Source organism: Suncus etruscus, chromosome 13, assembly GCF_024139225.1.
Source record: "Suncus etruscus isolate mSunEtr1 chromosome 13, mSunEtr1.pri.cur, whole genome shotgun sequence".
In the NCBI taxonomy this organism is placed as follows: Eukaryota; Metazoa; Chordata; class Mammalia; order Eulipotyphla; family Soricidae; genus Suncus; species Suncus etruscus.
Window position 1 is genome coordinate 21,077,033 of NC_064860.1, and position 72,089 is coordinate 21,149,121.

General features: G+C 39.2%; 1 protein-coding gene and 1 non-coding gene across 3 annotated transcripts; one reads left to right on the top strand and one right to left on the bottom strand.

The window, feature by feature from the left end:
- Positions 1-27,369: 27,369 nt before the first annotated feature.
- PLSCR4 (phospholipid scramblase 4) lies at positions 27,370-51,138 on the top strand. Of its 2 annotated transcripts, none has more exons than XM_049785689.1 (7): positions 27,370-27,478; positions 32,970-33,193; positions 38,596-38,638; positions 40,226-40,455; positions 46,484-46,645; positions 48,057-48,212; positions 50,384-51,138. In XM_049785689.1, exons 1-7 carry the CDS (start codon positions 27,406-27,408, stop codon positions 50,453-50,455), a joined length of 960 nt encoding a protein of 319 aa, XP_049641646.1. In that variant the 5' UTR covers positions 27,370-27,405; the 3' UTR covers positions 50,456-51,138. The 2 variants fall into 2 exon arrangements, with proteins under 2 accessions (XP_049641646.1, XP_049641645.1); XM_049785688.1 differs by lacking the exon at positions 40,226-40,455 and adding an exon at positions 43,210-43,439 and having other exon boundaries at positions 27,373-27,478.
- LOC126026947 (small nucleolar RNA SNORA3/SNORA45 family) lies at positions 29,418-29,550 on the bottom strand. The gene has a single exon (XR_007502130.1). It is a non-coding gene; the product is annotated as a small nucleolar RNA SNORA3/SNORA45 family (small nucleolar RNA).
- Positions 51,139-72,089: the final 20,951 nt, after the last annotated feature.

The following is a 72,089-nucleotide window of genomic DNA, read 5'->3' on the forward strand; positions in this document are numbered from 1 at the left end:
ATGAAAAAAGTGGCTGTTATTCTCCCACTTAAGAGGCTGACTAGGAGAAAAACACATTTACACCCAATAACAACTCTACCTAGTGTTAAAGGCAATTAATTAGATTTATACTAAATGTGTTCAGGAAACAATGAGAATATGTTCTTTCTAGGTGGAGACACACACTCGCTGTCTCTTCTTTTCTTCTTTTCCTCCTTATTGTCCAGAAAAATATATTGTGCTTGTTGAGTATATCATATGCTTCAACATGAAGATGGAAAAAATTAAGTTATTTACATCATTTGTTGCACTTCTTGCAACCTAATTTGTAAGACTACTTGATAAAATTCCACTCAAATTTCAAGATGGCAGCAGTAACCCCTTAACCAAGCACAGAACCCTACAGGATGGGCAATTCCCTAGTGCATGAAATCAGTTCTGAATACAAGTCCCTTCTGATTCTGAAATAACTCAAGTAGTTTTTATTTGATCTACAACAGGGATTCCTACTTTTTGAAATGTAGCATATTTGTATCTAAATCTTAGTTCCATAATTATTATAAACTGAATATTTGACAATTTTTAAAAAAAATTTTTCTTACTAGAATGAGAGAGATTTAAATAAAAACTTCCATTTTAAGAGCAACTAGATAGGAGCAATAACAATTGTACAATAGGTAAGATGTTTGCACAGACAACCTGGATTTAGTCTTGGACATCCCATTGGTTGAGAGCCTACAGGAATAACCCCTTTCACGCTGCCAGGTGTAGCCCAAAACCAAATAAAATTTTAGATTAAGATAACTTAATAAGGGGCCAGAGCGGTGGCACAAGTGGTAAGGCAGAATCTACCTTGCCCACGCTAGCCTAGGACGGACTGCCTTCCCATATGGTTCTGCTTGCAGCTCACTTGTGGTGAAAATTCCTGAACCTGTTTCCGCTCTTAACTTGGTGTGGATAATTTCCAGTGTTGGTGTTGCTTCCAGACTCGCAAACTCAATTTTCCTGGGATGGAGGTGTGAAGATTTCCCTATAATTATTCATCTGTGGTTTATTTGTAACCTTTCCAATTGTGTGTCTTCCAGTTTGCACAATGTGTCTTATCTATCCATTCTCAAAGTTCTTTGGAGGTAGGGGTGTTGCGTGTGGATTTTGGTGGATTGAGGGCTATATTTGGCAATGCTCAGGGGCTATTCCAGGCTCTGTGCTTGGGGTCAGTCCCAGCAGTATTTAGGGAACTAAGCTATGTCTAGGTATAGAACTTAGAAATCCTGCATGCAAAGCATGAGCCTAATTCTCTTGACACACATCCCTAAAGATATTACTCTTTTTGAGGGGATGATCCCAAGAGTAGCATGGGGTTCCCAATCTGATAATCAGACAACCAAGCCTTTGGCTCAATGAGAAGACCTGGGGATATGGTATTGTTTATTGCCTACTCTGCCAGGGTTTTCTCAGGCCACCTCAGAGAACCTCTTGAACTTTCATGAAGATTGCAATTTATAGGAAAAGAAAGTGTAAGAAGTTAGTTTCAGAAGATCCTAACTTTTTATCTGAGTGTATAGCTGTATATCCGAGGACATAAATTTTTCATTTGCAAGATAGAAAGTAAAGTCCAATTAGGAAACAAGTTCCTAAGCTAAAAAGAAACTGGTAGAGATTTGGGTTGCAAAGAGACTGGAAATTAAGGAACAAATAAATCCTAGAGAGAAAAATATTATAAATAAAGATATCAAAATCTGAGTACAAATGACCTACTCTACAAGTATGCCTATACAGAGCTATGTTTGTAGAACTACAGGGAATCCTGAAGTTTACAAAGTTGCAGAAAGATTTTAGTAGTCATTTATTATTGAAGAGTCAGAATTGGAATTCAAGTTCTTTCTAAATGTTTGGGACTTGATTTGGAAATGCCAGGTCTATAAGTAAGAACTAAAACCTAAAACCTAGTCAAATTGATCTAGATGAGGCTTAACACAGCATGTAATCAAAACACAAGAATGATCCATTGGCATTCTACTAGACAAATACCACATTTTTGGGAATGAAGACAAATCATACAGGCATTTAAGTTTTGTTCATCCTTTTTTGGGAGTGGTACATTTGGCGGTGCTCATGTTTACTATTGGATCTGTGCTTAGTGATTACTGCAGATAGTGATTGGGGGACCAGATCCCCGGTATGACACATGAAAAGCAAATGCTTAAACTAATGTGGTAATTTTATGACCTCCAGATTTTTAATATTTAATATCCAATACCTAATCAAAAATATGAGGCAACATTTTTAAAAAGGATAAATAAAATGAGAGTGAAAAGAAAAGATTAGAAGCAGAGATTCAGATGATTGAGATGTGTTAATTACCCAACAAGGAATTTAAATAAACTATAAGTAATTTATTCAAAAATAGAAGAAAAGGTAAAAAAAAAGATGTAAAAATGAAGAACTTCCAAGAAATTGAATTATATTTTTAATGTGACTCAGGACATAATATAAGGATTAAGTTACTTGTCTTCCATGCTAACAACCCCATACTGGTCCACAGCACTAATATGTCTAATCTTGGGAACAGCCCTGGAGGTTCTTTGAACAACTTTTTTTTTTTTTTTTTTTTTTGTTGGTTTTTGGGCCACACCCATTTGACGCTCAGGGGTTACTCCTGGCTATGTGCTCAGAAATCGCCCCTGGCTTGGGGGGACCATATGGGACGCCGGGGGATCGAACCGCGGTCCTTCCTTGGCTAGCGCTTCCTTACCTCCAGCGCCACCTACCCGGCCCCTCTGAACAACTTTTTAAAGATGAAAAATGCAGAAATATTGAAAGTGTGTAGGAGGAGAAAAAAATTTAAGAAATGGCAACATATAAATCATCCACTTTTTCTTTATCTGATATGCACAAAAATGAGTAGTTTCATTTACTAACTTGCTTAGTAGAATGACTCACAACTTGTCATGGATTCATAAAAACGCCCTACTTAATGCACTAGGTGCTGTGGAGGAGAGCAGCTTCAAATGCCTGCTATATCACACACATGTGCAACAAGCACATGTGCGAACAAGTGTGCAAACAAGCAGATCTATGATTGTTCCAGTCACAAAGCTGTTTCAGTCAGGTATCTTTTGTAAATGATTTTTTTTGTTTTTGAGTTTTGGGTTTTGGCTCACACCCGGCAATGCTCAGGGGTTACTCCTGGCTCTATGCTCAGAAATCGCTCCTGGCAGGCTCAGGGGACTATATGGGATTCGAACCACCGGCATTCTGCATGCAAGGCAAACACCTTACCTCCATGCTATCTCTCTGGTCCTTTGTAAATTTTTTTTTGTTTATTTCTGGTTTGAGGCCACACCTGGCAGCACTCAGAACTTAATCCTGGTCTGTGATTGGGGATCACTCCTGGTAAGACTGGGAGACCCCAGGGCCGGAGAGATAGCATGGAGGTAGTGCGTTTGACTTGCATGCAGAAGGACAGTGGTTCAAATCTCGGCATCCCATATGGTCTCCCGAGCCTGCAAGGAGCAATTTCTGAGCATAGTGCCAGGAGTAACCCTTGAGTGTTGCCAGGTATGACCCAAAAATCAAAAACCAAAATAAAAATAAAAAAGACTGGGAGACCATATATGATGCTGGAGATAGAACTCATTTCAGCCACTGTGCTATGTCTCTGGCACACTTTATAAACTATTGAGCTTTGCTTGTGTCACTCTGAAGTATACATCCTTGTAAGTCAGACACAGAAAAACAGTAACAGTGCAGCTGAGTGCAGCTAGCATACGCTAATTGGAATATCATGCCCAGACAGTTAAAATTTGTTTGGGATGAAATTGAATGTCCAGAGCTTGGGGCCTCAAACCTCATTTCATATTTTAGCACTCTATTTTGATACCCAAGGCATATCCTATGCAAGTCAGAGTACAAACTACCATGAGTTTTTAAAAAATAATTACTTTATTTAAGCAACATGGTTACAAAATTGATCACAATTGAGTTTTGAGTTTCAGTAATGCAATATACACCACTTCACTAGCGTATGTTTCTCAATTACCCTCTCACCTCCACCCTTTCACCTCCACCCTTCCTGCCTCTGGGCAGACATTTTACTAATGTTTCTCTCTCTCTCTCTCTCTCTCTCTCTCTCTCTCTCTCTCTCTCTCTCTCTCTCTCTCTCCTTCCCTCTCTCTCTCCCTCTCTTTCTCTGTTTCCCTTTCCCCATTTTTGATGCTGTGGTTAAAATTATTGTTAGTTAAAAAGTACCATGAAATCACTTTATCTTCTTTTAGCACCTCATTTTTGTCCATAGTGATCAGTTCCAACTATCATTGTCAGAGTGGGTCCTTCCCCATTCTAACTGCTCTCTGAACTCTTTGTCACAAGATTTCTGCTATGGAAAGCTCCTGTCCTCATCCCTATTGTCTCTGGATATTAGTACCATGCTATCTTTTATTTTTCATAGATACCACAAATGAATGAAACTATTCTATGTCTATCCTTCTCCCTCTGACTCACTTTACTCAGCATAATATTCTTAATATCCATCCATTTATAAACAAATTTCATGACATCATTTTTAAGCTAAGTAGTATTCCACTATGTAGATGTATCACAGTTTATCTGTTCTTAGTCAACTGGGTTATTTTCAGATTTTAGTTATTGTAAATAGTACTGTGATGAGCATAGGAATGCAGAGGGCTTTTTTTTTTTTTTTTTTTTTTTGCAAGGCATTTTTGGGTTCCTAGGTTATATCCCTAAGAGTGGTATTATTGGATCACATGGAAGCTCAATTTCTAGTTGAGTTTTTTTTTAAGGAATAGTCATTATTTTCCATAAAAGGCTGGACCAATCTACATCCCCACCAGCAATGAATGAGATTTCCTGCACTGGCTTTTCTAGTTCTTCGTGGTAGTGTGTGACAGTCTCAGTGGTGTAAGGTAATATCTCATTGTTATTTGAATTTGCATCTTCCTGATGTCTAGTGATATAAAGCATTTTTTCATGTGCCTTTTGGCCATGAGGAGGAGGAAGAGGAGGAAGAAGAGGTAGAGGAAGGCATGTACTGGACCAACAGCATGGGCAGTGAACGAATGGGACCACATGGACTATGGTTGGGAGGAGGAGGAGGAAAAGGAGAAGGAGGACTAGGACTACTACCTAGATGGCATGGAAAGAGCTTCTCCTCACTGCAGTTTATGCCCCAACTTGCAGCTGGTCAACATGCCAGATGCACCCAAGCCCCGAGCAGGGATTCTGTCGCAAGCACCAGGAGACCCTGAAACTCTTTTGCGAGGTGGGTGAGGAGGCCATCTGCATGGTGTGCCTGGAGTCCCGGAGTCATGAGCTGCACAGTGTGGTGCCTCTGGAGGAGGTGTTGGTGCAGGAATACAAGGCCAAGCTGCAGGGGCATGTGGAGCCACCGAGGAAGCACTTGGAGACAGTGCAGAAGCTGAAGGCCAAGGAGGAATGGCAGATGAGACAACTAAAGAGCCAGATGAACATCTAATCCTATCAAAAAATGGGGAGAAGGGCCCAGAGAGATAGCACAGCGGCGTTTGCCTTGCAAGCAGCTGATCCAGGACCAAAGATGGTTGGTTCGAATTCCAGTGTCCCATATGGTCCCTCGTGCCTGCCAGGAGCTATTTCTGAGCAGACAGCCAGGAGTAACCCCTGAGCAATGCCGGGTGAGGCCCAAAAACCAAAAAAAAAAAAAAAAAAAAAAAATGGGGAGAAGAAATGAACAGATACTTTGCCAAAGAGGAAATACAAATGGCCAAAAGGCACATGAAAAAATGCTCCACATCACTAATCATCAGAGAGAGGCAAATCAAAACAACTATGAGATACCATCTCATGCCACAGAGATTGGCACACATCACAAAGAATGAGAATAAGCAGTTCTGGCGGGGATGTGAAAAGAAAGGAACTCTCTTTCACTGCTGATGGGAATGCCGACTACTCCAACCTTTATAGAAATCTTTGGAGATTTCTCCAAAAACTAGAAATTGAGCTCTCATACGATCTAGTTAGACCACTCCTAGGGATATACCCCAGGAACACAAAAATACAACACAAAAATCCCTTCTTCACACCTATATTTATCGCAGCACTATTTACAATAGCCAGACTCTTGAAACAACCAACATGCCCTTCAATAGATGAATGGCTAAAGAAACTGTGGTGCATGTATGTAGAGTAAAATAATTAATGATGGAGCTGGATGGTGATGGGACGAATGGAGGGACCTTTCTCTGCCATCCCAGGCCAAGTGGCTCCACAACCCCCATTCAACTGGCAGATCCCAGGTTTAGGTGAACAGTGGAATAAGACTCATCTAGAGACAGGCATCAGGAAGTATCATTTTATTCATACCCTATCCACCACACATGTGGTCAATCTCAATCATTTATGCATGCTATCCTTAGCTTGCCCAGCGTCTTAACTTGTCCGGCCATGTCTTTTTCCTCATACCTCTTCATGCTGGCAAAAGAGACAAATCCTCTTGGTCAAAGGCCTTATGTAACCTTTTTCCATACCCCTCCCAGGTGGTTACCTGCAAACCCGGGGTGGAGTTACAACTCCCCCTTCTCTGAAATATAGAAGCTTTTGTAATCCTGACCCCACTTTAGCCAAGGTGGATAATATTTCCAAAGCAACAATATAATAAAGTGAAAATTAACATACCAGCCCTTTTCAAAAACATAACATTTCTGCAAAATATACTATGTACCTGTAACTTAAAAATTTTTTAATGCTTTTTTACCAAGCACTATACCGGAACTTTTATGTTTCTATACTTTTAATACTATATAACCTATTTCTTGGGGAACTTTTGTTCCTAATAAACCTTCCATAAACACAAGTACTACAGTGTTGTGTATGTAAATATTTTAGGGGGTTATTATTTTACTGACCCTAACCTGATTGGTGATTGTGTCCTACCCTAGGGTGTGACCTGGCATTCTGCCCCCACCTTAGGGTAGTACCTGATTCTGCTTCCACCATTGGTTGGTATCTGATCCCATCATTGGGTGGTACCTGATTCTGGGGGATAAAAACAAGGGTCTGTGGAAGACAAGGGGGCTTTTTGCCGGAACTGAGGCTGAGTCTTTGGACTTCAGTCTTGTCCACCGAATAAAGCTAATAGTTCCACAAGCCTGACTGTCAGCGAGCTGTTTACCCGCCGTTTTACCCACCGTTTCACCTCAGAACCGTCGGCTAGACATGGTGGCAGATGCATGCTCCGATCTGGAAGAGAAAGGCCTCATCCTCCATCCCTCCATCAGTCAACCTCTTCAGGGGCTGACTTGCAATACTACAGCAAAAAATGCAGAACATACATTTTAAAAACAGGCTTAATACAATTAAAATACACAGTATAACATTATACCATTGGAAATATTAACTATGGAAAACAATAAGGCACCTTTAAATAGGCAAGAACATGGCTAAGATTAAAGTTAGATGCAGGTGGTAATAAATTAGATTGTTCATTTGAGCTTTACTGTTATTTCTCCCGGTTTTTAAAAATTTTTACACTACTACCTAATTTATTCCTATTACCAACACCAATTGTGAAATTCCTTCACCTAAAACCAAATGTCCAGACACTGAAACTGTCCCACGCTGATTTCACCATGTGGCATCACTGCCATAGTCTTAGGCCCTGCATAGTCTTAGGCCCTGCAGACGGTTTGCTCGCACCATTTTTGTTGACCATGTGGTCTCAGGTCTCGCAGCCGGTCCGCTCATGGTGAAATTTGGAGGGCGGAACCAGTGAGAGCCGAGCGCCCACTGCTTTTGGTCTGATTCGGAGCTTTTCGTCGCTTCTTTGCCGCAGGACCGGCACTGTTGGTTGATCACAGCTGCCTTTTCTTCCCCTCCGGGTCGCACTTTGGAAGCAGGTCTCGCTGCCACAGCCGCTGCAGCTTCTCGGCCACAGCTTTTTTTTGTTCAGAGTTCTAAGTGATTCAAACTAAAAGTCCAGTCCAAAATTTTCAAAGTCGAAGTCCAAATTCAAGCTGAAGGTCATTTTAAGGAGTCAGTCCATTTAGGGAAGCTATTTCTTTCTGAACCTTTTCCAATTAAGGCCCTCCATCAGTTTCTGAGGAGGCCTAGGTTTTTGGAAAAAGGATTTTTGGCAACAAAGTTTCAGTCCTGAGTCTCTGATGGGAGTGATAGGAGTTTTCCCCTCCCCTGTTTTTCTGATATTGCCCCCCCCCCCAGAAGGGGCCACGGGCCATCTCTGAACATGGCTTCACGTGGCCCAGTGTTTTGGGATCAATCCATTTGAAAAGAGCCAAAAGTAAACTAAAAAGCAGAAATCGTACCATCATCGCTGTTTTCTTGGGTCCAGGATTCAGATCCACGTTCAGGGCGTCAGTTGTAGAGTTAAATAATTAATGATGGAGGGACCTTTCTCTGGCATGCCAGGCCACGTGGCTCCACAACCCCATTCAGCTGGCGAGTCCCAGGTTTAGGTGAATGGTGGAATCAGACTCATCTAGAGACAGGCATCAGAAAGTATCAGTTTTATTCATACCCTATCCACCACACGTGTGGTCTATCTCAACCATTTATGCATTCTATCCTTAGCTTGCCCTGCATCTTAACTTGTTCGGCCATGTCTTTTTCCTCATACCTCTCCATGCTAGAAAAAGGGCCTAATCCCCTTGGTCAAAAGGCCTTATGTAACCTTTTTTCAGACCCCTCCTAGGAAATAGGAGGGTTCTAGCAGGTGATATCCGCCCATGACGCCTTCCAGAAATGGGCGGGTTTTGCCACGTGGCCTGGCATGGCAGAGAAAGGTCAAGGCTATTTGCAACAAGCCAATAGCAAATATTATACTCAACGGAAAAAGACTAAAGGATTTCCTGTAAGATTGTGCACAAGATACAGTTGCTCTTTCTCACCACTTCTATTCAATATAGTACTGGAATTACTTGCCTTAACAATTAAGCCAAAAAAAAAAAAAAAAAGACATCAGGGGCCAGAGAAATAGCTCAGCTGTAGGGCATTTGCCTTTCAAGCAGCAGACATAGGACCAAGGGTGGATCAAATCCTGGCATCCCATATGGTCCCATGTCTGCCAGGAGTGATTTCTGAGCACAGAGCCAGGAATAACCCCTGAGTGCCACCTGGTATGACCCCCAAAAAACAAACAAAAAATTTAAAAAACAGCGGCAAGGCATTTGCCTTGCCGGAAGAAGGACGGTTGTTTGAATCTGGCATCCCATATGGTCCCCTGAGCCTACTGAGGGCGATTTCTGAGCGTAGAGCCAAGAATAACCCCTAAGCACTGCCCAATTGTTGTGTATGTAAATATTTTAGGGGATTATTATGTTGCTGACCCTACCCTGATTGTGCCCTACCTTAGGGTGTGACCTGGCGTTCTGTCCCCATCCTAGGGTGGTACCTGATTCTGCTTCCACCATTGGGTGGTATCTGATCCCACCATTGGGTGGTACCTGATTCTGGGGGATAAAAACAAGAGTCTGTGGAAGGCGAGGGGCTTTTGGGCTGGAACTTATGCTGAGTCTTTGGACTTCAGTCTTGTCCACCGAATAAAGCTAATATTTCCACAAGCCTGACTGTCTGCGAGCTGTTTACCTGCAGTTTCACCTCAGAACCGTCGGCTGGACAAGGTGGCAGATGCGTGCTCCGAGCTGGAGGGGAAAGACCTCATCCTTCATCCCTCCATCAGTCAACCTCTTCAGGGGCTGACTTGCAACACCAGATGTGACCCAAAAACCAATATATATATATTGGATCCAGTTAGGAAAGGAAGAAGTCAAGCTCTCACTGTTTGCAGATGAGATGGTACTATATTTAGAAAATCCTAAGGAATCTGCCAAAAGGTTTTAGAAACAATAGATTCCAATAGCATAGTGGCAGGCTACAAAATTAACAAACAGAAATCAATGACCTTGTTGTACACAAATAATTATAGAGAAGAAATAGACACTAAAATAAAATACCATTCACAATAGTGCCACAGAAACTCAATTGCCTTGAAATCAACCTAAGAGGTGAAGCCTTATGTAAAGTAAACTACAAAAGACTACTTCAAGAAATAAAATTGGACACATGGAAATGGAAACATATACCCTGTTCATGGATTGGGAAAATTAGCATAATTAAAATGACAATACTCCCCAAAGCTTTGTACAGATTTATTGCAACCCCTCTAAAAATATCCATGACATTCTTCAAAGAAATGGATAGGCCACTTCTGAAATTCATTTGAAACAATAAATGTCCATAAATGGCTAAAGCAATCCTTGGGGAAAAAAAGATGATGGGAGGCATCACTTTACCAGCTACAAGTTGTACTCTAAAGCAGTAGTCATTAAAACATTTAAATAAAGACTATAATGGTATTGAAATAAAAGCTGACCCTTAGATCAATACAATAGACTTGAATATTCTGAGATTGACCCCCAGGTATACAATCAAGTCGTATTTTATGAAGGGCAAGAAATACATAGTGGAGCAAGGAAAGCCTCTTCAACAAGTGGTACTGGGAAAACTGGTCAACTAAATTTAAAAAAAAAAAACAACAAAGTGAACTCAGACCTTGCTATAATACCATGCACAACAATTAAATCAAAATGGATTACATACTTTCATATCAGAATTGACACTATAAGTACATAGAGAAAATGTAGTAAGAACACTCTATGACATCAAAGTTTAAAGAATGAAAATACCACTGGCAATGCAAGTGTAAGCAAAGATAAACAAGATACAAGATAGGATACAAGACTACCTACAGAATGGGAGAAACTATTCACCCAATACTGATCAAAAAAGGGGTTCATATATAAGATATACAAGACTTTGATAAAACTTAGCAAGAAGAAAACCCATCTAAACCCATTCAAAAAAATGGGAGAAAGAAATGATCAAACAATTCCTCAAAGAAGATATAGTCTATGATTTCTTTTTAATATCTTGTGATACACATTCTGGGATCAAGTATGCAGAGTGAAATGGAAAATTTCATAAACTCATTGGCACTCCCTCAACCAAACTTCCTTCAGATAAAAAAAAGGAGCCCTGCCAACTATAGAGAGAACTTAATGCTTCTCCATCCTGTACGGATTCCTAGTATGATGGAGAAACTTACAGCTCTGGGTACTTCTCTCCTGGAACAGCACACACCAGAACTCCTTTAAGTATGAGAAATATTGGAGGAGCCAATCCAAGGAATTGGACGCCCCCAGTTAGAAAATAAAGCACCCCAGTCCCTCCCTCATTCCCCAACTCCCACATCAACTGGCCTCCCATCTAGGGGAAATGAAAGTTAGATAAAGGCCTGGGCCCTGAGCCAGCTCCTTCTGCCAAGGCCAAAGGCCAAACAAAAATGGGGAGGAAGTAAACTCAACAGTCCTATTAGGGAGGGCTGTGCAGGGTAAATAAGAATCTTCCTTAGAAGCATCTTGCACCAGCCCAACCTTAGCCTTCACCTCCCTCCAGGGCTCAGAGTTCAACTTCCAGCCCTTTAAGATTTGAAAGTTGGATCCAGTTTCCTTGGAATCTGACAGCTCGGGGCGTGGCTGCAGGACTTGGGCACTTAGCGGTCTAGGCGAGGAATAGCTTGGGAAGTGTTTTGGCTTCATCCTCTGGGGGCGGAGCTACCAGTAGGGGGCGGGCTCGGGATGGGACTAGTCTGGTCTTAGATCACCGCGGGCTTCTTCCGGGGTCTGCTCCAGGGAGCGTGGCTCCGGGTTTAGGGGCGTGGCATCCTATAGGGGCGGGGCGTTAGGTCTTGGGGGCGTGGTCTGCAGGCGTCTCTGCAAGTTTGGAGAATGGGGCTCGCTGGAGCAGCGCCCAGATCCCGCCTGCCTCCGCGCCACGCCCTGAGCCCAGGGCGCTCCCCGGGCCACCCCGCGTTTTGTTTACACTTAAGGATCCTCCATTTACTTGGCTGTGCCCAGTGAGTCTCCCACCCTGGCTGGGCCTTGCACGGAGCCGGCTGCTGTGAGTGGGGACTTGGGGGTGCAGACCAGGGTTTTTTGGGGGGGTCCGGAGCCATCTGAGCAGTGGCTGAGTTGGAGTCAGATTCTAGAGTGGGGCTCGGGGATCCCCTGCCCCACCGATGGCGTCCTTCTAGGGTGGTGGCCCATGTTTGAGGGGTGCACAAGGCGCGCCTTCAAACTGTGCATGGGAAACCAAGCGGAGATCTGTGCAAGCGGTTTACTGTCCTGAGCTTGCCAGGGGCCACGCTTGCATTTAAACCCTGGCGGGAGTGGTGTCCGACTTAATTTTGGGGGGAATTCCATTCTGTGCACTGGAAACCCGGTTGCAAAAACCTGGCACCCCTGCACCTTGCATGCAGCCTGCCCGCCCTACCCAGGGACTGACTCTGACTTTTTTTGTTGGCGGGACAGCCTGGCACGTCTTGCAAGTGTTACCTCCAGGTGCAAGTGGCATCCTGCACACAGTTTTTCTGGCTTTTAGGCCGGACTGACTGAACTGCAGGGAAAACTGTTTACCGTCTTATACGAGAAACAAACCACACCTTCTAGAAATCAGGACATTTTTCCATTTAGTAGAGTCCAAGCTCAGAACTGCAACTTGAGGAGCTGAGGTTGGCAGGTTGTTAAAACACATGATCCAGGCAAAACCAGATGTTTGTCAGTTTGACGGTTTCCGTTTTGGCCACTTTTAGAATAATAAGGGCTTTTTCAGCTTGATAAGCATTTATTGTAAACTGCCTGTCAGTCTTGGGCTTAGCACCCCCCCACACACATACACAATTTCACAGGTACTGGTTATATTTAGGAACTTTAGTGTCATTTTCTCTATGGAATGGACACCTGTGGAATAAAAACTCCATTCCGCATTTTCGGATATTTGGATTTGCTTTATTTTGTTTGGGGGCCACACCCTGCTGTGCTGGGACTTACTCCAGGCTATGCACTCTGAAATCCTTCCCATGATCAGTGTGTGTATGTGTGGGAGGGTTGGGGGGGTCAAGGATCAAACCAGTGTAGACCCCTTACTAGGCAAGCTTCCTACTCACTGTTCTCTAGCTCTTACCCTCCATCACCTTGCACTTTGGCAAACAGTAACTGCAGGTAAGGAGGATATTCTTTTCGTTACAGTATTTCATAACTAGCTGGTGCATGGTTTCCCCATGTTTCAGGGCAAATAGGGCATTTCCTTCCCCTAGAGAATTTTGCCATTGGAATGTATGGGGGCAGGTGGATTTATTAAATTCTCATCTTAAAGGTCATGGCATCCTGACCAATCCTTATTGTTTGGTCGGGGTTTTGTTTTTAAATAAAATATAGAGATTTTGCTAACAACAGTAGAATTTACCTTTAAGAAAGGTGGTATCTGATTCAATAGAGACAAGTGATTGGTGTCTCTAAGATCACTTCAACAGATGGCAAATATTATTCAACAGATGGCAAATAAAAATACTGAAGGTTCATTTAATTCACTGGACTGAACTTGTTAATTGTAAAAGCAACTTCTAGAGTTATTCCTCTCCTTTTGGGGAGAGGTAAGAAATTCTAATATGATATTTTCCTCAGAAATATTAACCAAATAAATACTAAGGAGCAGAGGAGCTAAGGAGAAAAGAATGGATATCTCTCAAAAGGAATAAACAAAAGGCAATGGATTCAGAGATCCTTGGAGGTATATTGGAAATTCCTACTCTTTGGACTCTAATACTTTGGACTCTAATACTTCAAGGTACTTAAGAAAGTACAGGGATAGGCTGTGGTCACCAAGAAATAGGTCTCAAGATTCATCCCCACTCTGGAGAATTGTTTCTCTTAATTGATTTAAAGGGAACTCTAAAAATGTCCCCAGGAGTCTTGGAACTCTGTCACCAGAATGAGGTAGACATTGGAATGGTTAGTTGAAGGACTACTTTTTTCTTTTTTTAATTTTCATGAAACTCTTCCAACTTCTAGGTTCTTTACAATGAGAACAATTATTTTAATTCAATATAAGGATCTTTATTTGATAAGATATAATATTTTTCAATCTTTCCTTGAGGGGTCATCTACGATAATATTTCTTAATATGGGTATTACCAGTAAGGTAGGAACAGGATGCTTGAATATTTTAGGTGAGAGGTAATAGATTCAGTTGAAGTTGCTTTATTTATTTCTGGCATATTGAGTAATTGTCTTATTGCAAAGTTGGGCCATAACTTACTTTAACATAAGGTCTGAGTAAGCTGACTTGCCAAATTTGCTAAATCTGTAGTTTTCACAGTTACTATCCCACTGAGGTTCATTTGACTAAAAGAAATGCAGGGTAAGCTGTTAACAAACATGGAAATGAAAGCTACCTGATAGATTAGGCAGAAGATCTGATTTTTCTTTGAGAACAGTTTAAAACCCATTATAATCATCATGATTGGATTTTTTTTTCAATTAGGTGTCTGTGTACACATCTATGTTTTGTCCCCATAGAATAAGTTTGGGAAAGCTGATGGAATCATTTGATAGTCTATCATGAGTTTCCTAACTTGTTGCAAAAAATTCGGGTTTAAACATAAAGTTTCCAGAAAGGAATATGCATATAACTAAACCTTGAATTTGAAAACTGCTCAAGTGGTGGGAGTTAGAGTACAGCATTTAGGACATTTGCCTTTCATGCAACTGACCAGTATTCAATCCCCAGCAGCCCACATGGTTCCTAAGTACTGTCAGGAGTGATCACCGAGTACAGAACCAGGAGTAAACTTCGAGCAAAGCCCCCAGTGACCTAAAAACCAATCAAACAAACTGAATCCTATTCAGAATTTTTATTTGATGATTCTTTAAAGTTGAGGTTGACAATATGTCAATAGAAATGCACAAATCTTAGATCCAGCAATTCTGTCTAGGAATTTAACACATTGTTCAGTACCAAAAGAAGTAGGGAGAAGTTTCTTTCAACACTGGCTATTTACCTGGGAACCATAAATTTGTACCATTAAATACTAAGTCCAAGACATTGTGATACAGTGATAAAATTTTATGTTTATGAGTGAAATATAATTGAATATCAAGGAGTTTTAAGACATGAAAAATACAGGAATAGACAGAAAACTGCCATTTCGTTTGTATATACTTAGAAAAATATTTAGAAGATAGACACAGACCCTGAGAGATAGAAAAGGGTTAAGAGACCATGGAGGCCTCCAGCCTTGCTGGGTGATCTGAATAACCTCACTGCAGAACTGAGCAGCACATTGTTCCTAGAGCCTCCTATGGAATCAGCTCCAGAACTTCCTGAGCACCACTTGGGAGACACTCCCTTCCAAATAAAAGAATACCAATAAAATAGTGAAATGGAAAAATTGGAGGTAAAAAATTTCCATCTTTTGAGATGGAAAATTGGAGTACAAGTAAAAGGTATTATGGGGGCTGGACATTAAATCCAGGGATCTGACACTTGTGAGAGTATGCTCTCTGCCAAAGATTATATATTTATTTGGGATAAATTATGCAGTAGAAATGTCATTAATATATACATATTATATATTATATATAATATTTATATATTATATATTGTATATATTATATAATATATTTATGACATTGTATATAATATATACAATATATAATATGTATATATTAATGACATTTCTACTGCATAATTTATCCCAAATAAATTGACCTAGGTTTTGATTTTGTTGTTGCTATTGTTATTGTTATTACTAAAAACACCTATAGTTTTTGAGTAGGTGACTTTATTCACTCTAGTTCATGTAATTGCAGACTATTGAGTTGTTTAAATGTGGAATGGAGGGGCCGGAGAGCTAGCATGGAGGTAAGGCATTTTGCCTTCTATGCAGAAGGACGGTGGTTCGAATCCCGGCATCCCATATGGCCCCCTGTGCCTGCCAGGGGTGATTTCTGAGCCAGGAGTAACCCCTGAGCACTGCCTGGTGTGACCTGAAGAAAAAAAAAAAACAAAATAAAACAAAAAATGTGGAATGGAATGCTGAAACCTTCACAATATTGGGACTATTCATACTGAATTCACCCCTCTCTCCACTGGCAACCCATACAGCAAACCCATACAGCACTCTATATTACAGGAGCCTTGCATTTGCCTTAAAATATAAATACTGAATTCTAGAAAGTACTAGGAAATCTAACTACTAGTCATGTAAAAGCTTCAGTTTTTAATGAAGTCCCAAAGTCTTTAGTTACAGATTTACTTCTCTCTTCTTTTTTTATAACAATCCTTTGATTTATTTTATATAATTTATATTTTTAATAATCCTAACAAAAGTTTGAAAGGAACATATTATTTTCATTTTAGCATATTGTCTCCAGGCTTTTCACACTTTTTGAAAAGCAAAGCTATCTACATAATAATTATCTTGATTGTGATGAGCTTCTTAATGATTTTTACAAAACTAATTGTGATTAGTTTTTAAATGAATGTAATTTTATAATGCTGTACTAGCATGTGTTTTCTGAATACTAGTACTGGATATTTATGTAATTTATATTTAGTGTTTGTCTATATTCCTTTCAGGAGACTGAAAGTATTTAGAGGATGATAACTTGGATTTTTAGATAAATTTAGAGGAAAATTGGAATAGTATTATTTGAGATATTTATTTTATTAAGATATGATTCTTTCAGTAAACAGATTTTTTTGAGTGGGATTAGATATCATCTATAATGGGTGTGTTGTGTGGGTTGTGAGATATATTAAAGTAACTTGAAAAAATGATTTTTTTATATATTTATAAAAATAAGTTTCCTGGACTCCTTGTAAGCTGATGTTCAGAAAATCCTAGTAGAAAGATTTTTAGTACTTTAGAAAAAATTCTAATGTAACAAGTATCCTCAAATAGAATTTTCTTTCTACTATAGAAAAATTTGGTGACAGTAGGAATATTTATGCTTTTGAGGTATAAGTATTACTACACATTTATTATTAGCAAAATGCAAGACTCACCCCCATTGTGCTTCTATAACTTCTAGTTTGACTCTTCCTTATCCAGAGAACCTTTCTTCCCACTGCCCAGTTATATAAATTCTTTAATCAGTGTCTAATCAGTGGTCCTCAAACTATGGCCTGCGTGCCACATATTGTATTTGTATCTGTTTTGTTTCTTCATCGCAAAATAAGATATATACAGTGTGCATAAGAATTCGTTCATACGTTTTGTTTTTACTATAGTCAGACCCTCCAATGGTCTAAGGGACAGTGAACTGGCCCCCTGTTTAAAAAGTTTGAGGACCCCTGGAAGTGTTGTTTATTCTATAAATGTTTCCTTCTTTTGTTTCTTTGTATAGCATATATGCATGGGCCTCAGTATTTATGCTCCCTCTAACTTATTCACTTGAAAAACATTTTCTTCTAACTCCATCCCACATGGTAGTAAAAGGCAGTATTTAATATTTTTCTTATAGTTGCGTAGTATTCCATTATGTATACAGACAATAATCTCCTTATCCTTCATTTGTTTTTGGACACGTGGATGGGAGATTCAATAGCCTTGTGACTGGAGTTTTAATATCCTTGTGATTGTACTTAGAACTGCAAAGGAAAATAAGTGTGCACATATATTATTAAGTATATATGCTTTTGTGTTCCTGGGGTAGATGCCAAAAATGAAATCTCTAGGTTGTGCAGTAGTTCTTGTGTGTGTGTGTGTGTGTGTGTGTGTGTGTGTGTGTGTGTGTGTGTGTCCATATTGTTTTCCATAGAGTATAGCATTCTCAGTTGAACAATAAGTAAAGGTTCTTTTCTTGCCAAATCCCCTGAATACAGATTGTTTCCAGGTTTTTTGATATAGGTCAGTCCTACGAGTTTAAAATAATTTTTCATTATCATTTTGATTTGCATAACCCTGATAATAAGCATTGTGAACTTTGTTTTTTCAAATAACTACTGACTACCCATAAATCTTTTCTGGGGATATGGATTATTCTATCCTCATGATTTGTTGGAATTATTTTTTGTTATTGTTATCTCTGTGAGTTCTTTATCTTTGTTATTAGCCCTGTAACTGATATATGGTGTACATGTATTTTTGTCCATTAGGAGTGTATTTTATGGCTGGAGCTATATCACAGCGGTAAGGCATTTACCTTGCATGCGGCCATCACTGAATGGACCCTGGTTGGAATCCCGGTATCCCATATGGTCACTGAGCTATTTCTGAGTGCAAAGCCAGGAGTAATTTCTGAGCTCTGCCGGGTGTGACCCAAAACAAACAAAAAACCAAAAAGAGTGAATTTTTAAATTACCAAAAATATATTTTTGTAACCAAATAATATTTTATGTGCATTTTCAAATTGGATTAAGTTACCCAAAACATTTTACTTCATTAGTACTTGATTGTAGGAGGTATTGATTTTTATTTCAATTGATTTTGTTTTTATGTTGAAGGTTTATATACTTAGATTTTTTTAAGTTTAATTATACAAACTATCAATAGTGAATATTAGTCTTTTACAAACTCTTGTAACAAATCAGTATTGGAACAATATTACAGTGAGCCAGGGTGCTTGCCTTACATATGGCTAATCTGAGCTTAATCCCAGGCACAACATATGATTCCCTCAGCTTCTCCAGGAATAATGATGACACCTGAGCTAGGAATAAGTCCTGAGCACAGCCAGGTGTGGCTCAAAAACAAAACAAAATAATGTAAGTCAGAGTACATTTATCACAACTCATTTTATAAAATAGTGATCGAAATCAGCCAAATTTACACTAAGACCTAACATTTATGACTATAACAGAATTTGTCAAGAGGCTGAATTCAACAATAAATAATAAGTGTTCTTCATGATTAAATAGGATTAAGCCATGATAAAAATTGGCTTAATTTATACAAACGAATTGATAATGTATACAAGCAATAAAAAAATTTTAAAACATGAGCCCCTTAATACAGAAAATAATACTAGACAGAACTAAATGGCCTTTTTCATTAAAAAGGACGTTAAAAAGGCTTTTTTCTCCTTTTGAGAAGCCTGAGTTCTCTCTTGTGTGTGTATGTCTTTTTCTCTCCCTTAACATGTCTCTAAGTAAATTTCTTTTAATAAAGCTATTTTGCTTTCCTAAAATAAAGTCAACTTGAAATAGAATAAAACATCCTTAACCTGATTAAAAAAAAAAACAACAATACTATAAAGCCCCCCCTCCAGTTGATATTGTATTCACCAAGAAAGACTATTCCTGCCTAGAACTTAACACTAGTCCACATTCACTCGGATCTCCCCTGGAAGAAACTGCTTTCTTTCCAGCTGGCACTGGGGGTATATTCACAGTACACTCCTGAAAGCCAGTGGTGATCCTGGCGTATGAGCCCCTTGTGGGATGCTTGGGATGCATCAGCACATGCCATGCCAGCCCAAATACCTTGGGTTGTCATGTAGGGGCTTTTCCAGATCCTTCAGAGGATCCCTCCACTACCTCAGGTTTGTTGCCCTAAAAGCAGCAGCTAACTATTCTCTGGGACTTAACAAGGGGTTCCGAGAAGCCAGGGTGAGTGTTCAAAGAGGCTTCCACTTGCAGCCAGCATCTAGGGGGTGGATGAAGGGGTTGGGTGGCTCAGTTTCTCTTTGTTTTTAACCTCCGGCCTCCCCCAGATTTCTATGCAGATCCTTTCCCTAACGGGGCTTCATGTCTCACCAAGTGCCACCCTGCCAGGCCCAGTGGCTACATGCTTCTTCTGTCCTTGCTTCCCTGCCCAACCCTGCACACATGTTTAACTCTGATGTTGAGACCTTTCTTTGTAGTATAATACACTGCATCTGTTTGCAATTTTTTCAAATGAATATTTCAGTCTGGCAAAAAAAAAAAATCTACACTCAACACTTTATTCTACTATAATGGAACTGTAGACTAGAAAATAAAAGGCAGAAAAGCTATTCATCGGCTAGAAATGAATAAATGTACTTTTTGGGGGGGGTTGGAACACACCCAGTGACACTCAGAAATCACTCCTGGCTCAGGGGACCATTTGGGATGCCAGGGAATCGAACTGCGGTCTGTACTACGTGCAAGGCAAAGACCCTATTGTTGCACCATTCCCCTAGCCCCTCCATACATTTTCTTTTTATTAAGCTGGATAATTTCTGTGTTCCTCTTTTTTCTTTGGACTCTTCATTTCTCTATTAACCTGTCTAGATAACTTTTTTAAAATTTGGTTATTTTATCTTTAAATTTCTGAATTCTAGAAACATGCCAAAACAACAGAGATATTAGAGTTATCTAAAAAAAAATAACAGTATTGAAAATATAGTCTAGTGGGGGAGGAAAAGGATAGGTCAAGGCTCAAAAAATAGTAAAGTGTTGAGACATTTGCCATGTGTGCAGCCAATCTTGATTAGATCCCTGATGCCACGTGTAGGTTATGGAGAACTGCCAAGATCTCTGAGTACAGGGCCAGGATTAAGCCCTGAGCATCTCTGGTGTGGCCCCCCCCAAAAAAACAAACATTAGAGCAGCAACTAGGAGATATTCATGTCATCATGGAATGCTGATAAAGTTTAGTTCTCTGTTTTAATAATATACATTACCTGAATAACAAGTAGCTTAAAAATAGTTTAAAAAAACCCACTATATTTGAATAATGTTTTTTATTCTTTTTTTTTTTTTTAGCTTTTGGGTCACACCCAGCGGTGCTCAGGGGTTACTCCTGGCTGTCTTCTCAGAAATAGCTCCTGGCAGGCATGGGGGACCATATAGGACACCGGAATTCAACCAACCACCTTTGGTCCTGGATTGGCTGCTAGCAAGGCAAACGCCGCTGTGCCATCTCTCCGGGCCCTGTTTTTTATTCTTGATCTCATTACTAGTTAGTATATTTTATCTTATGAAAATGATAATGATTATTGCATGTCTGTTGAGGACTGTACACTCTTTTAAGTGCTATCTGTTTTTTCTTAACTGAATCACTGAGATAAGATGTTATAAAGTCGTTGATGTTTGAGTTTCAGTCATAAGACAATAATCAGTGGAAATATCACTCTGGACAAGAACTGAATAAGTGGCTATATGATATCCTTTCAGTAACCATATTGCAAATCACAGTGCCTACAAGTATGAATTTTCAATCTGCAGTTTTAATTGCAGTTGTGAATAACAGTTCCATAGAATTGATCCATAGAGTTAATTGCTATGCTAATTAATGTTATAATTAAAAACTTGATGAAAGAATGGATGGATAGATAATTTTGCTTCTTTTCCATTAAGGCTTCATAGTTAGTTCAGATTAGTTCCTTCACAGTTCCTTGATAGTTTGTAGTTCTAGACTTAATGTAGAAATGAACAACAAATTTTTAGTAGAAATCTATAACACTCAGTCTGTAACTGTTAAATGGTTTTTTTGTATGTGTGTTAAACACTGTCATACTGGTATATATACACATGCTTGTATATGCATGTATAGCATAGATGGATATATGTGTTATGTGTATATGTGCTTTAGAAACTAATAACTAACATCACCCATTGAGTTACTATAAATAATCACTTTTTTACATGTTACAATTTATATTTTCCTGAGTTTTGTTTATTACTTCCCATTTTCCCCCCCCAAAGACCTCTGAACCCAATTACCTATCTAAAGAGAAATGTTTTGTTTCATTTGCTTTCTTTGGGCCATTTGAATTGCACTCATATGTTCTTTTGCTTGTTGTTCTTCAGGGTTATAATTTGGATACTAATAAAGTAGATGTGCATGGTTATAATTTGCTTTTATGACAGTGAAATACACTGTATTCCGTGTGTTTGCAATATTGCAATTTGCCAGAATGGATGATTGATGGACATTAAGAATGCTTTAGGAAGCCAGGAAGATAGCTCATCAGACTGAGTTTATACTTTGCCTACTGGAGAACTGAGTACCATCTCCAAACACAGGGCAAGCCCCCAAGCACTGCAGAGTGTGGCTTAAACAATAACAAAAGAAGTCATTGGTTTCTTCTCACATGAATCATTGGTAGCCCAAACAGTCATGCATATTTCCTTCTTTTACATGCATAAGAAATTCTTAGGGTAATTTCTAGGCAAGTCCAGAATGTAGGTGTCATAGAAAACCTATCTTTACCTAAATACTAGAGATGGTTCTCTCTGGAGGATTGGTAGCAAGTACTAGAACTTTCTGGGCTGGCTTTCCAATGGATCTGGCTTTGTGGTGTGCTCCAGAAAACTTTCCATACTTTTAAGATATCTTGGACACTGTGTATCTAATCCAAACTCTAAGGTGAGTAGACCTGAGTCTAGACTGATGTAAACTCTGGCCCATGTTTGGCAGGAAAGTTATTTAAGCTGGAATTGATTGCTGGTTTATATTCTGTTTGCATTTAAGAGTTAGTTTAGGGGCCAGGCGGTGGCGCTCGAGGTAAGGTGCCTGCCTTACCTGCGCTAGCCTAGGAGACGGACCGCGGTTCTATCCCCCGGCGTCCCATATGGTCCCCCAAGCCAGGAGCGACTTCTGAGCGCATAGCCAGGAGTAACCCCTGAGCATCACCGGGTGTGGCCCAAAAACCAAAAAAAAAAAAAAAAAGAGTTAGTTTAGTATTCTTAGTGATTACTCACTTAGTGATGTCTAATAATGACTGTTTGAGATGTCATCCTTTGTCAGTGACTATATTCAAATCAACTCCGTTACCTTATACTGTACTATAATAAATGTTGCCTTTGGATATAAGCATTATTTAATTTACTAGTGTTGGGGTTGAGAGCAATTATAATTGGAAATAATATATAAAACAGGCTCTGCCCTTTGCTTGTATTTGATAGCAGTCAGTTAATTCATGATATCATTGCTGAGGATATTTTTTAAAAAAATAATGGTGCTCAGGGGTTACTCAAGGCTCTGCACTCAGAAATTGTCCCTGGCAGGCTGGGGACCAAATGGGATGCAAGGAATTGAACTGGATTTCTTCCAGGTCCATCTCATGCAAGACTAATAATACCTTATTGCTGAGCTATCTCTCCAGTCCCTGAGATTCTTATTCTTTGCTATCACCTGGATCTCAAAAATCTGAAATACTGGAACCATTTACTGTTGATATGTTTTCATTATTGGGTTGTTTGTGGATACTCCCACCCCATATTTTTATTGTGATTTCTCCAGCAGTTCCTCAAGTTCTTAGAACTCTCAGTGATCTTTGGCCCAGGCTGACTGTTCATTCAGTGTTCAGGAGAAGGTTGGGCCAAAGGTTCTGGGAGCCACCAAGGCTACACCTTGCAGTACTCTGGGGGACCATGATCTGCTGGGACCTATAGCTTGCACACATACAATATATTACATTTGATTTGTCTTAGAAGCCTCTGATGTATAGTTTTTGTGCAAATGTTAGTTGTTGTTGTTGTTGTTTTTTCTTTAGGTCAAAGCTTAAGCAGAACAAACATAGTTTGGAATTTAGATTCCTGACTTTTCCAAGTTCCTACCATCTTCCCCACTCACTTCCTTGCTTCTTGTTAATGGCATCACCATCTTCAACTCTCTGTATTGGGATCCAGCCACAGTCCCAGATCTACTTGAATATTCCCAACTTTATTGCTACCTCAGGGACATTGCACTTCTCTGTTATTCTGACTTCTCCATTGCATTTGATTGACAGGACTACTTTTCTAGGGACACCTCCTCAGAGAGATTTTGCTGGGTTTCTTGTCATGGCAAGTCCCCAGCCATGCTTATTTTCTTAAAGCCTTTCACTCTTTAAAAAATAAACTTTGATCTCATTTATTTGTTGGTATGCCTTTTAATCTTCAACCACTAGAATAAGATAACTACCTTATCTTTCTGATGGACTATAGTATTTTGAATATCAATCCTAGTGCATGGTAAATTCAGTAAATATTTACTAGATTAATGAATAATAAGGGAGCCAAAGGTAACTGGGAGTAAAAAAAAAATCATAGACTTAGTTTGTTAAGATGTCACTAAATAATAGTCAAAATATATTTATATTCAAATATCTTTCTGATGGACTATAGTATTTTGAATATCAATCCTAGTGCATGGTAAATCCAGTAAATATTTACTAGATTAATGAACAATAAAGGAGCCAAAGTTAACTGGGAGTAAAAAAAAAATCATAGACTTAGTTTGTTAAGATGTCACTAAATAACAGTCAAAATATATTTATATTCAAATATTTACATATATGTATGGACATTTTAAAGTGTTAAAATGTTTTATTTTTCAGGAGTAATTAGAATTCCTCAAAATGTCAGGTAAGCTCATGAATATATAGTAATATACTTTCTTTTCAAATGTGAATCATGTGATTGTTTTTCTTTAAAAATTGTATGGGGTCTGGAGGTATGGCTCTATTGTTAAGCACCTGACTTAGATGGTGAAGTCCTCAGTGGTACCCCCATATCTTTAGGTGTCAGCCCGGAACCATAATAATAGTCCTGGAAATCCAGGGCCAGCTGATATCCCATAGCCAGGTATGTGCAATCCCAGATTCACAGCAACTGGAAGTGTAAGTCCCCCGTTCTGTAACCATACAACAGCAACTGTAGCAAAGGACAGAAAGAGGAAAAGGAGGTTAATTTACTTGAAGCAATATATACAGTTTTGCATGATTTGCAATACTGTTAAGAATAGGGTTTATACATACAGTGTTCCACCCCCATACCCTTCACCAGAGTCCCAACCCCTTACTTAACCTCGCATGGCAAGCTCGGTTCCATAGACCAGTTCTCAGGCACTTTTGCCTTTGAAATTTGTTATTCCCTTATGATTTTTATATCTCACATATGAGAAAGCTCATTATGTCTCTGACACTGTCCTCTGTCCTTATTTGTTCAGCATGACACTTCTCAGGTCCATCCACATAGCAGCAAATTGCATGATTACATCTTTTCTTATAGCCAAGTAGTACGCCACTTTGTATTATACAGTATAGCTTTTCTGGTACTGTAGTATTATCAAGTGTGGTACTGTAATAAAGACAGTTCTTAGACCAGTACAATAGAAATGAGAGCCCACAGAAATATATGCAGTACATGGATGGCTAATCAGCAACAAAGAAGTGGAGTAGCATGTGAAGCAAGGAATGGCTTGAGAAAATCCTCCTGGAAATATTGACCAATCATGTTAAAAAATAAATAAAAAAACCTCAGGGGTTGGAGTGATGGCGCAGCTGTAGGGCACTTGCCGTGTAAGTGGCTGACCCAGGACAGACCACGGTTCTGTCCTCTGGCATCCCATATGGTCTCCCAAGCCAGGAGTGATTTCTGAGTGCACAGCCAAGAGTAACCCCTGAGCATCACTGGGTGTGGCCCAAAATAAAAAATAAATAAATAATTAACTCATACTCCTATCATACTATGCACAAAAGTCAATTCAAAAAAAGACCATACTATCAGAACTGAATACAAAAATCACATTGAGGTCAACATAGGCAGAACCCTTCATGATATTGTGTCTAGAGGCATCTTCAATGTCTCTGTGTTATTGTTCAGGCAAATAGAACCAAATATATACAAATGGGACTACATCAAATTAAGAAACTCTTGTGTGGCCGGAGCCATAGCACAGCAGTCATGTTTGCCTTGCACGCAGCCAATCAGGACAGAGGATGGTTCAAATCCTGGCATTTCATATGGTTCCTCATTCTTGCCAGGAGCAACTTCTGAGCACAGAGCCAGGAATAACCCGAGCACTGTTGGATGTGACCCAAACACACACACACACACACACACAAACACACACACACAAACTCTTGAACCACACACAAACACACACTATTATGACTGGGGACGGAGTGATAGTATAGTAAGGAGGGTGCTTACCTTATGCATAGGTGACCCAGTTTCAATCCACTAACACCCCCAGATGGTACTCCATGCCCACCAGGAGTGATCTCTGGAATAAACCCTGAGCACTCTCAGGTATGTCCCCCCAAAAAAACCAAATAAACAAAAAATATAACTATTTAAATACAAAGGCACCCCACAGACTGGGAGAAAATATTTACCCAACACTCACCTGATAAAGAACTAATATTCAAGATATATTAAAGCACTAGTAAAACCTAACAAGACAAAATTAATCAGCCCCATCATATATTGGGGAGATGAGATTACAGAAACTTCCTTTTAAATGTAATCTATCTATCTATCTATCTATCTATATCTATCTATATATATATATAAATATGCTCAGCATCACTGTTCATAAAGGAAATGCAAATCAAAGCAACAACGAGATATATGACTTGACACCACCAACACAGATGCACTTTGAAAAGAACAAAACAACCAGTTATGGTAGAAACATGGAGTAAAAAGGAGCCTTCATCACTGCTGGTGGAAATGCCAACTAGTTTTACCTTCTTAGAAAGCATATGGATACTTATTAAAAAACTAAGAATTGAGTTTTCTCACGATCCAGCAATTTTACTTCTTAGCTCAGAAAAGGACCAATAAGACTATTCAGAAAAAAAGGCATTGTACTCCTATGTTCATTGCAGCATTATTCAAAATACCCCCAATCAGTGAAAAAACAAACAACAAATGTCTCAGAATAGATGATGAATAAAGAAGCTGATGTATATATACATATATGTATATATGTATGCATGTATATATACATGTATATATTATATGTATATATTGTTTATATGTATATGTATATATATGTTGTTTGGCATTTAGAGCCTAAGGAAACCCTTGATCCACAAGGTCTGCAAAAGATGAAGGGTGAGGGTTAAAAAGCAATTCTTTCATGGGGTATTATCTTTAATGAGATTGAAAACCAAAGAGATTCTGAACTTGCCCTTTCTGTGAGCCCAGAGAGAAATTTCTCTAATCTGAGTAAGAGGAGAAGTCTAACATCAGGAAGAGAGAATTAATGCTTTACTTGTAGCAATAACAGTGATCTAATGGCTTTTAGGAGGAACATAATCAAATTGAGATGATGGAAACAGACTATTCCACCACTGATTCAGTTGTGTGGAACATCACTGATTTTTAAATCATGACGTATCTATTATGTTATCCCTTGTTCAAAAATAGCCTTTTTCCCAAAAGGAACACAGGGAAAATGTTTCTCATTCTACATCTTTTTTCCCCCATTTTATATAATAGAAAATTATTTCCAATGTAATGAATTTATAATTATAAGAAGCGGAAGAGAAATACATTTTTCTCTGTAGATAACTTTTCTCATATTTTATAGTGGTAAAATATTTTCCTTGTAAATATTTTGCATAGTCAAGAATCCCTCAGCTGAATCAGTAATTTGTTAATCATCACTTCAGTCATAGCCAAAAATAATTGTTTTACTTTCTTTTTGCTTTTCTTATCTATAGTCAACCTGAAAATACATCAAATATATTAATAAGTTGGTGTCTAATACACATAAGTGCATTGAGGAAGTGAAAATATCTTTTTATCAAATCACTTTCATTGTAAATCAGGCTTTCTTTCTCTCTCCCAAACGGTGCAGTTCCCACAGCCCCTACAGTGCCAGCAGATCAAATGGAAAGCCAACTTCCGATTCTTGATTCAAAGCCTGATGCTCCTCCTGCCTACAGCCCCCATTTTGTGCCAGGTAAGTTAAATACTCAGAGAAGATATTTCAGGAGGCCAGAGCAATAGTACAGTAGGGAAGGCTTGCATACGGCTGATCTGGATTTGACTCCCAGGACCTTAGATGATACGTTGAGTTCAGTAGGAATGACCTCTGAACACACTGGGTGTGGTCCCAATCATAATAAAGGATCTTGGGCCAGGAGAGATAGCACAGCGGTGTTTGCCTTGCAAGCAGCCGATCCAGGACCAAAGGTGGTTGGTTCGAATCCCGGTGTCCCATATGGTCCCCCGTGCCTGCCAGGAGCTATTTCTGAGCAGACAGCCAGGAGTAACCCCTGAGCACTGTCGGGTGGGACCCAAAAACCAAAAAACAAAACAAAACAAAAACAAAAAAACAAAAAAAAAACAAACAAACAAAAAAAGGATCTTTTCTAGTTTCAGAAAATCCTATTAATATTTAAGTTTGCTTTTAAAACAGTGTGAGCTAATCAGTAAAGCTTGAATGTTCACAAGTAGGATTAGAACAGGAATTAATAGGCTACTCAGGCTTGAAGTCTTACAAATGTCCATGGACTTTCTATATTATGGACTGGTTGAGCAGCTTGGCATCTAGATGATAAGAGAAGTCAGGTCTGGGTGAGGTGCTGGTTCCTTCAGCAGTGCAGGATCCAGAGATCCAAGAAGGATCCAGAGATCTCAGCCCTGAACCTGACTACCTAGAATAACTCAGCAGCATTCTCAGAAATACTAAATCCTCCAAGATTTGTTGTGGAGACTATCAAGTATTTGAAGGACACCCTCCCTGAGGAAGTTAAATTTCCCATCATGATAAAAAAGTTTCTTTTTCTTATTTGTTTGTTTGTTTTTGGGTCACACCCAGTGATGCTCAGCAGTTACTCCTGGCTATGCATTCAGAAATCAGCCCTGGTTTGGGGGACCATATGAGATGCCAGGGATCAAACCTCATTTGTCCTAGGTTAGCCACGTGCAAGGCAAATGCCTTACCACTTGTGCCACTCTCCAGCCCCAATAAAGGAATTGGGTGGAAAGATGTTTGTCTTGCATACACCTGATGTAGGTTTGATCCTAAGCATACCATCTCGTTCCCTGAGTCTGCAAGGAGTGTTTCCTGAACACAGAGCCAGGAATAACTCCTCAGCCCCGCTGGGAGTGGCCCTCCAAACAAAATAGAACATGGAAAAGAACACATAGAAAGGACAAGAAGCCTCAAAGCAGGGGTTGTGTAGGTTGGGTGTAAGACTTGTATGGATCAAATGTCAAGAGGAATGCAGAGCCAGGGAGCTTAGCTTGGTTATCTTAAGCATTGATTAAGAAGCTTGTGTGTCTGGGGCTGGAGAGATAGCATGAACGGACGTAAGGCGTTTGCCTTTCATGCAGAAGGTCAGTGGTTCGAAACCTGGCATCCCATATGGTCCCATGAGCCTGCCAGGAGCGATTTCTGAGCTAGAGCCAGGAGTAACCCCTGAGCGCTACTGGGTGTGACTCCCCCACCTAAAAAAAGAAGCTGGTGTGTCTGAATACCCTCAGGAAAGTACCCTCAGGAAAATACCTTCACATTGTTTCATAAAAATTCAACTCACAAGCTTATCAAAATGTGGAGTATACAGTGTTTTTTTGTTTGTTTGTTGCGTGTTTTTTTGGGGGGGCCACACCCAGTGCTACGCAGGGGTTACTCCTGGCTATGCACTTAGAAATCACTCCTAGCTTGGGGAACCATATGGGACGCCAGGGGATCGAACTGCCGTCCGTCCTAGGCTAGCGCTGGCAAGGCATATGCCTTATTGCTTGCACCACCGCTTTGGCCCCATGTGTACAGTGTTTTTGTTTTTGTTGTTGTTGTTGTTTTTCTAGAAAAGAGAAAACAGTTTTATAATACACCACTGTAGGCAGCAATCTCCTGATGCTAAACAACTTACTCCATGTATGAGGCAGGAAGGACATGTTTCTGACCTAGGCACTAATAGGGGCATGGATTACCCCTGCCAGTAAATCAAGATCAGCACATTCTCTCCGAGGACTCTAGCACACCAGGGGACAAGCAGTGTGTCAGGATATGACTCTAGTCTCGGTGTGTACAGTGTTTTTTAAAAAGTAAAAATATACTTAATTTTAACTAAGGAAATTGTTTTCTAAAAGGATTGTAGCCGAATGCATAGATGAGGTGCGGCAAAATTTCTTTAAGAAACTGGTGAAAAACCATCGATTTTCAGCTGTAAAAGTGCGAAGTAATCCCAGTAGTTATAAAATGAAGACAGTGCTATTAGTTAAAGGCTAAGTCGAAGTATGACTCCATAGTGATACTGCCAGTTTTCTTCAGACAGTTCTGTCAGATTGGCTGGACGAATTATAAATCAGAATGTTACCAGCATCTGGTCGGCCATTCAGTGTTTCTTGTTTATGAGTCTAGGGTTTAAATGATGGTGTATTTGAGGAACATAGTTGAACTCTAGTTGGAACATTGGATTGGGGGTTGGCAGCATTGGATTGAACTTCCAGTTCCCCATTGTTCATTTTCTGAACCATCTCTCTCCCCACACCCCATGAAAAATGCTTGTTTGTGTGTGTATGTGATCCTCTGTCCCCAAATGGACCTATTTTTTTCATGGTTAACATTGTACTAGTATCACATCAGAAGTACTGAATAAACACCATTATAACTGGCCTTGTATCTTTTAAAAAATAAATTATTAAAATGAAGACAAAGGTAATTGGGCTCTGGAATGTGACCCTGGGGCTCAGATTAGTTTCTCCCTGCAGTGTTTTCTGAATTCCTTTGGCTTCCTGCCCCTCTCTGACTGTGTAGGCATATTCAATGGATCTGAGTCATACACTTCCTATTTAGGCAACACTGGCCCAATCCCTCCCATTGACATCTTAAAATTCTACATTATTATCAGGCTGCATTTGGTCATTTCTCTATCTTTTACTTCTCTTCTAGTAAACATGATTTTCACTACACAACTATATATATTAGAACTAGATTTCAACTAGACCAGATACATTAATTTAAGGTGAAAACACTGTTTTTAAATCATGTTCTGCTTTTCTGGGAGAATGTCTTCTCAAAAAACCTGACAATAGACAATGGTGGGATCAGGTGGAAAATAGTGTGCTGAGCATAGAACTCTTAAATTATCCGTTAAGACTTAAGTATCAAAATTTTGTAGGGGTTGCCACCTAGTGGCTAAACAATATGCTTCTTGATGATGACTGTTGGGTATTAAATTGTCATTCACCTTTAAGAATTAGACTGAAGTTGAAATATTTGTCACTAAAGAATTTTTAATTTAGTTATATCAATTACATTTAATATATAATAGGATTATCATCTCATAGAACTTTCAGGATTTGGGACTCTCTGGTAATGTCTGACTTTCTGAGGTTTATCTGACTTGGAAATTTTATTCAAATTCACAAGTGTTCTACTGCAATAGAAGACATAATAGCAGTTTTAGTGAGAATGTGGTAAAATTAGAAATCTCTTTTATTTGGGAAACAATTGGAAAATTCATCAAAAAATTAAACATGGGTTAAAAACATGTTCACACCCAAGTTTATCTGCCACTCTTCACAGCACTGTTATTTATAATAGAAAGTAGAAATACCTGAAGCTGGAGTGATAGCACAGTGGTAGGGCATTTGCCTTGCAATTGGCCTTCCCAGAATAAACCCACGTTTGATTCCCAGCATCCCACATGGTCTCCTGAGCCTTTCAGGAGAGATTTTTGAGGACGGAGCCAGGAGTAACCCCTGTGGCCCCAAACCCTAAATAAATGTTTTAAAAATTAAAAAAAGAAAGTAGAAATACCTCATATGTGAATATATTAATTAAAGGAAGTAAAAGATGTGATCTGCCTATGCAACTGAAATATTGCTTGGCCACAAACATGATATAGGCTCTGACACACAATCTATAGGTGAACCTTGAAAGCAGTATGCTAAGTGAAACACAAGACAAAAAATTATATGCTTTAATTTCTATGAAAATTAAATCTTTAATTCAGCCAAATCTTTAAAGAAAGTTGATTATTAATTTTTTCTTTTTTCTTTTTTAATTTTTTGGGAGGACCACACCCAACAATGCTCAAGGATTACTCCTTGCTCTGCTCTCAGAAATTGCTCCTGGCAGGTTTTGAAAAACATATGGGATGCCGAGGATCAAATCCAGGTCGATCCATATCAGCCTCATTCAAGGCAAATGCCCTACCCATTGGACTGTTACTCCAGATCTGAGAAAATTGATTCTAAAACTAAGATATATGTGTATATGTTTGAGGGGAGAAGCAGTGTAAGAAGGATGGGAATAATTTGTTAATGGTATGGGAGTAACCACATATATCTGAAATTAAGAGCCATTAAAATCATTGCTTTTACATGCTGGTGAGTTAGGCCAGTGAGAAAGGGACACTGATCTTGCATGCAACTGATCTGGGTTTGATTCCCAGCATCCCATATGATTATCTAGTAACTGCCAGAAGTAATTCTTAATTGCAGCGCCAAAACCCTTGAGCATCACCAGGTGTATCCCAGAACCAAAACCCTTCTTTTTTTTGGGGGGGGGGTGGGTCACACCGGCAGTGCTCAGGGGTTACTCCTGGCTCTACACTGCTCATGGCAGGCTCGGGGGACCATGTGGGATGCCGGGATTCGAACCACTGTCCTTCTGCATGCAAGGCAAACTCCATACCTCCATGCTATCTCACCAGCCCCCCCCCAAAAAAAAAACACCTCTTTTGAAGTGGCTTGTAGTAATAAAATTTTGCAGTGTGAGTTGAGGTACAATTGATGTTTATTCTACTACAACCTAATAAATTAGAAATATTATTTCCAAAGGACAAACCTAATGTTGTGGGAATGAAAAAGTTTGTGTTGTGTCAAGCCCTATATTTATGTTTCCAAATTTGAATTTTTTTTTACTGAAGTTTAGGTAGCATGGTTACAATAGTAATAGCTTTAGCTTTTAGGGTTTTGATGTGCATAATTAAGACACTTTCACCAAAACAAAGCTTCTGGCGTCCTCTATCCTAAGCCCACTGTAGTCTGCCTCTTTCATCTCCCTCAGCATTTTTTTTGGGGGGGAGAGTTGTTACACACCTGGTGATGCTCAGGGGTTACTCCTGACTCTGCATCCAGGAATCAATCCTGGTGGGCTCGGGGGACCAGATGGGATGTTGGGGGATTGAACCTGGGCTGACAAAGCTGTACTTTGGCTCCTGACTCAAAAAACCTCATTTTTATACCTCTGTCATGGCAATGATTATCTTGTAAAGTACAAAAGGATTAGATGAATTAATGTTAGTTCCCTGAGTGAGTTGGCCTATGACATCCACCCAACATATGAAACATCTTGTTATTTTTAAGTAAATGTATGTGATCCCCATCATCTTTGCATATAAAGCCATGCTAAGCTACCAATACAGTAAATGTGACTAATGTTTTAATGTTTTTTTTTGTTTTGCTTTAATGTTTTTATTTGTCTTTCAACACAGGGCCCCCAGGATCAGCTGTGCCCCAACCTGGAACAGGGTTGCCTATGGTATACTATAATGCTCAGCAGCCCACTACCTACCCTTTGCACCAGCCAGGTGGTACCTCTCCTATACAGTACCAACCTGGCAGATATCCGGCACCAAGACAAACTGCTCCAATCACATGGATGACTGGGCCAACTCCTATGCCAAACTGCCCTCCTGGTCTGGAATTCTTAACCCAGGTACTTCACCCCCACCTGTATTTTTTTTCTTAGGAAGACTGCGTGTATGGGAATCTGACTTGAAGAGATAAAAACTTGTGTAGATGAATAGGAGATGGGTGATAAGAGTCTAGTTGACAAGCCAGTCATTTTGCTTCATTTGTTTTGAAAACACGGAAGAGAGTTGTGCCCTCTGGTGAGAAAAAAATGATTTTTGTGAAGTTGTGCTTTTGGTGGAAAAAAACATGATTTTAGTGAAGGCTGTATTTTGAGTTAAGATAGTCAAGATGTCTTCAACAGGGATTGAGAGGAGTTTTTAAAATAATGGCAGGAATAGAGATAAAATTATTACCTTATTGCTAACTTCTTCAGCTGCTCCTACCACCTCCCAAACTTACAAAGCGGTTAAAAACCAGGTGCCTACCAAAAATGGCTGGAAGCTCAGTTTCAGAGATTCTTTGCCCACAGTGTAATTATTGGAGCTCCCTAATTTCCATCTAGTCAGATTGTTTTGGAGTTTCCCTGCAGCAATATATCAGGTGGTGGACAAAATAGTATTGTTCCAGAACTGATATCAGAATGATTGTTTGATTGCTGACAGGAGATAAGGTAGATCTAGTTTTCAGCTAGTTCTTTAAAACCACTGAATCATGTTTTAGTTTTAGGGAAAAGAATAACAAATGTATTGTAAGCAAGAAACTTGCCAATTCTGAAGCCAATTCTGAACTTGATGTCTCCTCTACGTATCCAGTTACTTCATGGAGTTGATGTGTTTCCCTTTCAGTTTTCTTTCTCAGTAGAGAACCTGATAAGCATGTCCATACCGGCTCCATTTGTAATTCAAGTGCCAACCTGATTGGCTGAGTACTTCCAGGACAGGCTTCCCAGACCGACTACACACTCACCCCAAAATACTCCATCCATAAAATATTATGCTTTTTTATAGGTACTTGACAATATAATTGGATTAGGAAAATTTAGCTATATATGAATCAAACATTGTTTATTTTTGGACAAAATATTGATATACTATAAAACCAGTCATTCAAGTAATGTGCTTTAGTAAACTCCTATGTCACTTCAGCAGTCCATTAGGTATAGGAAATCCCCATTTTAAACTTGAATATAAGTACAAAAATTTCCCTTGGAAACTCAAAATCTATAGTTCTCTTTGAACACGCCTTTTTAGGGTCAGAGGGAAATAGTACAGTGGGTAAGGCACACAAGCAGCTGAGCTGGGTTCAATCCCAACACTTTACAATTTCCTGAACCCCATCAAGAATTCCCCTAATTCAAAATAGTAATAAAAAAGGAAAATCGTACGACTTTTGCAATGTTCATTCAGTTCTGTGTATGCGTTTGTTGTTTGTTTGAGGACAACACTCTGCATGGCTGAAAGCTTACATGTAGCTCTATTCAGAGGACACTTCTGTTGAGATCAAATGCAGTTATGAGGATTAAACTGTTGTATGAAAGATGAATGCCTAAACCCTTGTGCTCCTTATAATGTATTGATTATTCTAACAGAGGCTAAATAAACATTGTGTACTCTTTGTCTTTTATGTTTTCTATTTTAAAAATGTGTTGAGGTTTTGGGTTCTTTTTATTTTTGTTTTTTCTTAATAGGGAAAAAGGAAGCTACTGGTTTGGAACTAGAAACACTTGGTTTTCTTTTCTTTTCTTTTCTTTCTTTTTTTTTTTTTTTTTTTTTTGGGTAGCACCCAGCAGCGCTCAGGGGTTACTCCTGGCTCCACGCTCAGAAATTGCTCCTGGCAGGCTCAGGGGACCATATGGGATGCCGGGATTCAAACCACCTTTCTTCTGCATACAAGGCAAAAACCCTACCTCCATGCTATCTCTCCAGCCCCAACACTTGGTTTTGTATTTTTTTTTTTCTTTTCAACATTTTATGGGTGTTTTCTTTGACAGCTATAACTTTTGCTGAATATTTTCTTATACAGTGACGATCCCCAACCCCTTTTTTATCTTCTCTTTGTGAACTGCTCAATATGGAAATTGGTGTGAAAGAATCCCTCAGTTTAATGCTTATGTTTGAACCCAGTCATGCGTATTGTTAGACGTTTTCTTACGCCTCCATATACTCAGATAACATCACATGGCTTTATTTCTTGTTTGATTAGGCACACTAAAACGGGAAAATACTATACATACCAATAAGTTCTTATCTAATAGAGATGGGAACACACAAATGTTGTAGTGCAATGGGACCTTACACATATAGACATAAAGACCTGGCACAGGCCTCAGAAGAATAGGCATTCTCCATTCACCCCTGATCTAGAGAAGATATCTACAAAACATCCAAAGTTGTCTACAACACTTGGTTTTTAATAGCGCTTCTTCTCCCTTCCCCCTGTACAACCCTGAACAACTTTTATTAGTGCCTCCTGCTGGTAGTAAAAGCACATCATCTGTTAAATGGTTCTAGCTGTACTGACCTCATTGAGTCACTATCTCCTTTAATGACATATAGTATGTGATATTTTTGGTTCCCTGTGCCACCTCATTGGATAGAAGCTATGAAGTTTTATATTTTTAATTGAAATCCCTCATTTTATTGAGCCTAATTTTTTTTTGCTACCCCATGTACTTATGTCATGAATTATATCATGACTATGGGGCATGTAGTCAAACACACTGCAAACTATTTACATTTAGTTACTTAAAATTTATATATGATCACATTCTTGTTTTTAATGCCTTATTTATTAATATCTTTTTTTATTTTATAATAGCTTATTTTTATTGAGGATCAGAAGTTAATATACGGTTAACATTATTTCTGCACACATCTTTCCAACAATACCTCCATGGCCTGAGCACTTCTTACCTTCACAGTAGCCCAAGGGCCCCTTTCATAATAGCTCAATCCAGGGCCTATTTTAGTAACATAGGATTGAAACATAAACCAATCAGATTTGTACAAGTACAACAATTTTAACCAATGGGAGCATAAACACATTTTGATGGCGGGAAGGATAAAGAGGAACCTGGCAGGATGGGGGGAGGGGAAGCAAATTCTTAAACAAATAGCTAATTGATATTTACGCAAATACAATTATTTGTTTAGCCTATTTTCCATTTAGATCTATCTTTTGTGCAAGCAATAAGGATCATAATTTAAACTTTACAAAAACATATCTATAACTACATGCTTGAGAGCAGTTACAAAAACAGGTTCCATGGAAAGGTTAAGGCATCTGGTTAAGCCAGATTCTTTGTGCTGAGCTAAATTTATTTGCAGAGTTTTCTGTTGGTTCGGGGCTATGCAAACTTTTATGGCTTGAATCAGACAGGCGGTGGAAAATTCATTCAGAGTTCCTTTGATATGTGGGGTGCTCGATCTCCCACATCTCCTTAGTATACAATATAGAAGGGACAGATGTGCCTCGGTGGACTGGCCACACTGGGTGAAGAGGTGTGGGGCTTCCAGTCACCGCATCTGCTACCCTTGATTCAGTCGTTTCCAAAGCTTGGCAAGGCACAGATTGAGGTCTATGCGCCAGCTCCTCGATAACTTCAAACTTAAGTGGCGGAGAGTTGGCAGGAGGGGAGATGTCAGGTGTCAGCTGGTCTTCTGAGGTGCATAGTTGTTGGTATAGAACCTTTGAGTCCTTTCTGGTTGCTTCATCCACTTGATTCTTTACGAAGGTGGTGAGTTTGCGAAAAGCCCAAGGACCAAAGGAAACTAGCAACATAAAGCCAATGAAGGGCCCCAAAAAGGCTGGGAGCACTGTTGTTATCCATGGAGTGGTAGAAAACCAATGTTTGTACCAGCTCTCACTCTGCTCTATATCTTTTTGTCTATTTACTAAATTATCCTCTATGTGTTGAATGCTATCTCTAGCTAAGCCGAATTTATTTTAAAAAGCAACATTTTACTCTAAGGATAACACAAATTCCCCCCTCTCTCAAAAAAAATGTTAAATTTTGAACCACGGCGGTTATTCTGCACTCTTTGCTAGGAAATCAACAGTAGTGTTGATTTGGGCCTAGCTCCAAAAGTATCCCCAATGCAAGAACTCTTCTAAGACCTCCCTGCTGCAAATTTTAATAATCTGAAAAAATTGTAATCAAATTCTTGTCGTTGATTTCTCCTTTCAGTTCATGATTGCCCCCAATTTAACGGTTTTTTGCCTGTTTCACTAGTTTATCTCCCCCATTGTTTTACATTTGTTGCTTTAGTCCTAGTACCACTGTGTTTTGGTTGTTTTAATGCCTAAATTGACTGTTAGATCAAAAATTGCCTTATTACCTCTTAAATATAATCTTGTGTCTCTCCCCGCTGCAGTACAAAAATCAAACACTGCCATCACCCTAGCCTTATTAAAAGGCCTAGGTGTTATTGGTGTAAGCACAAATATTTATTCATTGGTTCATACTCTAGAATCTGCTAATGCCTTATAACTGTTGCTAAAAGTGTTTACAAACTTAAAGAAGTTTATTAATATCTTTATTTAAACACCTTGATTAAAAATATCACTATAGTTGGGTTTTAGTCATGTAAAGAACACGCCCCTTCACCAGTGCAACATTCCTATGACCAATGTCCCAAATGTCCCTCCTCCCCACCCAACCCATACCTGTACTCTAGGCAGGCTTTCTACTTCCCTCATTCATTCACATTGTTATGATAGTTCTCACTGTTCTCATTCACCACTCTTTGTGGTGAGCTTCATGTCGTGAGCTGGACCTTCCAACTCTCCTCTCTTGGTCTCTGAGGATCGTTGCAAAAATGTCTTTTATTTTTCTTAAAATCCATAGATGAGTGAGACTGACTGGAATACAGGCAGGGGTTGGGAAACAGGGGGGAGCATTGCTGGTGGAAATGTTGTACTGGTGAAGGGAGTATTCTGTTTATGTCTGTTTTTTGTTTTTTGTTTTTTTGGTTTTTGGGTCACACTCAGCAGTGCTCAGGGGTTAACCCTGGCTCTACACTCAGAAATCGCTCTTGGCAGGCTCGGTGGACCATATGGAATGCCGAGATTCAAACCACCATCCTTCTGGATGCAAGGCCTTACCTTCATGCTATCTCTCCAGTCCCTCTGTTTATGCCTGAAACCCAACTACAATAATGCTTGTAATCATGGTGCTTAAATAGATTTTATATATTATTAAAAGAAGATAATTTTATTATATATAATAATATAGTCTATTAAATATTTTTTCTACCTTTCTCAGTTGAACTTAAGAAAAGTGATTTTTCCTATCTGGACAACTACATATATCCTCAGGGAAGATACATTAATTTTATTTGTCAGAATTTGTTTGATTTTAGTCATTCTGTTTCAAAAATATGTTTTGGGATAAATTGATATACATTAAATGCCTGTTTTATTTATTTTTTGCTGTGATTTGATTCTCTCATTTCTGTCTCACTAATTTGTTTTCTGTTCCAACAGTTGGATAATGTACATGTTCTTCAGCATTTCCAACCTATAGAAAGTAGGTATGCCTTAATAGTGTTTTGAAGTATTTAAATTCTGGAACTCTTTTGTGTCAATTTTATCTGTTTTTAGACTTATAAAGGACTTACTCCTTATCAGGCTAATCTGGACCCCTTTTACCAACCCAACTCTTCCCTATTCAATTTTCTCTCATGAGAAAATTTCTAGACCTTGAAAAATGCTGCTGCGAGTTCATCCTCAAAAAATGTCTCATGGGCAATTCTCCCAAGTTGGCACTTTTTTTTTTTTGGTTTTGGTTTTTGGGCCACACCCGGCGGTGCTCAGGGGTTACTCCTGGCTGTCTGCGCAGAAATAGCTCCTGGCAGGCACGGGGGACCATATGGGACACCGAGATTCAAACCAACTACCTTTGGTCCTGGATTGGCTGCTTGCAAGGCAAACACTGCTGTGCTATCTCTCTGGGCACAGTTGGCACATTTTTTGACTACCTCTAGGACCTTTGACATCCTTGGCTTGTTTTCTTACAGACAATTGGAAATCATATTTAATCATCTTAGCATACTGCATGAGCTGAGGACCTAAGCGCCCAATGAAAAATTTTATCTAAGTGATTATATAATTAAAGTTCTTTTCATTCATATATATTATTGGACATGTAATACATAATATGCATATTTTACAGTTGTTTTTATATTGGCCATTTAAAAAAATCATTGTATATTGTGCTTTTAAAACCACATTGTTGGGGCCAGCACGGTGGCACTAGAGGTAAGGTGTTTGCCTTGCCAGCGCTAACATAGGATGGACAGTGGTTCAATCCCCCAGCGTCCCATATGGTCCCCCAAACCAGGAGCGACTTCTGAGTGCATAGCCAGGAGTAACCCCTGAGCGTCACTGGGTGTGGCCCAAAAACAAAACAAAAACAAACACATTGTAACCCATTTTCAAGATTATAAGAGGGGCCGGAGTGATAGCACAGTGATATGGCATTTGCCTTGCATGCGGCTGACCCAGGACGGATCTCAGTTTGATCTTCCAACATCCCATATGGTCCCTTGAGCCAGGAGTGATTACTGAGCACAAAGCCAAGAGTAACCCCTGAGCATTACTGAGTGTGGCCCCAAAACAAAACAAAACAAAAAAATTATAAGATATATTTCTAAGGCATATGTATCCTTTTAATGTTCTAATCAATTGTCTATATTTCACCTGACATGTTTGTTTGTTGTTGTTGGTTTAGTTTTGTTTGGGCACTGAGAATTAATTCCAGGGTGACACAAACAAGGCTTTTACTCATCATGTATCTATGTTCCCAACCCATACCTGAAAATGTTTTGTGAAAACTATTTTGCTTTAATTTCTTAAGGAATGCTAAAAGAAGACTTGATAGATAGTACAGTAGGTATGACACTTTCCTTGCCATGCCTGAACAGCATGCAGTTCAAGTCCCAGAGTCCCATATGGTCCCCTAAACCCTCCAGGAGCAATTTTGATCCCAGAATAATCCCTGATAACTGCTTAATGTAGTCCAAAAGAAAACAAAACCAAAATAATAAAAGATTTCTTGAGGCTTGTTTTCACTGTTTCTCATTTTTAAGAGGGATTTCCTTTTTTGCTTTTTCAGTGATGATTAATTTTGAAGCTAATAATAAATACGATGTTCGCAACAATGAGAATCAGATGATTTATGTGGTGACAGAAGATACTGATGACTACACCAGGAATGCCTATCGTGGCCTGAGGCCCTTTGTGCTCCGAGTCACTGACTCCATGGGCCGTGAAGTGATGACCATGCAGAGACCCCTCAAGTGCACCATATGCTGCTACTGCTGCTGCCCATCTACCAGGCAAGAGGTCAGAGGAAGAAGTTGGGAGAGACTTTTTTTTTTTTTTTTTTTTTTTTTTTTTTATAATTTTTTATTATGAATTATGAGAACAAAAGATGCAAAGAAAGAGGATAAGGTAAAGTTACAGTGGAAGGACAATCACCCATAACATAATTATCAGAAGAAGTCCCCTTGCTGATATCTTAACTTTGAATTTTCACCAAAAAAAGTTAAGATAAATAAAACAGAATCCATGTGCAATTACTTTTTCCCTCAAGTCCCCAGATTGTAGCACATTATAATATTTCTTAACAGCACACAAGGCAATCTAAAGCCATCAAGCTTACGTAACTCCTTAAACATTAGAGGCATAGTGTTTTTTACATTTCCATGTACATGCATATTAGCTTAAGTTAACCTCAAATTTTAAGTGGGTGTGTTTTAAGGATTAGAGTCAAAGGAGCACAGTAAAAACGGTGTTAGAGTGGCAATTGTTGTTTGCATAGGCCCACCAAAATATGAGAGGCATGGAAAGGAATAGCCTTGGCCTAAATACAAAGAGATCCTACCCCTGAAGTTTCCTGGCATAAGACCAGCTCTAGGCCTCAGGAAAGTTATCGTTCGCTCCAAGACATTGTCCGTAGCGCCAACACACTTATCACAGAGTCTCTGTTGTTGGTCTCATGTTTCTGTATTAAAGATTCTGGAATCTGCATGTCCTACATTGAAGTCATGATGAGGAGTGCCTTCTCGTTTCACTTCACCATGAAAGGGGAATGCAGGAAGCCCTGTCCTATAAGCAGGTTGTTGTTGTTGTTAAGTCTTCTCAGTGTTAAAGGAAGTCTCTTTTGAGCAGGACGATGTCTGAGCAGTGGTAGGGTCTTCCGTGGTAGAGGATTGCTTCCAGGTGATGTTATAGACAAACCTCACCATAAATGGGCAATACAGCAAGCCCTGTCCAGTAAACAGGTCATTGTTCTTGTTGTCTTCTCAGTGCTAAGGGATGTCTCTTTTGAGTAGATCGATGTCAGAGCAGCTGTAGGGTCGTCCCTGGTACAGGAATGCCTCCGGGTGATGTTATATACAACCTTGGATGTTTTGTAAATGTCTTCTGTAGATCAAGGGGTAAATGGAGAATGTCCATTCTTCTGAGGCCTGTGCCAGGTCTTTATGTCAATGTTCAGGGTGTAAGGTCTCATTGTACTACAAGATTTGTGTGTTCCCCTTTCTATTAGATAAGAACTTATTGGTATGTATAGTATTTTCCCATGTCAGTGTGCCTACGCAAACAAGATATAAAGCCACGTGGTGCTATCAGATATATGGGGGCATAAGAACATTTCCAACAAGACCCATGACTTGGTTCAAACATAAGTATTAAACTGAGGGATTCTTTCACACCAAATTCCATATTGAGCAGTTCACAAAGAGAAGATAAAAAAAAATGGGGGGGATCATCACTGTATAAGAAAGTATTTAGCAAAAGTTATAGCCGTCAAAGAAAACACGCATAAAATGTTGAAAAGATATGTGTCCTTTTTATGCCTTTTAAAATAGTTGTGTGGGTGTTAACTCTAGGGCACCACTTTGGTCTGTGAATTAGGACTCAAGAGTACTTAAGTTAGAAAGGGTAAAAAAGGAGTAATGATGATAGGAGTTAAAGAAGTTAAAGAGAAATATGAACTTATGAAGGGGTATGCAAAAGGGCAGAGTACAAAATGGACATTCTGCATACATAAAAACATAATTCAATGATAGTGAGTACTATTAATGTTTCTTGTGAGAGTACTATTAAATCAGATGATTTATGTGGTGACAGAAGATACTGATGACTACACCAGGAATGCCTATCGTGGCCTGAGGCCCTTTGTGCTCCGAGTCACTGACTCCATGGGCCGTGAAGTGATGACCATGCAGAGACCCCTCAAGTGCACCATATGCTGCTACTGCTGCTGCCCATCTACCAGGCAAGAGGTCAGAGGAAGAAGTTGGGAGAGACTTTTTTTTTTTTTTTTTTTTTTTTTTTTTTTTTTTTTTTTTTTTTTTTTTGAGTCTTTTGAGTTCATTTGGGGAACTCTTTAGTTCTTTTACATTAAACTTAGGTGGCTAGCAGTAGGGTATATTCATAAGTACTCTGAAGAGAACTAGTAGATTTTTGAATTTTCGCTGAACTTACATCTCTTTTGCATTTACATTCTCTGGCCTCTCTACATCTGTTAAAAAAAAAAAGATGTGGGCTCCCTGTGTGTGACACCAGGCGGGGAAAATCCGCAAAAGTACACCGGCCCAGTGGGGCTCAGCTGTGAAAGACTGTGAGTGTGACCTGTCTATGTCTGTCTACTGTCCTCTTGCGTGAAACTCTTGCGAGTGGGGCAAAAAGAGCCTCCAGAAACCTCGCTCGCCCAGACGCCATTTTCAGGGAGGGACTTCAGAGCATAAAAACCGGCTATCCTTTGCAAAAGCTGGCTCCCTGTGTGTGACACCAGGCGGGGAAAATCCGCAAAAGTACACCGGCCCAGTGGGGCTCAGCTGTGAAAGACTGTGAGTGTGACCTGTCTATGTCTGTCTACTGTCCTCTTGCGTGAAACTCTTGCGAGTGGGTAGTCCCAGAGTCCCATATGGTCCCCTAAACCCTCCAGGAGCAATTTTGATCCCAGAATAATCCCTGATAACTGCTTAATGTAGTCCAAAAGAAAACAAAACCAAAATAATAAAAGATTTCTTGAGGCTTGTTTTCACTGTTTCTCATTTTTAAGAGGGATTTCCTTTTTTGCTTTTTCAGTGATGATTAATTTTGAAGCTAATAATAAATACGATGTTCGCAACAATGAGAATCAGATGATTTATGTGGTGACAGAAGATACTGATGACTACACCAGGAATGCCTATCGTGGCCTGAGGCCCTTTGTGCTCCGAGTCACTGACTCCATGGGCCGTGAAGTGATGACCATGCAGAGACCCCTCAAGTGCACCATATGCTGCTACTGCTGCTGCCCATCTACCAGGCAAGAGGTCAGAGGAAGAAGTTGGGAGAGACTTTTTACCCCCAGCCCTGCAGGGCCTGCCTGAGATCCTCCCCAAACTTCCCATAGGGCTGCTTCCCCAGTCTGCATGAAAGAGGCTGTGGCAAGGAAGAAGTCAAATTGTCTGACCCAAGTAAACCATTCCGAGCTTTTAAATGGGGAATTTAGGCTCCTCCATAGTAACTGCTTCGCCAACCTCTTTGTCAACCAGTACCTTACCCCCCTTAGAGCTCTTTAATCCATGAACCTGATCCTCTCAGGGATGTCTCTTAAATTAGAAATAATTCTTATATCTCCTAGAAAAGTATCACATCCATTATACAAATCAGGGTTATCTTTCTTTTTGTTTTTGTTTTTGGTCCACACTCGGTGATGCTCAGGGCTTACTCCTCGCTATGCTATGTGCTCAGAAATTGCTCCTGGCCTTAGGTTAGCATGTGCAAAGCAAACACCCTACCGCTTTCGCCACCACTCCTACCCCCCAGCTTATCTTAAAATGCTTCCACTCCCCAATTCTCCCCTCCCCAAGAAATGCAGATGTGATCCTAGGCTTAGAGGTATGTAAATCAAATAGTGAAACATAGGGATCATTTACTAATTTATCTTGAAAAACATCTTTGAAAAATGACACCAATCCCTTGTGGAGTGGACACACAAAATCTGAGAAACAAGGATTGAACCATTCATGCCTGACTTTGCCCGATAAGGTAGCACAAATTAGTATTTTAGGTTCCCAGGAGGTTTTTGATGTCTACAGGACCGAGCCAAGCTCAGGCCCGTGTGCCAAGAGAGTCAGATGGCTCGGCAAGATTCCAGGAGGACTCATAGTGTTGAGATACTTTGGAGGGACAAGAATTGGAAGTACAAGGCAGAAGAGGTGACTCGAAGCTTCATTCTCACTTCTGAGAGACTTGAGGAAGATTGAATAACTATCTAAATCAAAATGCTTTAAATAAAATTGTTCAATAAAATAAATACAAATTAAAAAAATAATGAAAGATATTTTTAAAGTCTATGTTTCATGTATATGTATATATTTATAGGTAGATAATGGTGATTTCACTTGACAACTCATGAAGTTGTATAATCTTGCCCCAGAATGAAACACAGGGCACTCAAAATTACTAGGAAGTGTCTGAAACCAGAAAAGAAATTATCAATAAAATTTCCACTTTGAGCCTTTCAAATAATCTAATTGCATGGCTGTTTGACTATTATACAATAAAGCAACCATTATTTTCCAGGATGAAATATTGAAACTATCAAGAGCTAAAAGATAGCAATAGAAAATATGTTAAAGCTTTACTTAAGATATCTTTCCACCCTCACACACTTTGTTTTAAATTTTAATGATTTCCATTAATATTTTTAAGCACCATGATTACAAGCATGTTTGTATTTGGGTGAAAAAGAACACCCCCTTCACCAGCGCAACCATCAATGCCCCCCATTTCCCTCCTCCCCAACCTGCTCCCTGTCTTCAGGCATTCCATTTCTCTCATTCACTACCATTGCTACCATTGACAGTTGTTGGTATAGTTATTTCTCTAAATGCACTTGCCACTCTTTGTGGAAAGCTTTATATCATGGGCTGATTCTTTCAAACCTCATCTCTATTGTCTGGGTATTATTACCATACTATCTTTTATTTTTCTTAAATTACACAGACGAGTGAGACTATTTTGTGTCTATCTCTTTCCATTTGACTCATTTCATTCAGCATAATAGAGTCCATGTCCATCATGTATAGGAAAATTTCATGACTTCATTTTTTCTGACAGTTGCATAATATTCCATTGTCTATATGTACCGTTATAAATTATATATTATATATGTACCATTGTATATATGTACAGTTCTTTAACCACTCATCTATTTTGGGCATCTGGGTTGTTTCCAGATTCTGGCTATTATAAATAGAGCTGCAATGAACATAGGCATACAGAGGGAAATTTTGTGTTGTATTTTTATGTTCCTAGTGTATATCCCTAGAAGTGGTATAGCTGGATCTTATGCCAGCTCAGTTTTCAGCTTTATGAGGAATCTCCATATTGTTTTCCATTTCGGCTGGACTAGATGGCATTCCCACCAGGGGTTAATGAGAGTACCTTTCACTCCACATCCCTCCAACACTGATTATTCATGTTTTTGTGAGTGTGCCATTCTTTGTGGCATCAGATGGTACCTCATTGTTGCATTTCCCTGATGATTAGTGGTGTGAAACATTTATTCATGTACCTTTTTGGCTATCTATATTTCTTCTTTGAGGAAATGTCTATTCATTTCTTCTCCCCATTTTTTGATGAGGTTAGATTTTTGTTGTTGTTGTTAAGTTCACCACTCTCATACACTTCTATTTTCACAGAATGCAATTTAGAATGCCTCCTTGCTTTCTTGTTCTCTAGAAGAACTGTCTTGTCTGATATTGAGGTCTGTGTTAGCTTGTTTTTGATTGGTTATTCCAGAATACCCAATCCCCCCACATTAAAGACAAAAGATTATGTGACAGCACGAAAGTAGCTTGAGGCTCTTTGTGTAGGTTTCTTTTCCCCCTCAGTTCTGCAGGACTAACCATTTAGAGAGCCCTGACTAAACATGCAAAACAGAGCACTTTTAAACCAGTAGGGATTGGGTCTCAGAGCATAGCCTGACCTATGCTTCCAGTGCGGTTGGTACATTGAAGACAAACCTAAGACTAAAAGGTATAGCCAAAGTAGAGGCTGATGTATATTTTTAATTTTTAATTTTAATTTTGGAGTATTGGAGGTCACATCTAGTGCTGCTCAATACTGTTCCCTATTTGGTGGTCAGTGATGGTCACTCTCATGTGATGCTGGAGATCAAAGCCATACTTCCTGCATACATGACCCTTCAAGTGATCTCCCTGGCCCCTATCTGCATGGCTAGTAGTATCATACTGTCCTACTAGCTGTGGATGGTGTGTGTGTGTGTGTGTGTGTGTGTGTGTGTGTGTGTGCGTATGTGTGTGTGTGTATAATTCTTAGCCTTCTCATCTTTTTCTTTTATCTATAGATGGAAGTACAGTGTCCTCCTGGTGTCACCATTGGCTTTGTTAGAGAGCACTGGAACCTGTTCCGGGCAATTTACAACCTTCAAAATGAAAAGAAAGAAGTTATGATGAAAATTGTTGGCCCATGCCTAAGCTCTGGCTGTTGTTCAGATTTTGTCTTTCAGGTAAACAACTGTCAGAGTAATGCTTCTACTGCTCTCCACATATATTAAGACTGCAGAATTATCTAATTTTAAGTGACTTTTGAGAAGGACAGGTGGTTGAATAAAGTAGTGTGGGACAACATTTGGCAAGAAGTGGTTTCCAAATTATTGTCAGTGGGTTGCTTATTTTTCCCAAAATGTAAACCCTTTATGATGTCAGTATTTGAAGAAGAGAAGTTCTGCTTATAAAAAAGGGACTAATCATATATATCACTGAGCATCAAAATCACAAATTTTCTGGTGGCTGTGCCAATTGTTGGCTGCAGAATGGACATCTTGCCTGAAACTTTGATAGGACAGTGCTAACAGATACAACTCAAAATAAGTTAGAATATTTTCTCAAGAAAAAAGAAACCCCCTTTTTATTTTATCTTTCACTAGTAGCTATAAAATGCTTCTTGTCTCAAAAGTCAAACCAAGAAGTTTCCTAGAAAAATTTAACTTCTAGAAAGAAGCTTTTCTGAATGTATTGCAGGTCAGTGAACACAGCATCTAAAATTGCACTTATTAGGGATGAAATGATGGTACCAGGGATCAGGCTCTTGGTTTGCTCATAGTCATAGTCAACCCCATTTCAATCTCCAGCAAGCCTACTGGAGTAATCCCAGAGTGTCAAATCAGGAGTAAGCCATGTGCATCACTGAGTATTGCCCCAAAACAAAACAAACAAATAAAATTGCTCCTTAAATATTTTCTATGACACCAGGTAAAATGAATGGCCTTAGCTCTTATTTTGTATTACCATGTTATTATGCTTTACTTCTATTCAAAAATAACAACCTTTGTAAATAAATAGAACCTGTTATGAAACTATTTTTTGAAGCCTGTTTTATGTGATCTTAAAGTGTTAGTTTGGGCATAGTTCCTTTTTAGCAAATGCCAGGTTCTCTCTGCCCTTGGAGTAGAAGCCCTTAATAGCTGGCTCTTTAGAAATGAGTGTGGATTGTTCAGAGAAGTTTAGTTGACACTGGGTTTATGGAGTCTACATAACTGTGCCCCCCTTCTTTCATTTCTTTGCAACCTTAAACTGGGAGACACTCTCTCCCAATTCCCAATTTCTATCCTTTTTACTAGGGAGATGACTTTCAGACAGCTCATTCAGTCCCTTCTCTGAAACATACCCTTCCTAACTTGGAGGACAAAGTCTCATCTCAGGACTTGAGAATTGGTAACACAGCCCAGGGTAGTTATGGAATAGCTATAAGACACTACTCTTCTCTATCAGACTCTTGTATTTGAAATTAAATTGGGATGGTATTTATTTACTGTACCCTATTTTTCATTGGAAACTGATTCTTTATGGAAGGACAAAGTTTTTTTTTTTTTCTTCTAACATTTCAGTCCTCACAGAGTCGAGTTTTTGTCTTTCAAGGTGAAATCCCTGGAAGGCACATCTATAGGAAGTATTACTAGGAAGTGGAATGGCCTGGTGGCAGCTGTGGCTGACTCTGAACACTTTGAAATTCGCTTTCCCTTAAACCTGGATGTGAAGATGAAAGCCATGATATTTGGAGCCTGCTTCCTTATCGTAAGCCTTTTGCTTTTTGAGTTTTCCTGGGGTTTATTCTGTCTGATGTGAAGCAATGTCATGTAGTAGAAAGGCCAGTCACTTTGAAATCATGTTGATATTTGCGTCGATATTTACTCTTACCTGCCTTGCAATGTTTCTAATTTACCAGCATTATCATATTTTCCAGCGTATAGACGACCGGGCGTATAAGACGACCCCCTAATTTTGCAGTTAAAACATAGGTGTAGGCCTATATTCGCTGTATCAGACAGAACGTTCCTGTGCTGCAACTGTATGTACCACAGTGAGCCAATCACAACAAGCAAAGATTCAGAGGTTCTACTGTCATAGACTTCCTCTCTGACTCTGGCCAATCTGAGCAGGCTTTTGACAGTGTAGATTCGGGTCCAGAACATTGTCTAATTTGCATGCATCAAAAGACTGCTTGGATTGGCTGAGTTAGAGAGGCGGTCCGAGCAGCCTGGCAGTGATTGGTGCAGGATCAAGTTGGAAAATTCGTTTTGTGGCAATATTCAGACAATTTTCGTTTAGCGGCATATTGAAACATTTTTCGGGATATACTTGGCGTATAAGACGACCCCCGATTTTCGGTTGACTTTTTTTGTTTCAAAAGACGTCTTATATGCAGGAAAATACAGTAGTCTTTTCATCTGTAAAACAGAGATGAGAAAACTTACAGTTTGGGGGATATGAATGTTAGCTGTCATATCAAGGACCCAACAAGGTCTTTGAAGATAGTCTGCATTTAGTGAGTGCCATAACATAAAAGTGGTGTTAATAATTCTCACTAACTTGCTTGTACTGTGATTTGTTGATCAAATGAAGTAATTCTAAAACTGCTTTCCCTCCACATTAATGCCTATTAGTGTTTTCTTTCCTGCCCTATTCCCCTCAACCCCTCTTTCAGCATATTTTTGGAGTCCCATTATCAGATTGATTGCTGAAATTCTGACTAATTCATGGTTCATATCTTACGTAAATAATGAAAAAATTCACATTTACATTAAAAATAAGCCAAGATGATTATTAATATAGCATAATATATTTAATAATACATTAAAATAATTATATTATAATTAGTATATTTAAGATTATCAAAGGATTTTTTATTTTTGGGTTTTCTGGATCATACCAAGTGGTGGTGCTCAGGATTTACTTCTGGCTTTATATTCAGGGATCACTGCTGGCAGTGTTCAGGAACCATATGGGTTGCTAAGGATTGGGTAGGCCATATGCAAGTCAAACACCATCTACACACAGTACTATTGCTTTGGCCCAAAGATTTTTCTTTTTCAAAATCTTTGCTAAAATGTAGTTTTATTATTGGAGTTTATATGGAGTTTGATTTATATCCAGCAGTGCTTAGGAGCTTAGGAATACTCCCAACTTTGTGATAAGGAATCAATCACAGATTTTTTTTTGGGGGGGGGGTTGGGCCATACCCAGTGATGCTCAGGGGTTACTCCTGGCTATGTGCTTAGAAATTGCTCCTGGGCCGGGAAGGTGGCGCTAGAGGTAAGGTGTCTGCCTTACAAGCGCTAGCCAAGGAACGGACCGCGGTTCGATCCCCCGGCGTCCCATATGGTCCCCCCAAGCCATGGGGGATTTCTGAGCACGTAGCCAGGAGTAACCCCTGAGCGTCAAACGGGTGTGGCCCAAAAACCAAAAAAAAAAAAAAAAGAAATTGCTCCTGGCTTGGACGCGGGGGGATGGAACCACAGTCCATCCTAGGCTATCATGGGCAAGTCAGACGCCTTACCACTTGCACTACCGCTCGGCCTCTCAATCACAGATTTTGAGAGACTCTGTGGTGCCAGAGATCAAACTGTGCTCAGTCACATGGAACAGATGCACATTAACCCCTATACTTTCTCTCTGGCAAATATTTTCTCCTTTTAGCAAGGAAAATTTAATGACTTGGTATTCCAAATGGAAAACTTATTGGCTCCTAACAGTTCCAATTTTTTATTGCTGTCCTTCATATTATATTAAGACTTCTTTATAAAATGTTATATGGTTCATTTCTATCTCAAATGGATTGATCACCTGTTAATTATAAAGGATAATATTGCATGCACTGTATTTACTTATATGTCTACCAAAGCATATATATGTATTATAAAATTATTCATATCCAGTTATGCACATCATTGTTTTTCCAATTTCAGGACTTTGTACATTTTGAAAGATCTGCACAGTCTCGTCATCACTCTCATGGGCATCATGGGCACAGACATTAAGCAATTATTGTAATAATATAGAGAAAACAGACACCTTGTATTGGGCTTGCAGTCAATTTCCTGTTATTGACATTTGCTTTTCTGCTTTTGAAGATTATTTTTAAATTGTCTTAGTTCTGACAGGTAAGCTGAGAGAGTAAGTATAAGAATGCCGTCTGAATGTGGTTTTGATTGAGTACATGTCTAATTGTCTCCCTGGTTAGACACTGGAGATTCTCCTGTGGAAATTTTGAATCAGTAACAAAATAAAACATATACACCATGAGCTATAAGCACACTTGAGAATGAGAAACTAAGTCCCAGAGCTTTCACATTAATAGTAAGTGAAGTGGTGGACAGTTTGATCCTACCTACAAACGAATAATACTTTTCATCTTTTCCAAACCAAAATATGTCAGATAAATATTGTTTTATTTTAGAAGGAAAATTGTATTTGCATGCGTGTATGGAGACTTCATTTTGCCAAAGTTTACAAAAGTTTCTGTGGATATTTTTCTTTTATTATAAATTAAGCATACTTTTTTATCATAAGATATTTTCCCATGACTAATATTAACTTCACAAGCATGGAAAAGCAGGAGGTACCTGTATGGGAATAAAAGATTAGTTTATTAATTTATGTGATGACTAGGTCCATAGGCTGTGTGTAGAAGTTCAAGCAGCTTAGAGACAGCCCCTGAAAAGCTGCTCACATCCCTGTATGAAACATGGATGTGCCAAAGTGTTAGTACAGCAAGCAGGGTACTTGCCTTGCACTCAGCCCACCTGTCTTCAATCCTCTATGTCCCATACCATCCCCCAATCACTGACATAAGTGATTCCTGTGTGCATAGCCAGGAGTAACCCCGGAGCATCATCAGGTGTTGCCCGAAAAACAGACAAAAGAATGTATAGGCTCATCAGAATGTATCATGTATTTTTAGTGGTCAATCACTTTGCCTCTGTTGCACGTTAGTCTCTTACCTGGACTTGGATTGTGTTTCTTCTCACAAATCCAGTGTGTAGAAAAAAAATGTATTATTTTTCTGTTTTTATTACAAACGAAATATCTTGGTGTTCTTGTGAGTGGTTCTTCAGAGATGAGTGTCTTAGCTGAGTTCTAATACATTTAAAGTAAGGTGCCACATGTAAATATAATAATTCTCTTTTTATGGAAAATATTGCTTAACTCTTACAGTGTATTTTATGTGTTACTAATTGCACTTACGTCTCAAACAATAACTATTGCTTTCTGTCGTATTTCCTTTTATTTGAAAATGCACTTGTGATCTTAAACAGACATATATATTATTTTATATATTATAGTCTCATATTTTACTTATAAAATTTTGCAAAATAATATTCAACAAGTTTATCTCTATTTTTTATTGTTATTTGCTTACATCACTGCGCTTCAAGTTTTGTTGCATAATATAGAAAATTTATTTGAGGGTATTACATTTTAATTTTTTTAGTTTTATATGCTATTAACATGTCTCTTACAGTTATTTGTCTTTCTGTAAAAGTAGAGCTTGATTTTTTATACTTTGTTTTTTTTTTTCTGGTGAAACATTGTGTAAGATCAGTTAGATGGATTAAAAGACAAGATATTCTTGGAAATATATGTTGCTAAGTTTCATCATCTTCCTTTTAGCTTTCTAATAAATATAAGATTGTCTAGAGTAAAATTCTGCTTTTATGGGTATGTCTTTTCTACAGACTCAATGTTTGTTTCTCTGTCCCAAGATTTATGAAAGATTCCAATTAAAGGAGTACTGGAGAGAGGGCTTTAGGAGGTGAAAGTGTATGCTGACCAGGCTGAGAACCCCCAAAATGCCAGTGCCTTGATCTCAGATCACTCAGTATCCAGAACAGTAAAACATAAATATTTTTTTCTCACCTAGTCTAGGGCCAGGAAGACAGTAGAAGGGTTAGGGGAGAGAGTACAAGTAATTGCCTTGCATGCACAAGATCTGAATTAGGCTCTCCTAAGTATTATTGGGTCTATACCTAGAGGCCCCTGAGCACTTTGGGGTGACAAAGTGATTCCCACAGTCCAGAGGGACAAAGAATCACCATAAATTTGGACCGTTGTTGGTCTGGTTGGCCCAGAATCTCCAGAAGTAGCCTTAGGTCCAACTCAACACATTCCCAAAGCAAAAGCAAAGAAACCACCTAGTCTACAGTGTTTCTCTGTTCCTAGTCCAAGTGGATTAAAGAAAATAGGAAAAGTGGGGTCATCATAACCACTTGAAGATGTGAAAGCTGGAAATTGAGTAGAGCTGGGCTGGAAGAGCTTGGAGGACGTTACTATGAAAAATCAGAACCACAGGCAGAATTGGAAGGATGAGGGGCCAGAGTTATAGCAAAGCAGGAAGTTCTTTTGCCTTGCATGTGGCTGACCCAGGATGGACCTAGGTTCGATCCCAACATCCCTTATGGTCCCCCAAGCCATGAGCAATTTCTGAGCGCATAGCCAGTGAGCCCTGAGCATCACCCAGTGTGGCCCAAAAAACAAACAAAAATAATAGTAAATAAAAGAGAATTGGAAGGATGAGAGGGCAAAAGAGCAAAGAGAAACACTGCAGAGAACACAACCCTTGGGGAACACCTCTGATAGGAACAGAGAAACAGAGGGTTTGTGGGATGAATGAGGAAAAGCCAGGCCAATGTGACAGATGATCTTCATGAGAAAACCATAATGGGAGCTGGAGTGGTAATTCTGTGATAAGGTATTTGTCTTGCACGCAGCTGACCCAGGACTGATGTGGGTTCGATCCCAGACATCCCATATGGTCCCAGAGCCAGGAACGATTTCTGAGCACAGTACTAGAAGTTTGCCCCCCCCACCCAAAAAAAAAAAAAAACAAAGAAGAAGGAGAGAAAGAAAAAGAAAACCATAATATATTGGTCTGGATTGTGTTTCCATTCTAGTGTTTCATGGAAAGCAGAATTTACAGAAGAAGAAATAGGATAATATTTAGCTGACGCCTCTAAAACAATGCTCAGGAGGAATATATGCCTCACTGTTGATTCTCAATCAACTGAATCTTTTTTCTCTCCTCTTTCACACCTTTGCTTTGGGAAACATCTGCCCTGTATCACCCACTGCTGCAATTTGGAAGCATGGAACTCAATTATTCTCACAGAATCTGACCAGAGAGCACTATGTGAGAGCCCAATACCTTCTTTACAAACTTTCCAGTTCATTGTGTATTTTGCCGTAGAAGCTCCAATGGGCTAAAATAGCCAATGAATACTTTATTCAAAGGGATTCTTGAAGTAATTTCTTAGTAATGATTTGACTTGTTCAGGCCCCTTAGTTTCTTAGATGTTTAACACAAACAATCATTTATATTTGTGTAATGGAATAGTAACTCACTTTCTGAGATTTAAATGCAGCTGATTTTTAAATGCTCTCACCTAATTCATTTGTTAGAGATGACTTTATATGTTAGATATTATTTCTACATCAGTATGACATTTAGGATAGAGGTTAGAATTTCTAATTTGAACATAAATATTTTCTTAATGACTACATTTTCCAAAAATTATGTGAAAAGCTGGTTCCCAAATGAATGTAGCAGCTGAGATTTGAACCAACAAAGTGTTTAATGAAGTTTAATTAAAATAAGCAGAGCTTCAAAACAATGCCTAATCTTTAGTGTCCAAAGTTTATCTAAGTTTAATAACTATTAAATAGCTATTGAAAGACTCTATACTTGAGGAAGACTTATGTCTGGATGTAATAAATCAAGACGTTTTGACCAGATATTGCTAATAGGAGACTCTTACCATAAATTGGTCTCTTGTCACAGAGTGAATATCCCTTTTGTCTCCCAGGAAAAGAGACTTTACTTGATTAGACTTAAAATAATGGCAATTCAAAACCACTGAGTAGCTTGTGAGTGTGGTTAGTGTGATGGCCGTTGTTGTGGTTTATGTGATATCAGGTTATGATTGATGTGATGGCAGATACTATGCTTAATGTTATATATGGCAGGTATGTAGTTGGTATGATGGCAAGTTGATGTTGGTATGATGGCTTGTAGTGTGCTTGGTGTGATGGCAGTGCTGTAATTGAAAATAGTGCATGGGCAGTATTCATACTGTTATCTATTTAATAAATAACAATACAGCCAAAGGATCTCTACTTGAAACATTACAGTGGCCAGGAAAAGTTTTTGTTGTCCTCTTCACTATTTCAATCTGTCTATAACTACTTTATCTAATAAATTCAGGCACTGAATTTTTCTGAAGACAGAGGAAAATCTGAAGCAGGGAAAAGAAAATGCACAATATTCTCAAGGGCTTATGGGCTAGTTCAGGAGTCCTCAATATTTTTAAACGGGCCCAGTTCACTGTTCTTCAGTCTGTTGGAGGGCTGGACTATAGTTTAAAAAAATAACTCTTAACAAATTCCTATGCACACTGACTGCATGTATTTTGAAGTAAGAAAACAAAATAAGAACAAAATATAACATTTAAAATGAAGACCAAGTAAAGTTAAATCAGCAAACTTACCAGTATTTCAATGGGAACTATGGACCTGCTTTTGGTGGGCCATAGTTTGAGGATCCCTGCCCAAGACTGAGAGGAGTAGTCATGAGACAGAGAGAGGAAGGGGAGTCAGAGAGTGAGGTGCACATCCCTGCAGACCCAGGACTAACTGGCTGCTAAGCAGGACAGGCAGCATGGAAAGAACATCAGGCAGGCCAGATAGATGTCCTTGGTGGGCCTCATGTGACTCAAAGGCTGTAATTTGAAGACCCCTGGATTAGCACCTAAGACTGACTTTGATTTCATTTTATTTTGGGAGGGAGCCACACCTAGTGGTATTTAGGGATTAATCCTAACTATAACTGAGGGACAAAGTGATGGGTGGGATTAAATCCAGCCCACTGAAATATTTCTGGCCCTAAAATGGACTTGTAAATGAACTTGTAAAGAGACTATATATTTTAGAGGACCACAATGACAAATATTTTAGTGCAGTGCTAGTACATTACATAAGACCATATTGCTAACACCAAATACTAATAAGATAAAATAATGCCATTTTATTTTATTTGCAATTCAGACTCAGATACATCTTTTAAAAACACATCTTACCAAACACACTTAAACCTAATTTATTTGAATATTACTTTTTATTATAAAGGATAGAAACAAATCCGTGTTCAAAAATCCTGGTTATTCAAGGATAAGCACATAGAGGGCGACAGAGAAAAGCAAGTTGAAGGGCAAAAACATTTACCTGCTTTTGCAAATCCTTCCCAGTGGTCATAGCTCCAGGAGGCAGTACTTGCACTCAATTTCTGTAGCAAACTTGCTCTCCCATTTTACCCTAGAATCAGTTGCTGCAAACCTGTACATCTTATAGAAGAGCATCAGAGAACATTAGTAAGAAAGGCATTGAGGGTTATCTACACTGTGTTCTAACATGTAAGCAAAGAAATTGAGATTCATACGTTCAAAGCCAGTCTGGCAATTAGTTGTAAAACCAGAACCAACGCTCCATTTGTAACTTCAGCTACATCCAAACTTTGCAATATCTTTTTTGTTTGTTTGTTTTGTCTTTTTGGTCGCACCCGGTGACGCTCAGGGGTTATGCCTGGCTATGCATTCAGAAACCGTTCCTGGCTTGGGGAACCATATGGGATGCTGGGAATTGAACCCAGGTCTGTCCTGGACAACTACGTGTAAGGCAAATACCCTACAGCTGTGCTATCGCGCTGGCCCCAAAACTTTGCAATGTTTTAAATTAAAATTAAAATTAAAAAATTGAACATTTTAATGTAGGGGCAGAGGAGTAGCACAGGGGTTATTATGATGTTTGTCTTGCATGTAGCTGACCATGGTTGAATTTCCAGCACTGAATATAGTCCCCTGATTACCACTAGGAGTTATACCAGAGCAAAGAATTAGAAATGAACCCTTAACACCATTGGGTGTAATCCCCTAATTTCTTCAAATGAAGCAAAAATAATAAAACATTATAATGCAATCTTCATCTCATGGATATTTTGAGCAATAAAAATCAAAATCCTTGGAAAAGTAGTACAGCAGGGAGGGTGTTTGTCTTGCAGCCACTAACCTGGGTTTGATTCCCAGTATCCCATATGGTCTCCCAAGCATGTCAGGAGTAATGTCTGACTGCAGAATCAGTAGTAACCCCCAAGTGCCTCCAGATGTGGCCCCAAAATATAAATAAAATAAAATTCCTAGTTCAAATTTTTAATGGAATTCAGTCATTATTTGTTTGTTTTGTGTATGTTTTCTTTTTCGGATTATTTGGTTTTGGTTTGGGGGCCACATCTAGTAGCCTGACTCTGGGCTCAGGATCACTCCTAATGAGCTCAGCAACTATATGGGTTGCCCGGATTCAAACTCAGTTCAGCCACATGCATACTATCATGCCAACCCCATGCTTTTTTAAACACATGCCATGAGATGATCTTAATAAGCCAGACTCATTAAGAGACCACTTTAAAGGAGTTATTAAATTGCTATGTTATCAGCTTTTAAATGCTTACATCATGGCTCACATAAACATACATTTTATTAGGAACCAGAGTGATGATATAGTAGGTAGAGTATTTGTCTTGCATGCAGAATACTGAGGTTTATCCCCGCATTCCATATGGTCCCCTGTGCATTGGATGTAATTCTAGGAGTAATTTTTGAGTGAAGATCCAGGAGTACCTGAATACCACTATGTGTGGTCCAAAAAGAAAACGAAAATTATATTTACTTCTCTACATTTGTATTTTGTTGTATAATTATCAGTCATATGAAATCATTTCTTTATTACAATATGCATGGTTTGATAGTTTTTGATATATTAGTATTTTTTTCTGAGTTGAAGAAACGTTTTTCATCAGAGGATCAAAGACCTAATCACATACATTAACCTAACATGAAAGGGAAATACAGCAAAACCTAGTTCTTGCCTATAAATGATAGACTAATGAAGAATTTGACAGCTGACCAAGAGCAGCCCATTTAAGTGGGATGTGGGATGTTTCATTCCAGGATCTGTGGTTTGTCAGCTATAAGGAGTACTCTCAGCAACACTCACTGCCAATTTTATCCTTTTGGGTTGTTTTGATATTTTATTTTTACTGGTTAGGTCATTTCTGTTTTCTCTATGTTTGCTTTTTGTTTATTTCTTCCCAATTCCATTAGATTTTGCATTTCTGTTACTAGGTTGTTCCTGCCTGCACCCATTTGACATATGGTGACAGGACATGGGAAATGTAGAAGCTATTATGATATGCTTTATTCATAGCTCTGCATCTTTCCATAGGAAACTGCAGTTATATTCTGGGTGTTTTGAGTAATTCTTTTGAAGAAAATACTTTGAGGTATACAAAGGTAAAGACACAAAATATGTTGATTATTTTTAAAGTAAAATTTATTTATTTTAATATCTTTTTTAAAGCACCAGGATTTAAGTTATTTTTTAAAAACTCCCCCTTCACCAGTGCATATTTCCCACCACCAATGCAACTTTCCAACCACCAATGCCCCCCATCTCCTACATCCCCCCATCTGTATTCAAGACAGGCATTCTAAGGCTGGTTTTATATCCTTGTCTATCATAAGTTTACAGGATAGTGTCAAATTAAAGTTACCCTTTCAGGTGAAGGCAGAACTAAGTGGTCCCAGATGGAGGCTTGTCATATTCAATTCCATGTTGAAGTGTAAGCAATGTACAGGCTTTACAATTAGATGCCTCCAAAATAGAAATGAGGAGATGGAACATCACTGGCCCACTTTCTGCTTTCAAACTTCCCAGTGGGGAAGTCAATACTTCCTGGTGGTAAGTCCCTGAGAGGATGGAGACCACCATGCCAATGTGCTTTCATGCCATGGTCAGTGGATAGGAAGGTCAGGAGTAGAACATGATAGAGGCAGTAGTTCTTGAGACTTCTCTCACTGGCATCGCTTCTGGTATCACTAAGAAATCAGTCATAAATACTATCAGCATGACCTCTTATAAGGAAGGATAGCAACTTCTTCCTTGTTTTGGGGCCAAACAGTTCTCAGAGCTTACTCATGGCTCTGTCCTTAGCCCTCCTGGAAGACCCAAAGGTCCATATCACTCCACACAGCTATATACATATAAAGATATATGTATGTATGTATGTATGTATGTATGTATGTATGTATGTATATATATTGACCCACTACAAAATGAACCAACGTCTATGGCTGTGATGTAGAATACTGCTCATCTGCGTATTGAGGAAGATGAAAAACAATAGAAGATTAATGGTTTAAGTCATTTTGTAAAGTCATTTGGACCTTTCTACTAAACTGAACACATACTCATCCTACCACCCAGCGACCCTACTTCTAGTTATAAACCCTAAAAAAGTACAGAAGTTTATTCAAATGGTGTATTTAATAACATTGATAGTGGCTGTGGATATAACAAACAGCTCCCCAAGCAGTGCAGGTGATCTTGAGAAAAAATAAAATAGACTGAACAAAATATACTGGATAATTGTATTTGTATAAAATTCAAAATCAGAAAAAACAAATCATGGTGAGAGGTGTTAGAATAAAGGTTATTTAATGGGGGGTACAGATAAAATGAGCAGCATTGTAGTGATATTGTACTGATACCTGAATATGTGTCTAATAATGTAAAACCTTTGGCTGCTAATTTAAGGTACATGTGTCTGTACCTAAATAAATCCTCATGTATTAATGTTAAGAATGTGCTTATCCAGCAGCATTTGCCTTGCAAGCAGCCGATCCAGGACCAAAGGTGGTTTGTTCAAATCCCGGTGTCCCATATGGTCCCCTGTGCCTGCCAGGAGCTATTTCTGAGCAGACAGCCAGGAGTCACCCCTGAGCAGCGCCGGGTGTGGCCCAAAAAACAAAAAAAAAAAAAAAAAAAAAAAAAGAAAGAAAGAATGTGCTTATCGGGGCTGAAGTGATAGCACAGTGGTAGGGTGTTTGCTTTGCACAGGGCCAATTCAGGATAGACCGGTTTGATCCCTGGCATCTCATATGGTCCCCCAAACCAGGAGCGATTCCTGAGTGCATAGCCAGGAGTAACCTCTGACTGTCACTGGGTGTGGCCCCAAAACAAAAACCAACCAACCAAACAAACAATAAGAATGTGCTTAATCAATTGATATTTATAAATGGAAATCAGTGGTTTAAAATTATTTAGTATACTATGTTTTGTATCTTGGTAGATCTAGAAAAACATAATAAAAAATTAAAAAGCAATATCTCATCTAGAAAAGACAAAACAAATTTTTAATAGTGGACATGTCTGAGAAACAGGATGGGAGAGTTGGGTTTTTAGATGCTTCTTCACCCTTGAATTTAATGTTAAATTCGTAATTAAAACAAAGATACATTTTTAAAAGATTCTCTGGGGATCAAAGAGATAGCACAGGGATTAAGGTATTTGGTCTTGCAAATGGATGACTTGGATTTGATCTCTAGTACCTTATAACAGTTTCCTTATCCCTGCCAGGAGTTATACTTGACACTGAGCCAAGAGTAACCCCTGATTACACCAATAGTGCCAAAAATATGTTTATAGCTACTCTTGCCTAAGATGCCTATACTAATCATTGGCTTCTTTACCATGCATTGGATTCTTTACCATGAAGGATAATTAAGCTTTCCCTTTAAAAATATATAGGGACTTACTCAGAAATCATTCCTGGTAGAACTTAAGGGACCATAAGTAGTGTCAGTATCCTACCAACATTGGCAACATGCAAGGCAAGAGCCTTCGCCTCTGTACAATCTCTCTGGACCCCCAGTATTATTTATTATGTGAAGTGCAATATGGGACCCATTGGACATCAGTCAAAACTCCTCCTTGCTAAACTAAGTACTAACTACTCACATGTTCTAGAATATGCAATAACATGGATAAACCCCAAAGCACTGCCATCCAACACTCAATTCCTTGGTAATGCTAATATGCAATTATGTTTAGAAGCAGCTGTGGATACTTAAAAACCTCCAGGAAACTTTCGTATGTAAGACATTAGGGTGAACTTTCTTGCTTTGGTTCATGGAAAAAGCTCCAAAGGAAGAGAACTACTTGATGACATATAGGATGTTAGATGTGATTTTTAGAAAACATTTTTTTTGCCACTGTCCCATGCAGTATTGCAACTTGCACATAATAAAATTTCTCCTTGCTAGGGTAAGGAATATGGCTCAAAAGGCTTTACATGAAGAAACCTCTTTAATCCCTTTTATATCTGCAGAATGACACGATCCCCTGAGTACTGCTAGGAGTGATCCCTAAGCACCTAGTCAGGATTAGACTGCTGGATATGGCTCAATTTTTAAACAAAATTATTATTTATCTGAAATTATTATTTAGTGTTTATGTGAAAATTCTATTTAATGGGACTCCCTGTCTTTTATTTGTAAAATCTGGTTGCAATCACAAACAAAACAAATGGTTCCTCAGAATCCCCAAAATTTATGAAGAGTAATGAAGATCTCGTCTGTTCAGAGAGGAGCTTGTAGGAAATTGGATAATCTAGAGGGAATCAGAGTTTACCTACTAAAGGTCCAGTGACATGTGCTAAAATATGTCTCCTCAATACTGATGTCTTGAATCTTCTCATAGCCAGCTCAGTTCTTTGCCCACCCAACTCAACAATAAAGTAAAAAGCTTCCAACTGCTCAGAACCATCCACCAACAACTAAACTTATAATGTTTGTCTTTTTTGTCCACCATAAACTATACAAAAATGATTTAAGTAAAAAAAATACACAAATATAAAGTTTCATGTTTCCATACTATGATAAAAACTGCAGATCTGGGGCTGGTGAGGTGGCGCTAGAGGTAAGGTGTCTGCCTTGCAAGCGCTAACCAAGGAAGGACCTCGGCATCCCATATGGTCCCCCCATGCCAGGGGCAATTTCTGAGCACTTAGCCAGGATTAACCCCTGAGCATCAAATGGGTGTGGCCCCCCAAAATACACAAATGGATTGGCTGGTGTATCTGATGTGGGCATAATATGTGTGGTGTATGTATGCTGTGGGTAGTGTGTTATATGTGGGGTGTTTTATCTATGTGTAATATGTAGTTTTTGTATTTGTGTGTGTTTTACATGTGTGTTTGCATGTGTGGTGTGTTCATAGTATGTGGCTGTGGTGTGTGTGGTCTGTGGTATTTGTCTAGTGTGCTCATTTTTGTGTATAAATAGAACCATGAGGTTCCTCCAGGTATCAATATACTTATATTCACTTTATTCATGTAGAAATCTCAACTTCAGGATATAGTCTGTCATTGTCAAATTAGGAACTGTCAAATTAGCATATCTCCTAACTTGCTTTCAGTGCTACTTTCAGGTGTAAGCCACCAGGACTCTATAATAGAAAAGGGACTATTTCTCCACCAATTTCTGTTGTTTAAAATTATCTATGAACCGCACAAAACATCACTATAGACTAAAAATATATGATAAGAGAACAAGAAATGCTTAAACTATAACAGTATCTGTTGTGTATGTAAATATTTTATGGGATTATTATGTTACTGACCCTTCCCTTATCGTGATTGTGCCCTACCCTAGGGTGTGACCTGGCATTGTGCCCCCACTCTAGGGTGGTACCTGATTCTGCTTCCACCATTGGGTGGTATCTGATCCCACATTTGGGTGGTACTTGATTCTGGGAATTAAAAACAAGGATCTGTGGAAGGCGAAAGGCTTTTTGCTGGAACTAAGGCTGAGACTTTGGACTTCAGTCTTGTCCACCGAATAAAGCTAATATTTCCACAAGCCTGACTGTCTGTGAGCTGTTTACCCGCCGTTTCACCTCAGAACTGTCAGCTGGACTTGGTGGCAGACGCGTGCTCCGAGCTGGAGGGGAAAGACCTCATCCTCCATCCCTCCATCAGTCAACCTCTTCAGGGGCTGACTTGCAACAAGTATCTAATGTTGTATTGTGGGTGGGAAAATTGAGATATTTCCTAGTGGTGTGTGATCTATGTGATTCTAGTCTTCTTCCTTGCTAAGTGAGTTTACGTGACAAATGCAGGTCTGCGATCCTCCACATTCATCCAGGTCTGTAAATTTAAATCCATAGTGTCTCACTCATTTTGATAACAGTGTCACTGAAAATTCCAGTGCAATAACAAAAATGGATCAGTTTAAACTATCCAAGACATTCACATTTCTTAGTAAGTTAAAAAAAGAAAAAAAGAAGAAAAAAGAGTAGGAACAGGGACTGAATTTGCTCTATACAAAACAAACTTAACCAAGCTTTTGTATAGTCTTTGATGAGCTATCAAAGCAAATTGATCCAGAAATAGTTTTCCTGGATAAGAGAAACACTAGCTACTAGCCCAACTGTAACATCTGATTTTTTTATTTTCTCAAGAAAAAAAGAAAAGATGAGAAGAGCCAGACCACACGATTAGCATTCTTTAAGTTTCCTGGCATCCTAACAGGGGATCATGGATCTGTAAAATAATCATGTTCCTTTCTCTTGGTTAAATGAGAGCACTAAGTCATTTGACCCAAGGCTGAGTCATAGACAAGCTTACGGGAATATCCTCAAAGCCTGAACAGTAAAGTAAATTAAGTGGAAAAAAATGTTTGTGGAGACCATGTTCCCATATTTCTAAGACATGAGCTGGTCCCTGAACACTTTCCAAACCTTTGCATAGCTCAGAGAACTGCATCATATCAGGCCCCTCTAAGTTTGAGTAGGTTGTCATGCAACAAGCTCTAGTCTCAAATATACATGATACTAGTATTGTGAAATAACATTATAAAAAAACACACAGCATATTTAATCCTCCCCCTTTCAAAGGAAGGTAATCAGTCCGCATATAAGTATATAAGTTCAATGTTTAGACACGCGATTTGTTGCAAAACTAAATGTCCTATAACGTCAATGGTTAAATTAGTACATATTTAATACATATGTAATTTTTGGGAGGACTTACAAAGAACTGAACTGGAGCCTAGGTTGAAGTTGTGTGTGTGTGTTGAAACATACCCAGTGATGCTCAGGGATTATTCTTGTCTCTGTACTTGGGACTCACTCCTAGCAGTGTTCAGGGGATCATACAGAATGCAGGGGAAAGAACCTGGGTAAGTTGCAGACAAGGCAAGCACTCTCCCCATTGTATTAACTTTCCAGTCCCAGCTCATGTTTTCTAAGGCCCCTGTTATAACATGCATTTGGAAACTATCTCTATAAAAAGATGTCTTCAGAGGCTGTAGAGTGGGTAAGGCACTTGCCTTACATATTGCTGACTGGGGTTCCATAATCAACATGTATATGGTCCTGCAAACACAGTCAGCATAAATTTCTAGAAATAGAGCCTGGAAACACTGAGCACCATTGGATGTGGCCCCAAAACAAACTGATTAAACAATAACCACCCAAATTGGAGAATAGTACAAGTCTTAAAGCCCTTGCAGGCTGCTAAACTGGGTTCAGCACATGATCCTTTTGAGCACTGGCAGTCTCATCTGAGTACACTCAGGAATGTTTTCTGTTCAGTGTTTCTGTATGTTTTCTCCTTCCCCTTCCCTCAAAAGTTCCCAATCTATAAAACTCAGTGGCTCCAAAAACTTTATGACTCAGCTTTATCATTTAACCACAATAGCCAGCTTATCTCAAACCCAAACTCCAAGGTTTACAAGTTAAGTCACTCCCTTCTGAAAGCAAATTTATTTTTCCCTGATGGCCCTAGGAATTTCCCCAACCCTTTTTCCTACACTGCTTCTCTCCTTAGAAAAATATGCCCTGATGAAAAGTCCACAGCCAACATTATCCTCAATGACGAAAAATTGAAAGCATTTCCACTAAGGTCAGGAACTAGGCAAGGCTGTCCACTCTCATTCAATATAGTCTTAGAAGTCCTAGCAATAGCAATCCGACAAGAGAAGGGAATCAAAGGAATCCAAATTGGGAAAGAGGAACTCAAACTATTCTTTTTTGCAGATGATATGATGATATACATAGAAAACCCTAAAGAGTCCACAGTAAAACTCCTAGAAACAATTAACCAATACAGCAAAGTGGCTGGCTACAAAGTCAATACACAAAAGACAGTAGCTTTTCTCTATACAAATAATGAAGTAGAGGAGAGAGATTAAAAATTCAACTCCAGGGCCCGGAGAGATAGCACAGCGGTGTTTGCCTTGCAAGCAGCCGATCCAGGACCAAAGGTGGTTGGTTCGAATCCCGGTGTCCCATATGGTCCCCTGTGCCTGCCAGGAGCTATTTCTGAGCAGACAGCCAGGAGTCACCCCTGAGCACCGCCGGGTGTGGCCCAAAAATAAAAATAAAAAAAAATTCAACTCCATTTAAAATAGTAACAAAAAACATTAAGTACCTAGGAATCAACCTTACAAGGGAAGTGAAAGACTTATACCAGGGAAACTTAAAAACACTTCAGAAAGAAATTGAAGAGGACGTAAGGAAATGGAAGAACATCCCATGCTCATGGGTAGGTAGAATCAACATCGTCAAAATGACTATCCTAGCCAAGCTCCTATATAGATTTAATGCAATCCCCATCCAAATTCATACATCATTTTTTAAAGACTTAGATCAATCAATCATAAAATTCATCTGGAACAACAAAAGACCCAGGATAGCCAAACACATACTAAAAAACAAGAACCTGGGAAACATCTCGCTACCTAACCCGAAGCTATACTAGAAAGCCATAGTGATCAAAACAGCATGGTACTGATACAAGGACAAAGCCTCAGACCAGTGGGTTAGAACAGAATTTCCAGACATAAGCCCCCAGATATACAGTCAACTAATATTTGACAAAAGAGCCAAGAACTTGAAATGGGACAAAGAAAGTCTCTTCAACAAATGGTTTTGCTACAACTGTAGAACCACCTGTAAGAAATTAAAAATTGACCCATACCTCACTCCTTATACTAAAGTCAACTCAAAATGGATTAAAGACCTTGAAGTCAGACCCAAATCTATAAAGTTTATTGAGAAAAAAATAGGCAGAACACTCGAAGACCTATGTATCAAAAAAGTCTTTGATGTTAGATTGCCAATGGCAAGAACTTTAGCATCAAACATAAACAAATGGGACTACACCAAACTAAAAAGCTTCTCCGTGGCAGAAGAAACCATATTTAACACAAGAAGACAGTTAACTGAATGGGAAAATATCTTTGCACTCAACATGTCAGATAAAGGGCTGATATCCAGAATATACAAAGCACTCAGAAAGATGAGCTCCACAAAACCAAATAAAACCATAGATAAATGGGGAGATGAAATGAATAGACACTTCTCCGAAGAAGATCGAAAAGTGGCCAACAAACACATGAAAACATGCTCACCTTCACTCATCATCAGAGAGATCCAAATCAAGACAACAATGAGATACCACCTTACACCAGTGAGGATGGCTCACATCAAAAATAATGGGAACAATCTCTGTTGGCGAGGATGCGGTATGAAGGGCACTCTCATCGACTGCAGATGGGAATGCCCCCTAGTCCAACCCCTATGGAGAACAGTCTGGAGAGTGCTCAAGGAACTCAGAATCGAGCTGCCATTTGACACAGCAATTGCTCTCCTAGGTATCTACCCCCAAGTCGGAAGGACATTCATCCCAAAATATATGTGCACCCCAATATTTATCACAGCACTCAGCATAATAGCCAAGTCTTGGAACCAACCTCGATGCCCAACAAAAGATGAGTGGATCATTAAGATGTGGTATCTATAAACAATGGAATACTACATGGCAGTCAGAAATGATACAATCACAGACTTTGCAGCAACATGGATGGACCTAGAACATATTATGTTAAACGAAGTAAGCCAGAAGATGAAAGATAAACACAGAATGGTAGCACTATTCTGAAGCACCTAGAAACTACACCATATATACAACTAATACTTAAAGATCAAATAACAGGATTAAACAGGGTAGAAACTCCAAACACTGTAACATTACACATATTCTGGGGATTAGTGCCCAAAACACATGAAAGAGGAACAACATATACTCTCAACCACACATTATACCATAAAGAAATCAGCAACAGCAGAAACAGCAGCGTAGAGAGAACAGGTATGTAATCAGCCTGTTACTACAAAGGCCCATAATAATCTTTTAGGGATCTTATACAAGAGTACAGGTAAAGAATACCATGGGAAATCACTGAATCCAATAGAAGCACTTCAAAATAATATGTGTTAATGCCTTAAGCTTACAATATTTAAAGTAACCTCTCAACTTTTCTGTCCACAGGCTTTCTTGGATATAAAGGGTGGACAACTTAAGGTGGCACCTCGGAGCTAAGCTACACGAGATACCATACCCAGGTTGCGGTATGAAATCGTGTCGAATAAACAATTTAACATACCCTTTTTCTCTAGGTTATACCTAGACCAGCCAGACTGCCGAAGCAGCAACTGTGACCTACAGACTTATACTAAAGGGCCTACTCATTGAACATATTCAAGCAAAATAACATGCCCACGCTCTTCTCTCCTCTCTTCTCACTACTTCTTTTCTTTTTTCTTTTTCTAGTTAATCTTATTTTCTCTTTTTTTCTTTTCTGCCCCTTCCATATACTTTCCCTTTTCCCCCTTCGAGGAATCCAGCTATCCGTTCACCCCTCAATCCCATCCAGATTTTCCATCTTATTAAAACTCTTCACCCTCAGTTCTTAATCTATTAGGCATCAAGACTGACCTCCTACCCCAATGAACCAGTACCCAGCACCCAAGCGAAGGGATACCCACTCAAAACCACACCTCGTCCCTGGAAAAGACAACCAACACCCCTGCTGACTCATTCTGTGTGGCCCTCTCTACCAGCCCTTCCTAACGTGGACTATTGCTGGATACTGGACTTAGCCCTAAAAGGACTCCCAATGCAAGAACTCTACCCAAGACTCCACTGCTGCAAATCTTTTACCAATCTCAAGAAGGGCAGGGTATGTGATGAAAAGGTGCCTGGGAACCCACACCCCACAAGAAAATCTCAAAAGACAATGGGGAAGCCTATACATCCATCATAAGTATAGGACCAGGATAACACTACCTCTTTATTTATTTTTTATTTCAGTTCTCTATTTATTTTTTATTTCAGTTTTCTAAATCATTTTTTCTTTATCCATATGTGAGCAAATATATTTTTATTTCTATTCTTATCTTTTTTGGGTGTGTGACTTGTTTCTCTGCTCTTCTTTTTCCTCCCCCAAATACACCAGCAATATAATGAAACACAATTTCTTCATGCAAAGGCACACTAATAACGGGAAAATCTCACATATATAAACAAGCTCTTATCTACTAGGGATAAGAACTCATACTTATTTACAATACAGGGGAATCTCCCACCTTGAAAATATGTCATGTGGACCCATCTTAGACTCCAGAAGATTAGACACCGACCATCCAGCCTTGAACCCTGAATCCCAGACATAGAAATGACACAGTTCTGCACAACAGCTACAGGAACCAAATCCCATCTGAGACATCCTGAATACTGCTCAAACACCAACATGTACCAGCTCTTATATGATATCATGATGAGAAAATTAGGAACAAATGGACATAAGAACAGGGTATCCTACCTCACCAACTAACGACAAGACAAAATCAGAAGACTTGTCACACTTTAGGCTGTGCAAAACCCAAGAATGTGATCTACAGATGACTGGTGGCTAGAACCATGACCGGGCAGTATGTAATCTGGGACCAGCAAGAAAACCCTAGTTTAGGGTTTGTTCTACGACCTGCACAACAACCATGATCTCTAATTCCAGAGACCTGACTGAGACAATTGAAACTGAATGGGTCCTCTGGAAACATAACAAAAGACTATATCCCAGGCTCCACCCGAGGTTCAACACAAGGGCCAAGACCACCAACCGCAGAAGACAGATTAAAATGACATTGAGGAAACATGACTTCTAAAATCACAAAGAAAGACTTCATCATAAGTTCTACTTCTTGACCTGTGCAGAGACTGAGATCTCTAGATATAGAGGCCTAATTTTATCATCCAGATCGAAGCAAAAGTCTTCCATACAACACAAAAACACCAAGGGGAAAGTAAATGAACTTGAAAGGAGTCTATAGATAATCCCATGACAATATATTCCAAGGGTGGAGAAACCCTGTATCTCTTAGGCCAAGGGATTCCCTTTTTGAATGACCCCAATTTTTACTGTACCTATGCAGGAGGGGAATAATGGAGTGGGGGGCAGAGAGATAGCATGGAGGTAAGGCATTTGCCTTTCACGCAGAAGGTAATCGGTTTGCATTCCGGCGTCCCATTTGGTTCCCTGTGCCTGCCAGGAGCATGGAGCCAGGAGCATGGAGCCAGGAGTAACCGCTGAACACTGCCCTGCCAGGTGTGACCAAAAAAACAAACAAACAAACAAAACAATAAGCACAAAATAATTTGTTGTTTTTTTTCCTTCTCCTATCTAGTTTTTGTCGATTTCTTTGTATTGGTGTAGATATTTAAGTAGTTGTCCACTTTTTTATTTATATATTTACTTTGTCTTTCTTCTTTTCTTCCTTTTTGCACTGTCATGTTTGTTATCTCAAGACCATTGCAATTATGTGGTGCATATCTTTATTGCTGCAGTGCTCACTGGATATCTTATTTGATACTTATTTTTGAACTGTTGTGGTGTTTTACCTTCTATTTTCCCCTTTGTCTTTCAAACTGAGGATGAGAGCCTCTAGAAGGACTCTGCCCATTGTTGGCGTAGTTGATTTTTACCACATTTAATTACTTTTCTCTTCCTCAAACAAAATCACATAACTCGAACTATCTAGTCCCACCTCCCAACTAGAGGGAGAAGTAATGGAGGTACCATGACCAAACAGTTATAAGATCACTAAGTAATAAACTAGACACAGAGGGGGCCACTCAATCTAGAAGCACCTGGGGTGCGGGTGGAGGATAGGGGAGGCATGATGGGAATGGAGGTGAAGTGAGGGCAATTTGGTGATGGGAATTGCCCTCATTCAATGTTAACATGTACCTGGAATATTATTGTGAATGATATGTAAGCCACTATGATTAAAATAAAAATTATATTAAAAAAAAGAAAAAAGAAAAACATGCCCTGACCACTGCATCTATTTCAGTTCTTCAGGGCACTTTTGCCAAACATGACACCACAGCAATGATGATGTGTTTGTTTGCTTAGAACAAGTTCTGAAAAGGCTGGATTCTATGTGTGCCTCTCTGTCCTTATGGGCAGTGTCTGTCGGTACTGCCTAGAATAGTGACTAATACAAATAAGAAACAGCACCCCAGGATAGCTCAATGATAAAGTTCCAACCTTGCAGACAAGGTCTAGAATTTCTTTCCCAGAAGCCTATATCTAGGCCATACTGCTATTTGAAAGCCCATTTTGCAATAAAATATGTGATTTGTTGAAAGAAGGGAAGGTAGGCATCGTAATTTTTTAAATACAGTAGACACTGGGGAAAAAAGGAGGCAGAAACAAAACAAATCATACTGAATATATAACATTGAATTAATGTCTCTGAATATGGGTGAAATAATCTTCTGGACTCTGTTTTAAAAGAGGAGTTTAAAGAGAATGGCTGAGCAAAACAAAAAGATCAAATCCCACTCAATGAAGACTTCTCTGGAAATATATATTGGCCATATAAAGAACATTTTGGGGAATTGGAAAGGACAGTGGGTCAGATACTTGTTTTTTATGGAAAGACTTGTTTCTGGTCCCCTGAGCCCACAAAAGTGATGTTTGATCACAGAGCCAGGAGTCAGCCCTAAGCACCACTAAGCATGGCTCCCAAACAAAAATCACAGGGGTTAGAGAGATAAGGTAGAGAGTAAGGCATACACCTACCTTGATGTCAGAATCTCTGAGCACTATCAGGTGTAAATCTATAGACTCTGGAACACCTTCTGGTGCAATTCTGGAAGTACCCCAACATCACTCAGGGCTGGGAGACTGTATAATTTTAGTTGCAACAAGACCTTCCAATTGAACCAATAGTCCTGTTGGTACAGAGGAGTCCCTGACTCCTGAACTCTACCTAGAGCCCCCACCAAATAAAATTTAAAATCAACACATTAGGGGCCAGAGTGATAGCACAGAGGTAGGGTGTTTGCCTTGCATGTGGCTGATCCAGGATGGACCTCAGTTTGATCCAGGGATCCCATATGGTCCCCCAAGCCAGAAGTGATTTCTGAGTGCGTAGTCAGGAGTAACCAGTTAGTGTCACTGGGTTGGCCCCAAAACAAAACAAAATAAATTCAACACATTGAAGTTATATAATTATAGCTTTACTGTCCAATTAGCAGCCATGTATTAAGCTTACCGAGTCAGCTATCAGGAATCCAGACAGGACACAGAACATAGAGCAGGATTGGCCTATTCATGTCTGGTGGCCATGGGCCAGTAGACAGAAAGGCAGGGCAAAGCCTACTGAACTGTAATAATTTTAGTTATGTCTTCACCAATGCTGGTTAAGCTTTCAGGGTTGGCACAGTTCTTTACCTTAAGCTCCAGAGATTCATTTTCTTTTCTGGAACTCAGAGAGCTGTAAAACACGATCACAAAATCTTTTAACACTACTCCTTCCCATTAAATCCTGAGCATCTATATTTCCTCTCTTACAATCTGGGATGTCTTTGGGGAAACAATCTTTTTGTGTGCTTAACACCTGCCTAGAATCTGATGCAAACTCACAACATGGCAGCCTCCAGGTCATCAGAGTTTATACATAGTGACACAGGCCTCCCTTAGTGGATGTGCCAGTGCACCAGGTATCAACTGTCACCTATTTTGACTCTGCTGGACACATCCTACAAAGTCATGTACATTGTACCAAATTTACCAAAATAGTTTCCCCAACGACTGCCCAGATTGTAAGGGAGGTAATATAGATGCCCAAGACTCAATGGAAAGGAGTAGTGTCAAAGGATTTTGCGACCATGTTTTACAAATCTCTGTTTTCCAGGAAAAGAATGAATCTCTGAAGTTTAAGGTAAAGAACTGTGTCAATCCTGCAAGCTTGACTAGCAGTGGTAAAAATACAATAGAAGAAAAAGAGCCCAAAGCCCAATTAGTTATTTAGATGAGCAGTTTGGAACTTTACAGGCTGAGACTTGAGAAGGATGGAAGAAGGACTTGAGAAGAGCTAATTCTGAAGAGACTGGATCCAAGGAGGGGCTGTAGGGTGTTTGCATTGCATTTAGTTGACCTGGGTTCAACCCTTGGCATCCCCTATAGTCTCCTGAGCAACTCCAAGATGAGTGTAGAGCTAAGAGTTACTTCCAAGTAACTCTTTATGTTGGGAGAGAAACAGAGACAGAGAGGTTGGCAAGGAAATTTAAAAAATGCTGTAGAAATAAAAATAAATCACCCCATGGCAATGATGCTAATAGACCAGGATTTATATTTCCATGCTGCATCTGCAGTTATATGAGAATGTTGATGATGATAAGTGTACATTGTGTGGATATGTGAGAGTGAATGTGAAGTAATATTCTAATCACATTACCTGATTAGTCTGACAACCTTTCAACTAAAATTTTTTTCTTTTTATTGGTAAACCACTCTGAAATTCAGATTTACATTTACACTTAGTTTTTTTTTTTTTTTTGCTGAGTCAGTTACATGAATCTTGATAGCATTCCTT

Coding starts and splice junctions, on each gene's coding strand:
- PLSCR4 (XM_049785689.1), top strand. CDS start 27,406: ATGGAAAGCCAACTTCCGATTCTTGATTCAAAGCCTGATGCTCCTCCT. Junction 27,479..32,969: donor CAGCCCCCATTTTGTGCCAG/GTAAGTTAAATA, acceptor CTTTCAACACAG/GGCCCCCAGGATCAGCTGTG. Junction 33,194..38,595: donor GTCTGGAATTCTTAACCCAG/GTACTTCACCCC, acceptor CTGTTCCAACAG/TTGGATAATGTACATGTTCT.